General features: G+C 34.1%; 3 protein-coding genes across 3 annotated transcripts; 2 read left to right on the top strand and 1 right to left on the bottom strand.

Annotated features, from left to right (window-relative positions):
* Positions 1-34,864: 34,864 nt before the first annotated feature.
* Positions 34,865-36,075, top strand: LOC139872861 (pyruvate decarboxylase 2-like). The gene is made up of 4 exons (XM_071860792.1): positions 34,865-35,060; positions 35,153-35,266; positions 35,351-35,543; positions 35,736-36,075. Exons 1-4 carry the CDS (start codon positions 34,975-34,977, stop codon positions 35,787-35,789), a joined length of 447 nt encoding a protein of 148 aa, XP_071716893.1. The 5' UTR covers positions 34,865-34,974; the 3' UTR covers positions 35,790-36,075.
* Positions 36,076-36,300: 225 nt separating this feature from the next.
* On the bottom strand, positions 36,301-37,880 carry LOC139871778 (chlorophyll a-b binding protein CP29.1, chloroplastic-like). Its single transcript, XM_071859506.1, has 2 exons — positions 37,339-37,880; positions 36,301-36,798 (listed from the first exon to the last, which is right to left on the bottom strand). The coding sequence occupies exons 1-2, from the start codon at positions 37,831-37,833 to the stop codon at positions 36,436-36,438; spliced, it is 858 nt and encodes a 285-aa protein (XP_071715607.1). The 5' UTR covers positions 37,834-37,880; the 3' UTR covers positions 36,301-36,435.
* A 1,747-nt stretch (positions 37,881-39,627) lies between these two features.
* On the top strand, positions 39,628-42,879 carry LOC139872003 (high mobility group B protein 2). The gene is made up of 8 exons (XM_071859786.1): positions 39,628-39,745; positions 40,431-40,503; positions 40,702-40,818; positions 40,908-40,965; positions 41,049-41,093; positions 41,797-41,877; positions 42,164-42,232; positions 42,530-42,879. The coding sequence occupies exons 2-8, from the start codon at positions 40,442-40,444 to the stop codon at positions 42,581-42,583; spliced, it is 486 nt and encodes a 161-aa protein (XP_071715887.1). The 5' UTR covers positions 39,628-39,745; positions 40,431-40,441; the 3' UTR covers positions 42,584-42,879.
* The last annotated feature ends 29,210 nt before the right edge of the window (positions 42,880-72,089 follow it).

Consider the following 72,089-nt stretch of genomic DNA (forward strand, 5'->3'; position numbering starts at 1 on the left):
TGTTCGAGGTACAGATTGTGATGTTGAGGTGTGGGATGCGGATGTTGTTGGTGGTGGTGGTGATGGTACTGTTGGTGTGGCTGATGGTGCTACTGTTGCTGCCGGTGCTGCTGCTGGTGCTTGTAACCCTTGCACCATATTCTCTAAAGCTACTATCCGAGCGCAAAGCTCGTTAACTTCTTCTGTTACACCGGGGTGATTGTCGGTTCGGATGAGCGGATGAATAAGATCCAAAATTCGAGATAGTATATAATCATGACGAGATACTCTGGAGATGAGAGAGAAAATGGTGTCTCGAACAGGTTCGCCGGTAAGTGCTTTAGGTTCTTCGCCAAGAGAGGAATGTTGTGGATGGAAGGGATCACCTTCTTCTTGTCTTCAATGATTAAGTAGGCTACGAACCCATCCCCAATTTATCCAGAATAGGTGATGGCTGATTGGTTGATCCATTCCGGTTACACTGTCTTCGAAATTCAGGTGAATATCCATATCGGAATAGCTGTCAGAGTTTAAGGAATTTGAACTAGATACGGGATCCATCTTGTATAATTAGGGAGATGATTTTTGATATGAATTAGATTATAGAATTTAGTTTGGTATTCTTCAATATATAATTTACATATGTATATATAATACCAAATTCCATAAATCACGGAGAAATTTTCGGAAGATGTCAGGAAAAGTTTACAGTAACAGATACGCTAAGATATGATTTTTTGTCTATACACTATTTATGCAATAAATGTAGGAAAACGTGTCTAGACTTAAGAATGATAAGCATGTAATTTTCGACAAGAAATGATAAGCAAAAACTTTTAACATGCAGACACGGTCGAAGTTCAGACTTACTAATGCATCTTAACAACTATCAGTTAGACACACTCATGCAAGACCTGGTTCGCTAGGACCAACGCTCTGATACCAACTGTGACGATCGCTCCAAATTCATATGGAAGAACACGTCATTTATTGATTTTGTTGCGAGGTATTTGACCTCTATATGATACGTTTTGTAAATATTGCATTCTTTTGAAAAGACACACCATAAATGAATATTTAAATCAAAGGTTTTCGACATCTGATGATTTCTACATATAGACAATCACCGTAATATAATAGTTTACAATAGTACTTCCGTTGACAATGCAGTCAAAATAAGATACATGGTGATGATTTGGTGAATGCAACGTTTCCTTGAAAAATATAAAGGTGGATCACAAGATTTCACAAGATTTCAGTTGTTTCATCCAGAAACGTTTATCAAAATATTTTACAAGATTGAGCACCCTGGTAACTAAACTTTAACGTTATAATAAGTACCCCTATTTTAACATACATGCAACCAACATGTACAATACACGAAAACCAGCGTGTACTAAACTCAAATAGCATACGTCTGTTTAATAGTTCAGGCTAGAGTTTCTAAACCTGGAACAGACGGGGATGTCAAGCCCTATGGATCCATATACAACTATTCACGCCCACTAGTTCTTATAACCGGCAGTTACTAGTTACCAAAGCTAAGGGATTTTCGGTTCAAACTCGGTGTAGAATTTAGTATGTACTTGTATCCATTGCGTTTAAAATAAATTGCATGTATTCTCAGCCCAAAAATATAGATTGCAAAAGCAATTAAAAAGGGAGCAAATGAAACTCACTTTAGCAGCACATAAAGTCGTTCACCGAAATGTGACCGAAACTTGGAATACCAAATAACCGTAGATCTCAACCTAGAGAACATATGTTGGTCAATAATTGTCTATCAAGCTAGGTCAGGTCATAGTGTATCACAATCCTAATGCTCGAGATCGACATACAAAAGTTATATAAAATCATTTCAAAAAGTCAATCTGACTCAATACAATAGTTGAATGATCATGGCAATCGAAACATTTTAACATTTCACATAGTTTCCTAATTTTTGTAAAATTAAACTATAGTTTTTATAAGGCTTTAAAATATGATAAAACAATCAATTTTGACAATTGTTCAACAAAACGAGACGTGCCTTATATAAGAATTCATTTACTCCGCTGGTAATATTTAAAAATTCAATTTATCAATATTATAAACAAGTTGTTTAAATATTAATTGCAGATTCAAAAGCAATTTCAATTAACGTCAATCATAATTCAGTTGATCATATCTTTTAATTCGTTCATCGAAATCATACGATATCTAAATGAAAAGTTATTGATTTTTCGCCAGCTTTCCAAAAACATGCATATCATATACCTTTTATTAGTAATATATGTATTTAATTCATGATTCATCATAAACTGTTTAACGACGAAATTTAGCATACTAGCATGCATAAACATATATACTCGAGCACTAGACATGTATACACTATTAATATATAAAAGATAAGATATGAATGCTCACGTATCAATATTGTGATTCAATATTGCAGGAAAGTACGTAGACGCAACGGAGATGATAAACACTAGGTTAGACTTGCGAATAATACCCATGAACATTACCCATAATCTCCATAGCTATAACCCATAGTTTCCTTAGCTTAAACCCGTTTGAAAACTAGTTTTGAAAGTGACATGCTCATGACCTCGTCGTAGTATTTTATGTATAATACTAATTAATAATACTCCAGACTATAAGATTAATAATAATATTAACCTTAATAATAATAATAATAATAATATAAATAATAAATATCATACGGAGTAAATTGAATGAAACAAGAATCAGAAACGAGTTCAATTTATAGATGTTTGCCACCAGCTCCTTCCATGCGATCGCATGGATTTGGTGGGTAAGTGCCATGCGATCGCATGGCCTGTAAATCCAGCTCATGATCTTTTGTTATATAGCTTGTCGATATATTATTATATAATATATATAATATATTTAATTTATATTAATTAATTATATATTATATTATATTCACGTGCATAGTTGACTTGTAATTTTAGGTCCGATGACTTATACGTTGTCACTTGACTAATGTCCCGGTTCCGGATTTTCGAACGTCCTTTCGTACGTTTAGAAAACTAGAAAGATTGGATCTTTACAAGATTAATGAGACCATAAGCTAGAAAGCTAAGATCTAATGAAAGTAATGAGACCATAAGCTAAAAAGCTAAGATCTTTAACAAAATAATGAAACCCTAAGCTAGAAAGCTTGGATCTTTAATGTTCTTGAAGATCCTTAAAGCAAAAGGCTAGATCTTCAAGTTACATGAAGATCATAAACACAAGTTTTGATCTTTATAACAAAATAAAAGAATCATAAGCTAGAAAACCTAGATCTAACAAGCAAATGAAGATTCAAAGCTAGAAAGCTTGAATCTTTCATGTTCTTGAAAGATTCAAACCCAAGTTTGAATCTTCAAGACATAACAAGATCAAAAAGCTAAAAAGCTAGATCCTTGCATGATGATGATGATGTCGACATTTAGAAGAGAAGAAGAAGAAGAAGAAAATTTAAAACTTACACTTTTTTTAGAGTGAGAAAGACTAGAGAGAAAATAAGAGAGTAAGTGTGTGTAAATTGTGAATGAGATCAAGTGTAAAATGAGTGAGGTTTGAGTGGTATTTATAGGGAAAAAGGGGTGCTTGAGCGTGGGTTTAGGGGGGATAAGGGGGAGACAACTTTTGCTTTTTGGTTAATGGTTATCTAAAGTTTGTGCTTATGTTGGGATCCCATGCAACAATTGTGATTATGGTTAACAAAAATGCTAGTATGTTCCCTCTAATAAATGGGCATTTGTCTTACATATAATTGAGTCACTAGTCATTAATAATTGGGCTAATTAAATAGTCCACTAGCTAGATTAGGGTGGGCTAAAGTCCAACAAGGTAGAAAGTCCAACAAGACTAACTAGTGTGCTCTAGTAAATTACTAAGCGTAATTAAGCATCCAAAAACCCAAGTAATTGTTATTATAAAATAACAATTAGTATTACGTAGTCATAATATTCCGATTATAACCAAAGTTAAATGTGTACCAAGTACATAGCTCGTTTCAAACGTCAAGTGACACCAACGGTCGTAAAAGCATTCGGGGATTACACACTTAATAGCACGTTGTAAGATATTAATGAAAGTAATTAACCATTAAATATGATCCCAGAGCATAAACTACCTCAGTACGCACATATACGCAGTTTCGTGAAGGCACAAAGCAGAAAAGCAAGTCGAAAAAGCCGGGTCGTTACATTATCCACCTGTTAAAGAAAATTTCGACCCGAAATTTTAAGGAGTGACCAACAATGGTACCGTTTTTGAATAAGAAGGAGCGTATCGAAGTTCTGAGAGACTCGAGGGCTCAGAAGTGAGTTAGTTGCCTTGAAAGGTACTTGGGCGCATAAAAGTAAGAATAGGTATATGCCATTAATTAAGTCTCTTGTCCTAAGAGATCAACAAATTGATTTCGTTTCTTGTTAACATGAACATGTCCTCTGAATATATATACCCACAAAAGGAAAGATGATGTTTTTAGCCTTACAGGCATCTTCAGTAAGCTGGATGCATGAAATGCATCATGAATGTTACCAAACTCATCTAAAACATTGAGCGCTTATGTCACAATACAAAGCTGACAGGTAGTATGGAAAATATGGTGATCATAACCATACGATTTGATGTATGGATAGTGTTAGCCACGGATTTTACTAATCCCTTAATTTCGAAAGGAGACCATAGGTATAAAGAACCCGATATTTAAGAACGTTTCATTTGACTAAATGAGTTGAAATTTTAGCTGAAAGTGACTAATCAGACTTTCATGCAATGCAAGCCATAATTATTTATAGTGTCTTCAGGACGGTCTAAACGAACAATGAAGGATATCACCCAGTTTAACATACTGCAGGTGAACTTATCCTTAGAAGGAATGAAAGCACAGTTCTATAATGTAACTTTATCCTTTCAGTTACATGTTGAAGTTAGGTTTAACATTAACTAGAACAACATATAGTTGTAACCAACGAAGGGAGGAATATGTAGAGTAACCACATCAGTGTCGTGGATGTTTAAGCAGCCCCCTTCCAAGAGGATAACAAGATTCATAGATTTCTAATGTATTTTACATTACATTTTCGAAAGAAAATCGCACAAAAGGTGTGGTCTTTGAACGAAAGTGAACTCTTCGAGCGGTTTGTTCTGAATTTATCCTTATACTTAAGGGGTTGTGCGGATGAGAAGATACGTGAACTCTTAGTCATAAAGAATGGTTTACTTCGAGTGAAAATAATCCCAAAAGTGATTTCTTGTACCTCAATATACTGATTCATAGAGATGATGTTTACGAGGGTGTTGCGATTACTCGTGAAACATTGAGAGTAGAAACCCTCCTAGTGCCTTTCCTACGATAGGGTGACCACTGAGTGTACCCCAGGAAACTGATTTATCGGCCCGCGTTTTTGCCATGTCTAACCTTAAAAGGAACATTTTATGAGCGCAAAGACTTCCTAACAAATTTTATAAAACTGCCATCCAAAGTGGCTCAAGAGTTTTTAACAAAGATCTTAATGGTAAGTTTCATCCCTAACGGAGGGCGAGAAGGAGTGTGGTCCATATATGGTGTAGTCTAATACGAAAACCTTTAATAAAATCAACCAAGAAAGTTTTGAAACACCTTTAAACGTTTGATGTGACAACATAAATAAAACGAAGTTCTTAGTAAATTTTGAAGTATGTACACGTGTACCATTTTACACAAAACTATTTGTCTTAAGTTAAACAACTCAATAAAGGAGCGATTTTTAAATAAATTGAAGGTATAACTTAGTACGTACTAACCAAAATAAGTAAAGGTAAATTTATTAGCTTAATTATATACATACATATATAATTTTATAAATCGCATAAGTGACAGAAAATTTTTTATTACTTTCATATGTCCATAAATCTTGTGAGGACCGCACAAATAAACAACGTGTAAAAATTTTAATAAACATAGTTTTTCGTATTTCAGAAGTTACGAGTTGAAAAAAATCGAGTGAAAAATCTTTGAATCATCGGGTGGCAAGTTACTAGGTAATGAAAACTAACAAATTAAATGTAGTTTTGATAACATAAGTCTTTGGACCAAAAATGTTCACGTGCGAAGCCGTTGCTAAAAAGTGAGGTATGAAGGATAGAGCATGAGGATGAGAAGTTAATCGTTTCTTGACTTTGCAAAAAGCCAAACAGGTTATGACTAATATTAAAGTCGGAATACCGATGGTGTTAATATCACTAAATGAGAATCCCCTGGAATAAGTCAGGGCTTAGAGTTATGTAAGAAAGAGCATCGTTCCAACAGGTGTGGCAAATAAGATCCTTAGGGTAACGTAATAATTTTGAATGGTTTAAGTGTTAGTGGATGCCCAAAGGCTCTGCATAGTGTGGTAGTAAGTGCCTTCATCACATACACACACACACACACACACACACACAAGAATATCTCGATTTCGACGGTTGTAAAGTCTTCATGATGATTTGGATACGAATAAGCAACGAAAAATTTTTATATAACAAGCAACAAAATTTTTATAGAAATCGTTAAGGTGACAATGTAAGAAAAGAAACGAAGTTCTTAGTAAACTAGGGTTATGTACAACATGTACCATTCAAAGTAAAATATCTTTTGAATAAAAGATTTGATTTGTAAATGCGAAAGTAAAATTTCATATGTATTTGTCAAATATAAGTAATCATTTACTTTATTTTATATAACATATATGATTTCAAAAATTTGCACGAATGGCAAATAAATAAATTTGCTTTTATAGAACTTTGAGAGGATCGCATAGTAAAATCGTGTGTGAAAAATTTCGCCAAACAAAAATTTTCATATTTCAGAGGTTACAAGTTGGAAAAAGATCGAGTAAAAGATTTTTGAAAATTTCGGGTGACATTTGAGCATCAATGTCACGAGGTAATAAAAACTGTTGAATTTAAATGTGGTTGATGGCTATTAGTAGGGCATAAGTCCTTCGACCAAAAATGCTTATGTGTGAAACTGTTGCTTATAAGTGAGATACGAATGGGAGAATATGAGGATGAGAATTAACCACTCATTGATTTTGGAAAATTTCAAACTGGTATGACTAATATCGAAGTAAGAAAGATGATGATGTGATTATCATCAAATAAGAAATCTCCTTGGAATAAGTTAGGATTTAGAGTCGCGTAAGAATGAGTATCAAATAAGATTCTTGGGTAATCTTTAATATAGAATTTGAATTGCTGAAGTGACGGGATACAATTTTCTTTATGTATCGTTGTGCAAGTTTGTCCATTGTATCGGTTTCTTTCATGGTGTAACATTCCTCCTTTTTCTGTTTACCTTCCGTTATACTATTTTAAAGTCCGTTATATAATTATAACATCCTCCGTTAATACGCTTTTTAAAATATCTCGTTTAGGTAATTCACGCACCCAATTCAAACTCGAGGGACTAGACTTGCCAAATGACCAAAGATGTTACTAGGTCAAATGGTCAAACCATCATCCCTTCCACTCATTCACCTCCTCACTCTTTTACTATTTCCACTTTATTCTCTCAAACACCAAATTAAAGATTCATCATCTATTCAAGATCTAGCAAGCATCAATTCAAACAAATTACATATTCAGAATCCTTGCATCTTCCTCTTCGAATCCATACCAATCTCATTGCATTTGGGTAACTTTCTAAAAATACTAAATTTCTTGTTCTTGGTCTTTTAAACTTAAAAATGTGTTAGTTAGTGTCTATGGCTCAAGTCTAACATGAATATGTGATTTATATGCTCGATCTTGTTATTTTGAGTAACTAGCATGAACTTGATAAATGGGTGTGTTTAATCTTGAGTTTTGGTTGCTTAAATGTTGTTAAATGTTAAAAGTGCATGTATTAAATGTGTTACTAACATCACTAGCTTCAATTTGATGTGTAGGTTGACTTAGAAAGACTCCATAAACTTAATTGCTAAATTTGTGATTTTGAATTAGGGTTTGATAGAAGTAAAATGGATTTTTGATGCATTGAATGCTTTGCAATGTTAATTGTAAGCGTTTAGTTGTATTGTATGCGTAATTACCTACGAAACGGCGTATTATATGTGTGCATTCGGGTTCCGAATCATTGGTTGGATTTATGAGCTTGAATATCATTAATGATGAACATTTAATGTGGTTTTGATTGTTGTAAATGCTAAAATTGATTGATGATATGTGTTTAGTTGTATTCCTCGTTAAATTATCTTTCCAAAGATGTATGGTATGCGTTTTAGGTATTTACGGTTCATTAGTTATGATAAATTGAAGTTTGGATGAGACTTGAACAATTGAAACAGCCCAGGTACCAGCTCTCACACAGTGTCGCGACGCGGCCCTTCTGTGTCGCGGCGCGGCAATAGCCGCGTTCAGGGACTGATCAACCTTGTCATTTTACGAAAAATATTTGCTATGCTACGCACCTCCGATTCACATGTAACTTGTTCTAACATGCTTATATATGATTAAAAACCTCAGAAAAATAGTTCGGGACCCGACCCGAACGTGTTGACTTTTTCGTTGACTTTGACTTGACCAAAGTTGACTTTTGTCCAAACTTAACCAATACTTGTTTAAACCGTTCTAATCTTCTTGTATACTTGATTCTTGCACGAAACTTGACAACTTGAATCACATGCTATATAATCGAGTCGTAACGAGCCATAGGACTAATTGAACAACTTTGACCAATCGTGTTTACCGTTATTGATACAACCTACTTGTTTAGGTCAAGACTAGCAATTGTCCTTGCACAAGTTTACTTGTGAAATACTTTATTACTCGTGCACTCAAGGTGAGATCATAGTCCCACTTTTACTCTTTTAAACTTACATTTGGGATGAGAAAACTTAAACGTTTTGTTTTACAAAGTGAACACAAGTACGAAAACAAACATTCTATATACGAGTTAGAACAAAATCCTCAATTCGATTATCATTAGTTACACTTATCGGTTGTAAGCGAGAACTTATGTTGTATGGCCATACGGGTTTGACAAACCCTCATTCGGACGGTTCGCTACCATTATTGGATGAAATATATTTTCAAGAAACGGTGTATGTTCTAACACTATTGTGATGGGATTCTATAGAAGGAAAGTTAAGCCTTGATAATTGGGTGCTCGTGATAACAAATTTTAGAATGGTTTACTATTATTTCCATGTTATAAATCTTGTGGTTCATTTGTACTTACTTACTTACTTACTTAAACCTATGATTTCACCAACGTTTTCGTTGACAGATTTCTATGTTTTTCTCAGGTCCTTGAATGTTTTGTGATACATGCTTCCGCTCATTATTTTGATACTTGCATTGGATGTCGAGTATATATGCATACATGGAGCGTCTTTTGGCTACTTTTAAATTGTGTCGCATAGGTTTCATTTGTACGTTAAACGTTGTTATGTAACTAGTTGTTGAACTACTTTTGTAAACTTGAAACATCTTTACATTTGAAATGAATGCGACATATTTTGGTCAAACGTCATTTTAAAGACTTATGACCACGTAACGGGACCTAAGTAGACGACGCCGTCAATGGCAATTTTGTCGGGTCGCTACAGATGGTATCAGAGCGTTGGTTGTAGGGATTTAGAGTTCATTGGTGTCAACCCCGAGTCATAGGGTACATTAGTGAGTCTAGACTACAACCGGCATATAGACTTGAAGTAGGAATTACTTGACTACTTGTGCATTTATACTCGAACTCTTCTATTCATATCTAACTTTTATTCCATCTTAATCTCACGTTGTTTAATTTGATTGACACGCCACCTTGACCTTATGAAATAATGTCGAATGCACATATAAATTAGGGTAATATAATTGCCGGGATTATATTACGGTGACTCATATGGACGTTCCGACATTATGACATAAAGAATTTAAGGCGAGTCAAGGAAAATTTTCTCTTTATCCTTATTCCATATCACGCTTAGTATTATTGAGAATACTAATCAACGATATTCTTATGTTTTGAAGGAACAATGCCTCCTCGCCGGGTACCACACCATGAGACTTCCAAACAAGATCTACAACGAATGATAGCCACCGCCGTGGATGCAGTCATGGCCGGTCACTCATCCAACAACAATAACAATAACAACAACCACAACAACAACAACAACAACAATGGAGCCGGTAATTCAAATGAGGGATGCTCCTATAAAGCTTTCATGGGGTGCAAACCTCACACTTTCGATGGAACCGGGGGACCGGTTGTGCTCACCCGATGGTTTGAGCAAACGAAAGTCGTCTTTAGCATAAGCGGTTGTCGGTGTAGTGACCCGAACTTTTCCATGTTTATATATATATATTAAATGAAATTTTTATTTACATGATTAAGTGTTTCCAACATGTTAAGCAATCAAACTTGTTAAGACATGATTAATTGAAATAGGTTTCATATAGACAATTGAGCACCCAAGTTGATTGGTGATTCACGAACGTTAAAACTTGTAAAAACTATATGATGACATATATATAGTTATATTTATAGTTAACATGATATTATGATAAGTAAACATATCATTAAGTATATTAATAATGAACTACATATGTAAAAACAAGACTACTAACTTAATGATTTTGAAACGAGACATATATGTAACGATTATCGTTGTAACGACATTTAATGTATATATATCATATTAAGAGATATTCGTACATCATAATATCATGATAATATAATAATTTAAAATCTCATTTGATATTATAAACATTGGGTTAACAATATTTAACAAGATCGTTAACCTAAAGGTTTCAAAACAACACTTACATGTAACGACTAACGATGACTTAACGACTCAGTTAAAATGTATATACATGTAGTGTTTTAATATGTATTCATACACTTTTTAAAGAATTCAAGACACTTATCAAAATACTTCTACTTAACAAAAATTCTTACAATTACATCATCGTTCAGTTTCATCAACAATTCTACTCGTATGCACCCGTATTCGTACTCGTACAATACACAGCTTTTAGATGTATGTACTATTGGTATATACACTCCAATGATCAGCTCTTAGTAGCCCCTGTGAGTCACCTAACACATGTGGGAACCATCATTTGGCAACTAGCAGGAAATATCTCATAAAATTACAAAAATATGAGTAATCATTCATGACTTATTTACATGAAAACAAAATTACATATCCTTTATATCTAATCCATACACCAACGACCAAAAACACCTACAAACACTTTCATTCTTCAATTTTCTTCATCTAATTGATCTCTCTTAAGTTCTAACTTCAAGTTCTAAGTGTTCTTCATAAATTCTACAAGTTCTGGTTACATAAAATCAAGAATACTTTCAAGTTTGCTAGCTCACTTCCAATCTTGTAAGGTGATCATCCAAACTCAAGAAATCTTTGTTTCTTACAGTAGGTTATCATTCTAATACAAGGTAATAATCATATTCAAACTTTGGTTCAATTTCTATAACTATAACAATCTTATTTCAAGTGATGATCTTACTTGAACTTGTTTTCGTGTCATGATTCTGCTTCAAGAACTTCGAGCCATCCAAGGATCCGTTGAAGCTAGATCCATTTTTCTCTTTTCCAGTAGGTTTATTCAAGGAACTTAAGGTAGTAATGATGTTCATAACATCATTCAATTCATACATAAAAAGCTATCATATTCGAAGTGGTAAACTAGTAATCACTAGAACATAGTTTAGTTAATTCTAAACTTGTTCGCAAATAAAGTTAATCCTTCTAACTACACTTTTAAAATCAACTATACACATGATCTATATCTATATGATATGCTAACTTAATGATTTAAAATCCGGAAACACGATAAACACCATAAAATCGGATTTACGTCGTCGTAGTTACAACCGGGGGCTGTTTTGGTTTGGATAATTAAAAACTATGAAAAACTTTGATTTAAAAGCTATACTTCTGGGAAAATGATTTTTATTATGAACGTGAAACCATATCCAAAAATCATGGTTAAACTCAAAGTGAAAGTATGTTTTTCAAAACAGTCATCAAGATGTCGTTCTTTCGACGGAAATGACTACCTCTTTCAAAAATGACTTGTAACTTGTATTTCTGACTATAAACCTATACCTTTTCTGTTTAGTTTAATAAATTCAAGTTCAATACGAAACCGTGGCCGCTTAAATCACTCAAAACGGATTAGAAACGAAGAAATAGCGAGCAAAACAAAATTGGTAAAAACTACTCATTTTAGCTACGTGAAAATTGGTAACAAATCTATTCTAACCATAACTTAATCAACTTGTATTGTATATTATGTAATCTTGAGATACCATAGACACGTATACAATGTTTCGACCAATCATGTCGACACATCTATATATATTTCGGAACAACCATAGACACTCTATATGTGAATGTTGGAGTTAGCTATACAGGGTTGAGGTTGATTCCAAAATATATATAGTTTGAGTTGTGATCAATACTGAGATATGTATACACTGGGTCGTGGATTGATTCAAGATAATATATATCGATTTATTTATGTACATCTAACTGTGGATAACTAGTTGTAGGTTACTAACGAGGACATCTGACTTAATAAACTTAAAACATCAAAATGTATTAAAAGTGTTGTAAATATATTTTGAACATACTTTGATATATATGTACATATTTGTTATAAGTTCATGAATCGACCAGTGGCCAAGTTTTACTTCCCGACGAAGTAAAAAAATATGTGAAAGTGAGTTATAGTCCCACTTTTAAAATCTAATATTTTTGGGATGAGAATACATGCAGGTTTTATAAATGATTTACAAAATAGACACAAGTACGTGAAACTACATTCTATGGTTGAATTATCGAAATCGAATATGCCCCTTTTTATTAAGTCTGGTAATCTAAGAATTAGGGAACAGACACCCTAATTGACGCGAATCCTAAAGATAGATCTATCGGGCCCAACAAGCCCCATCCAAAGTACCGGATGCTTTAGTACTTCGAAATTTATATCATGTCCGAAGGAGGATCCCGGAATGATGGGGATATTCTTATATATGCATCTTGATAATGTCGGTTACTAGGTGTTCACCATATGAATGATTTTTATCTCTATGTATGGGATGTATATTTAAATATGAAATCTTGTGGTCTATTGTTACGATTTGATATATATAGGTTAAACCTATAACTCACCAACATTTTTTGTTGACGTTTTAAGCATGTTTATTCTCAGGTGATTATTAAGAGCTTCCGCTGTCACATACTTAAATAAGGACAAGATTTGGAGTCCATGCTTGTATCATATTGTGTAAAAACTGCATTCAAGAAACTTATTTCGTTGTAACATATTTGTATTGAAAACCATTATGTAATAGTCGTGTGTAAACAGGATATTTTAGATTATCATTATTTGATAATCTACGTAAAGCTTTTTAAACCTTTATTTATGAAATAAAGGTTATGGTTTGTTTTAAAAATGAATGCAGTCTTTAAAAAAACGTCTCATATAGAGGTCAAAACCTCGCAACGAAATCAATTAATATGGAATGTTTTTAATCAATAAGAACGGGACATTTCAGTTGGTATCCGAGCGTTGGTCTTAGAGAACCAGAATTTTGCATGTGTGTGTCTTATCGAGTTTGTTAGGATGCATTAGTGAGTCTGGACTTCGACCGTGTTTACTTGAAAAATGATTGTTTAACAAATTTTGTTGGAAACTATATATTTTTAACATGTGAATATTATGTGATATATTAATCTCTTAACGTGTTTGATATTATGTGATAGATGTCTACCTCTAGAACAAGTCCCACTGACTCACCTAATAATAATGAAGAGTCAAATGTAAATTGGAATGATTCGTGGACTGATTCATAAGTTCCCGAAGAGGAACCGGAAGAAGAGTCGGAACCGGAAGAAGAATCGGAACCGGAAGAAGAATCGGAACCGGAAGAAGAAATAGAACCAGTGGGGGAAATAATAAAACGGTTAAGTAGAAGAAAATCCTCAACCAACCGACCAAAGTTAATTATGGTCAATGGTGTTTCCGCCAAGGAAGCAAAGTATTGGGAGGATTACCAATTCTCCGATGAATCGGATCCCGACAAGGATTCCGATGATGTTATAGAAATTACCCCAACACAATTTAATAAGGCAAAAGAGAACAATAAGAGAAAGGGCATAAAAATAGAGAAATTTGATTCCAAACCCGATGAACTTTATATGTATCGTCAACACCAGTATTTCTTAAGTTGTGACAATAACCCGGGAACCTTTAAACCACCAGGTTTTTCTAAACCAATGTGGAAAACGACGGCTCGTATTAGGGGAACATCATATATCCCTAGAAACTTGGCAAAACGAACCAAAACCGAAGAATATATGTAATATAGTGTGCTTATGCTTTATGATATATGTAAAAATTGCTTGTATTAATAAGTATTTTTTTTATGAATCTAACTCTTGTCTATTTTACAGTATAAAAACACAAAATGGATAGATAACCCAATATTTTAAGAGACCTACCCGGAGACATGATTGATGAAATCTTGTCTAGAGTCGGTCAGAATTCCTCGGCACAACTATTTAAGGCGAGATCATTTTGTATGACATTCGAAGAACGTTCCAAGAATGCCTTGGTTTATAAAAGGCTTTCGTTCGAAAGATAGGGGATATCACATTGGGAAATCCATAAGTGACGATGTGTTTACTTTGACGCATATATTGCGGGGAACCCAAATGCTATTTTACGCAACGGGTTAAGAAATTATTTTGACTCAATATATCCGAATATAGGACTTCGTGATTTAGAAAAAGCGGCTTACATGCAACATAAAGAAGCATGTTATGCTTACGGGTTAGTAATGTTCGCTTCTCACCAAAGTGAGAACAAGAACATCGGGCTACAACTATTAAACAAAACGTTTCTACAAGTGACGGAGTCGGTAATTGGGGTAAGAAATGAGCTTTTTAGGTTATTACGAGACTGTTGGTCATTACGTAACCTTCATCCTTTTGACGACGTTACAACACATTGTCATACTATCGGTCACAACGGTTACGTTCCACAAGACCAAGGATGGGAAGTGGTATTAGTAAAACCAGAATGCATGACTTGTTTCTGGACGTATGAATTACGTGTCTTTGTTGCCTTTGCTGAACGCCTTATTTATTAACTAGAATTATCTTCGCAACTACTTTGTATCAAAGTTTTATGTGCTATATTTTATGCTATATGTAAAATAGCGGTATTATAAGTTTGCAAGTTATTGTATAAAGGTTTGAATATGATATTTTTTTTTTGTGATTAGTTTTTCATATAGAATTGTAGTAGTTGAAATAGTATGTTAGCTACTAAGTATGAACTTAACGGGTAGGTACTACCCGAATTAAAGAGTATAAAACGCTAATATGAAGAAAGAGCTTTTATAAATAAGTTCATATTACGCTACGAAATACTATTGACTACTCTTGATATTCTATATGATTAACTCATTTCATTTGACTATTTTGAAGGAAATGGCACCAACTACTCGACACACCTTGAATATGAACGAAGAGGAATTTCGTGCCTTTCTTGCTTCAAACATAACCGCAGTACAGGCTGCGCTACATACCAACAATAATCTTGGATCTAGCAGTACAGGAAATCGTGTAGGATGCACCTACAAAGAATTCACTGCCTGCAAACCTTTGGAATTTGATGGAACCGTAGGACTGATCGGATTGAAACGGTGGACTGAGAAGGTCGAATCGGTGTTTGCCATAAGTAAGTGTACTGAAGAGGACAAAGTGAAGTACGCTACGCATACCTTCACAGGTTCTGCATTAACATGGTGGAATACCTATCTAGAGCAAGTGGGACAAGATGATGCTTAAGCACTACCGTGGTCAGCATTCAAGCACTTGATGAACGAGAAGTACCGTCCCAGAACCGAGGTCAATAAGCTCAAGACAGAACTTAGAGGGTTACGAACCCAAGGATTTGATATTACCACATACGAAAGACGATTCACAGAATTATGCCTATTGTGTCCGGGAGCGTTCGAAGATGAGGAAGAGAAGATCGACGCGTTTGTGAAAGGATTACCGGAAAGAATCCAAGAAGATATAAGTTCACACGAGCCCACCTCCATACAACAGGCATGTAGAATGGCTCACAAACTAGTGAACCAGATTGAAGAAAGAATTAAAGAACAGACTGCTGAAGATGCCAATGTGAAGCAAGTCAAAAGAAAGTGGGAGGAAAACGGTGATAAGAATCACCAATACAACAACAACAACAATTACAACAATAATCGCAACAATTATCCCAACAATCGCAACATCAATCGCAACTACAACAAACGGCCCAACAACAACAACAACAATAATAATACCAACAACAACAACAGCAACTACAACAATCATCCCAACAACAATAACAACTGCAACAACAACAACAATAAGAAGCAGCTATGCCAAAGGTGTGAAAATTATCACTCGGGGTTCTGCACCAAATTTTGCAACAAGTGTAAAAGAAATGGTCATAGCGCGGCGAAGTGTGAGGTCTACGGACCAGGGGTTAACAGAACGAAAGGAACAAATGGTGTCGGAACGAGTAATGGCGGAGCAAGTAGTGTCAGAGCAAGTTATGCCAATGTAGTTTGTTATAAATGTGGAAAACCGGGCCACATTATTAGAAATTGCCCGAACCAGGAGAACACGAATGGACAAGGCCGCGGAAGAGTTTTCAATATTAATGCGGCAGAGGCACAGGAAGACCCGGAGCTTGTTACGGGTACGTTTCTTATTGACAATAAATCTGCTTACGTTTTATTTGATCCGGGTGCGGATAGAAGCTATATGAGTAGAGATTTTTGTGCTAAATTAAGTTGTCCATTGACGCCGTTGGATAGTAAATTTTTACTCGAATTAGCAAATGGTAAATTAATTTCAGCAGATAATATATGTCGGAATCGAGAAATTAAACTGGGTAGCGAAACATTTAAGATTGACTTGATACCAGTAGAGTTAGGGAGTTTTGATGTGATAATCGGTATGGATTGGTTGAAAGAAGTGAAAGCAGAGATCATTTTTTACAAAAATGCAATTCGCATTATACGAGAAAAAGGAAAACCCTTAATGGTGTACGGAGAAAAGGGCAACACGAAGCTACATCTTATTAGTAATTTGAAGGCACAAAAACTAATAAGAAAAGGTTGCTATGCTGTTCTAGCACACGTCGAGAAAGTACAAACTGAAGAAAAGAGCATTAATGATGTTCCCGTCGCAAAAGAATTTCCCGATGTATTTCCGAAAGAATTACCGGGATTACCCCCACATCGATCCGTTGAATTTCAAATAGATCTTGTACCAGGAGCTGCACCAATAGCTCGTGCTCCTTACAGACTCGCACCCAGCGAGATGAAAGAACTGCAAAGCCAATTACAAGAACTTTTAGAGCGTGGTTTCATTCGACCAAGCACATCACCGTGGGGAGCTTCTATTTTGTTTGTCAAGAAGAAAGATGGTACATTCAGGTTGTGTATCGACTACCGAGAGTTGAACAAACTTACCATCAAGAACCGCTACCCACTACCGAGAATTGATGACTTATTTGATCAACTACAAGGCTCGTCTGTTTATTCAAAGATTGACTTACGTTCCGGGTATCATCAAATGCGGGTGAAAGAAGATGATATTCCAAAGACTGCTTTCAGGACACGTTACGGTCATTACGAGTTTATGGTCATGCCGTTTGGTTTATCTAATGCACCAGCTGTGTTCATGGACCTTATGAACCGAGTGTGTGGACCATACCTTGACAAGTTTGTCATTTTTTTCATTGATGACATACTTATTTACTCAAAGAATGACCAAGAACACGGTGAACATTTGAGAAAGGTGTTAGAAGTATTGAGGAAGGAAGAATTGTACGCTAAGTTTTCAAAGTGTGCATTTTGGTTGGAAGAAGTTCAATTCCTCGGTCACATAGTGAACAAAGAAGGTATTAAGGTGGATCCGGCAAAGATAGAAACTGTTGAAAAGTGGGAAACCTCAAAAACTCCGAAACACATACGCCAGTTTTTAGGACTAGCTGGTTACTACAGAAGGTTCATCCAAGACTTTTCCAGGATAGCAAAACCCTTGACTGCATTAACGCATAAAGGGAAGAAATTTGAATGGAAGGATGAACAAGAGAAAGCGTTTCAGTTATTGAAGAAAAAGCTAACTACGGAACCTATATTGTCATTGCCTGAAGGGAATGATGATTTTGTGATTTATTGTGACGCATCAAAGCAAGGTCTCGGTTGTGTATTAATGCAATGAACGAAGATGATTGCTTATGCGTCTAGACAATTGAAGATTCACGAACAAAATTATACGACGCATGATTTGGAATTAGGCGCGGTTGTTTTTGCATTAAAGACTTGGAGGCACTACTTATATGGGGTCAAAAGTATTATATATACCGACCACAAAAGTCTTCAACGCATATTTAATCAGAAACAACTGAATATGAGGCAGCGTAGGTGGATTGAATTGTTGAATGATTACGACTTTGAGATTCGTTACCACCCGGGGAAGGCAAATGTGGTAGCCGACACCTTGAGCAGGAAGGACAGAGAACCCATTCGAGTAAAATCTATGAATATAATGATTCACAATAACCTTACTACTCAAATAAAGGAGGTGCAACAAGGAGTTTTAAAAAAGGAAAATTTAAAGGATGAAATACCCAAAGGATCGGAGAAGCATCTTAATATTCGGGAAGACGAAACCCGGTATAGGGCTGAAAATTTGGAGATATGAGAGAAATGGTACTTAGAGAAGCTCAAAAAACCCGATACTCAATACATCCTGGAACGGGGAAGATGTACAAGGATCTCAAGAAACATTTTTGGTGGCCGGGTATGAAAGCCGATGTTGCTAAATACGTAGGAGAATGTTTGACGTGTTCTAAGGTCAAAGCTGAGCATCAGAAACCATCAGGTCTACTTCAACAACCCGAAATCCCGGAATGGAAATGGGAAAACATTACCATGGATTTCATCACTAAATTGCCAAGGACTGCAAGTGGTTTTGATACTATTTGGGTAATAGTTGATCGTCTCACCAAATCAGCACACTTCCTGCCAATAAGAGAAGATGACAAGATGGAGAAGTTAGCACGACTGTATTTGAAGGAAGTCGTCTCCAGACATGGAATACCAATCTCTATTATCTCTGATAGGGATGGCAGATTTATTTCAAGATTCTGGCGGACATTACAGCAAGCATTAGGAACTCGTCTAGACATGAGTACTACCTATCATCCACAACCTGATGGGTAGAGTGATACAAATGCTTGAAGACATGCTACGAGCATGTGTTATTGATTTCGGAAACAGTTGGGATCGACATCTACCGTTAGCAGAATTTTCCTACAACAACAGCTACCATTCAAGCATTGAGATGGCACCGTTTGAAGCACTTTATGGTAGAAAGTGCAGGTCTCCGATTTGTTGGAGTGAATTGGGGGATAGACAGATTACGGGACCGGAGATAATACAAGAAACTACCGAGAAGATCATCCAAATTCAACAACGGTTAAAAACCGCCCAAAGTCGACAAAAGAGCTACGCTGACATTAAAAGAAAAGATATAGAATTTGAAATTGGAGAGATGGTCATGCTTAAAGTTGCACCTTGGAAAGGCGTTGTTCGATTTGGTAAACGAGGGAAATTAAATCCAAGGTATATCGGACCATTCAAGATTATTGATCGTGTCAGACCAGTAGCTTACCGACTTGAGTTACCTCAACAACTCGCGGCTGTACATAACACTTTCCACGTCTCAAATTTAAAGAAATGTTTTGCTAAAGAAGATCTCACTATTCCATTAGATGAAATCCAAATCAACAAAAAACTTCAATTCATCGAAGAACCCGTCGAAATAATGGATCGTGAGGTTAAAAGACTTAAGCAATACAAGACACCAATTGTTAAGGTTTGATGGAATGCTCGTAGAGGACCCGAGTTCACCTGGGAATGAGAAGATCAGATGAAGAAGAAATACCCGCATCTATTTCCAGAAGATACGTCAACACCTCCAACTGCTTAAAATTTCGGGACGAAATTTATTTAACTGGTAGGTACTGTAGTGACCCGAACTTTTCCATGTTCATATATATATTAAATGAAATTTTTATTTACATGATTAAGTGTTTCCAACATGTTAAGCAATCAAACTTGTTAAGACATGATTAATTGAAATAGGTTTCATATAGACAATTGACCACCCAAGTTGATCGGTGATTCACGAACGTTAAAACTTGTAAAAACTATATGATGACATATATAGTTATATATATAGTTAACATGATATTATGATAAGTAAACATATCATTAAGTATATTAATAATGAACTACATATGTAAAAACAAGACTACTAACTTAATGATTTCGAAACGAGACATATATGTAACGATTATCGTTGTAACGACATTTAACTGTATATATATCATACTAAGATATATTATATATCATAATATCATGATAATATAACAATTTAACATCTCATTTGTTATAATAAACAATGGGTTAACAACATTCAACAAGATCGTTAACCTAAAGGTTTCAAAACAACATTTACATGTAACGACTAACGACGACTTAACGACTCAGTTAAAATGTATATACATGTAGTGTTTTAATATGTATTCATACACTTTTGAAAGACTTCAAGACACTTATCAAAATACTTCTACTTAACAAAAATGCTTACAATTACATCCTCGTTCAGTTTCATCAACAATTCTACTCGTATGCACCCGTATTCGTACTCGTACAATACACAGCTTTTAGATGTATGTACTATTGGTATATACACTCCAATGATTAGCTCTTAGTAGCCCATGTGAGTCACCTAAAACATGTGGGGACCATCATTTGGCAACTAGCATGAAATATCTCATAAAATTACAAAAATATGAGTAATCATTCATGACTTATTTACATGAAAACAAAATTACATATCCTTTATATCTAATCCATACACCAACGACCAAAAACACCTACAAACACTTTCATTCTTCAATTTTCTTCATCTAATTGATCTTTCTCAAGTTCTAACTTCAAGTTCTAAGTGTTCTTCATAAATTCTACAAGTTCTGGTTACATAAAATCAAGAATACTTTCAAGTTTGCTAGCTCACTTCCAATCTTGTAAGGTGATCATCCAACCTCAAGAAATCTTTGTTTCTTACAGTAGGTTATCATTCTAATACAAGGTAATAATCATATTCAAACTTTGGTTCAATTTCTATAACTATAACAATCTTATTTCAAGTGATGATCTTACTTGAACTTGTTTTCGTGTCATGATTCTGCTTCAAGAACTTCGAGCCATCCAAGGATCCGTTGAAGCTAGATCCATTTTTCTCTTTTCCAGTAGGTTTATTCAAGGAACTTAAGGTAGTAATGATGTTCATAACATCATTCAATTCATACATAAAAAGCTATCATATTCGAAGTGGTAAACTAGTAATCACTAGAACATAGTTTAGTTAATTCTAAACTTGTTCGCAAATAAAGTTAATCCTTCTAACTACACTTTTAAAATCAACTATACACATGATCTATATCTATATGATATGCTAACTTAATGATTTAAAATCCGGAAACACGATAAACACCATAAAATTGGATTTACGTCGTCGTAGTTACAACCGGGGGCTGTTTTGGTTTGGATAATTAAAAACTATGAAAAACTTTGATTTAAAAGCTATACTTCTGGGAAAATGATTTTTCTTATGAACGTGAAACCATATCCAAAAATCATGGTTAAACTCAAAGTGAAAGTATGTTTTTCAAAACAGTCATCAAGATGTCGTTCTTTCGACGGAAATGACTACCTCTTTCAAAAACGACTTGTAACTTGTATTTCTGACTATAAACCTATACCTTTTCTGTTTAGTTTCATAAAGTCAAGTTTAATACGAAACCGTGGCCGCTTAAATCACTCAAAACGGATTAGAAACGAAGAAATGGCGAGCCAAACAAAATTGGTAAAAATACTCATTTTAGCTACGTGAAAATTGGTAACAAATCTATTCTAACCATAACTTAATCAACTTGTATTGTATATTATGTAATCTTGAGATACCATAGACACGTATACAATGTTTTGACCTATCATGTCGACACATCTATATATATTTCGGAACAACCATAGACACTCTATATGTGAATGTTGGAGTTAGCTATACAGGGTTGAGGTTGATTCCAAAATATATATAGTTTGAGTTGTGATCAATACTGAGATATGTATACACTGGGTCGTGGATTGATTCAAGATAATATATATTGATTTATTTCTGTACATCTAACTGTGGACAACTAGTTGTAGGTTACTAACGAGGACAGCTGACTTAATAAACTTAAAACATCAAAATGTATTAAAAGTGTTGTAAATATATTTTGAACATACTTTGATATATATGTACATATTTGTTATAGGTTCGTGAATCGACCAGTGGCCAAGTCTTACTTCCCGATGAAGTAAAAAATCTGTGAAAGTGAGTTATAGTCCCACTTTTAAAATCTAATATTTTTGGGATGAGAATACATGCAAGTTTTATAAATGATTTACAAAATAGACACAAGTACGTGAAACTACATTCTATGGTTGAATTATCGAAATCGAATATGCCCCTTTTTATTAAGTCTGGTAATCTAAGAATTAGGGAACAGACACCCTAATTGACGCGAATCCTAAAGATAGATCTATCGGGCCCAACAAGCCCCATCCAAAGTACCGGATGCTTTAGTACTTCGAAATTTATATCATGTCCGAAGGAGGATCCCGGAATGATGGGGATATTCTTATATATGCATCTTGTTAATGTCGGTTACTAGGTGTTCACCATATGAATGATTTTTATCTCTATGTATGGGATGTATATTGAAATATGAAATCTTGTGGTCTATTGTTACGATTTGATATATATAGGTTAAACCTATAACTCACCAACATTTTTTGTTGACGTTTTAAGCATGTTTATTCTCAGGTGATTATTAAGAGCTTCCGCTGTCGCATACTTAAATAAGGACAAGATTTGGAGTCCATGCTTGTATGATATTGTGTAAAAACTGCATTCAAGAAACTTATTTCGTTGTAACATATTTGTATTGAAAACCATTATGTAATAGTCGTGTGTAAACAGGATATTTTAGATTATTATTATTTGATAATCTATGTAAAGCTTTTTAAACCTTTATTTATGAAATAAAGGTTATGGTTTGTTTTAAAAATGAATGCAGTATTTAAAAAAACGTCTCATATAGAGGTCAAAACCTCGCAACGAAATCAATTAATATGGAACATTTTTAATCAATAAGAACGGGACATTTCAGTCGGGACCAAGACAAGGTCAAATACTCCACTCACACTTTCGCCGGTGTCGCTCTTACTTGGTGGAACACCTATGTGCAATTGGTGGGTACCGATGAGACCCACGCACTCTCTTGGGCCGATTTAAGGGAAAATATGATCATCGAATATTTTCCTCGTGAAGAAACCCGAAGGCTCGAACAAGAGCTAAGAACTTTAAAAGCGGTCGAAAACGATCTCAAGGCCTAAAATCAACAATTTTCTGAACTAACCTTGATGTGCCCAAACCTTGTGAACCCCGAGTCTCTAAGGGTTGAACTTTACATGGATGGTCTTCCAAAGAACATCAAACACGCAGTAATGTCATCCAAACCCGCTAATCATCAAGAAGCTTTAAAGATGGCCCGCAGATTGATAGAAACGATGGACGAAATTGTAGTACTGGCACCTAAGGTCGAGGATAAAGTGGGTGGCAACAAAAGAAAGTGGGAAGCCCCCCAATCAAGCAACAACAACAACTTCGCCAAGAAGTCTTTCACCTTCGACGGCAAGAAGGGTTATGCCGGAAACCTACCTCTTTACAACAAATGCAACAAGCGTCACTTTTGTGAATGTGGCAAGCTAATTTGCCATCGGTGCCAAGGAATTGGTCATAAGGCCAACGATTGTAAAAGTGCCACCCCCGTCGCTCGAAAGGGGCCCAATGCACCAAAGACGGTCATTTGTTACGAATGTGGCCAAACGGGTCATTATAAAAATGCATCCCAAAGAAGAAAGATAACCCCAATACGCGCAGCCGAGCTTTCAACATTAACACTGAGGAAGCCCGAGATGACAATGAACTAGTCACGGGTACGTTTCTTCTCAACAATTCTTATGTCTCTTGCTTATTCGATTCGGGTGCCGATAAGAGTTTTGTATCCAAGACTTTGACTCATTCTTTTAGCATTCCACCACTCCCACTAGATACTACTTATACCATTGAAGTGGCCAACGGGAAAGTATTGAGTGCCAACAAATTTTATCGGGGGTGTACGTTAAACTTAATGGGTAAAGAGTTTGAAATTGACTTGATACCTATAGAACTAGGGAGCTTCGATGTAATCATTGGTATGGATTGGTTAGCCAAAACGAAATCTTACATCCTTTGCGATCTTAAAGCGATTCAAATTCCTATCGAGAATGGCGAACCCTTGATTGTCTATGGCGATAAGAGTTGCACCGGACTCAACCTCGTCTCGTGCCTCAAAGTTGAAAAGTACCTTCGTAAAGCTTGTTTCGCGATTCTAGCCCACGTTAAGAAAGTTGAGACCAGTGAGAAGCATATTGATGATGTGCCAATTGTTAGTGACTTTTTCGATGTTTTTCCAGATGAGTTGCCGGGTCTACCACGTCATCGACCAGTTGAATTTCAAATCGATCTTATTCCTGGAGCCGCACCCGTAGTACGTGCACCGTATAGACTTGCTCCATCCGAGATGCAAGAATTACAAAGTCAAATCCAAGAACTACTTGACTGTGGTTTTATCCAACCTAGCCATTCACCATGGGGCGCTCCGATTTTGTTCGTTAAGAAGAAAGATGGATTCCTACGAATGTGCATTGATTATCGTTAACTAAACAAATTGACAGTTAAGAACTAATATCCTCTTCCTCACATCGATGACCTCTTTGATCAACTACAAGGGTCTTATGTATATTCGAAAGTCGATCTCCGTTCGGGTTATCATCAACTTAGGGTTAAGGGGGAAGATGTCTCCAAAACCGCCTTCCGGACTCATTATGGTGGTTATGAATTTCTTGTAATGCCATTTGGTCTCACTAACGCACCGACGGTGTTCATGGACCTCATGAACCGCGTGTGCAAACCATACCTCGACAAATTCATTATCGTTTTCATCTATGATATTTAGGTCTATTCTAAAAGCGAAGAAGAGCACGAACAACATCTCCGACTTGTGCTTGAACTCTTGAGACAAGAACGACTCTATGCCAAATTCTCCAAGTGTAAATTTTGGTTGAAGGAAGTTCAATTTCTTAGTCATGTTGTAAGCGACCAAGGCATTAAGGTTGATCCCGCAAAAATCGAAGCCATTAGCAAATGGGAAACTCCTACTACTCCTACTCATATTCGCCAATTCTTGGGTCTCGCCGGATACTATCGTAGATTCATCAAGGATTTCTCTTTGGTTGCTCGTCCTCTAACCGCATTAACTCACAAGGTAAAGAAATTCATTTGGGCAATCGAACAAGAGTCCGCGTTTCAAATCTTGAAGACAAAGCTAACCACCGCTCCTATCTCCTCACTTCCCAAAGGCAATGATGATTTTATTGTATATTGCGATGCCTCGAAACATGGTTTTGGGTGTGTATTAATGCAACGAAAGAAAGTCATTGCTTATGCCTCCCGACAACTAAAAATTCATGAACGGAACTACACGACACATGATCTCGAACTCGGAGCCGTTGTCTTTGCACTTAAAATGTGGAGACACTATCTTTATGGAACCAAGAGCACTATCTTCACCGATCACAAAAGCCTCAAACACATCTTCGACCAAAAACAATTAAACATGCGACAACGACGGTGGATTGAAACTTTGAATGATTACGATTGTGAGCTTCGTTACCATCCCGGAAAGGCGAATGTAGTAGCCGGTGCCTTAAGTCGAAAGGAAAGAATGGTGCCTCTTCGTGTTCGAGCCTTAAACATAACCATTCACACCAATCTTAATAATCAAATTCTTGTAGCCCAAGATGAGGCTCTCAAGGATGAAAACATCTCTCTCGAACGCTTAAACGTCCTCGCCTCACGATTCAAAATTAAAGAGACCGGACTCCGATATTTTGCCAGAAGAATTTGGGTACCTATTTATAGGGACTTACGAAGCCTTATTTTAGACGAAGCCCATAAGTGAAGGTATTCAATCCACCTCGGTGCCAACAAGATGTACCACGACCTCAAAGAACAATATTGGTGGCCGAACATTAAAAGGGACGTTGCTACTTATGTTGGAAAATGCCTAACTTGCTCCAAAGTCAAAGCCGAACATCAAAGGCCATCCGGACTACTTCAACCACCCGAAATCTCACAATAGAAGTGGGAAAGAATAACGATGGACTTTATCACAAAACTACCAAGAACGGCAAGCGGTTATGATACTTTTTGGGTTATTGTAGATCGTCTCACCAAATCTGAAGCGACCCGTCCTAATCCATAAGGACGAATACAATAACATATGATTACATCGCAAGGTATTTGACCTCTATATGATACATTTTACAAACACTACATTCGTTATTAAAAGACAAACTTTCATTACATCGAAAGTTGACGGCATGCATACCATTTCATAATATATCCAACTATAATTGACTTAATAATAATCTTGATGAACTCAACGACTTGAATGCAACGTGTTTTGAAATATGTCATGAATGACTCCAAGTAATATCTCTATAATGAGCAAATGCACAGCGGAAGATTTCTTTCATACCTGAGAATAAACATGCTTTAAAGTGTCAACCAAAAGGTTGGTGAGTTCATTAGTTTATCATAACAATCATTTCAATATTTTAATAGACCACAAGATTTCATTTCCATTTCTCATAAATATACGTCCCATGCATAGAGACAAAAATCATTCATATGGATTGAACACCTGGTAACCGACCTTAACAAGATGCATATAGAATATCCCCATCATTTCGGGACTCCCTTCGGACATGATAAATTCGAAGTACTAAAGCATCCGGTACTTTGGATGGGGCTTGTTGGGCCCAATAGATCCATCTTTAGGATTCGCGTCAATTAGGGTGTCTGTTCCCTAATTCTTAGATTACCAGACTAAAAAGGGGCATATTCGGTTTAATAATTCAACCATAGAATGTAGTTTCACGTACTTGTGTCTATTTTGTAAAACATTTATAAAAGCAACGCATGTATTCTCAGTCCCAAAAATATATATTGCAAAAGCATTTAAAAAGGGAGCAAATGAAACTCACTTAATGTATTTTGTAGTAAAAACACATATGACGATATTGAACAACTGGACAATGCAGAGTTGGCCTCGGATTCACGAACCTATATTATTTATATATATTAACACATATAATCACATAATAATAAATCAAACTAGTTTTTGTATATTACTTATTTAATTTAGTAATCAATTTGTTATTTCAAAAGTTATATACATATATTTATTTTGTATATTAATAGTTATACATATAGTTATACTAATGCATATATATCTATATAATTAGTATTATATTAGTAAATCAAAATTTATTATATGTAAATATTTTTTTTCTAAAAATGTTAATATGTTTGTAGTAATAATAATACTGTAATAATAATGGCTTATCAGTCATAATACTAATGTTCTTAGATATAAGGTTTCTATCGTTCTAGTATTAAACATTTTCGAGACAATAAAACGTTGTGACAAAACATACCCTAACTAAAATCAGGATCCATGCGAGTCTCCATAGCTGAGAAAACGATTGCTCTATCGCAAGTAAGTCCCAAGTTTTTCCTATTTGAGAACTTTTTCTTTAAGTGTCCAGGGTGTCTATATCTATAACAAATTTTCGGGTTATCAATTCTGCAATCAAGGCCCTTCTTGTATAGTATCTGGGCTACGTGGTTATTCTTTTCCTACCTCTAACAGACCATAATGCGTATGCTCAAGTGATCCCTACCAAAATTTTCCCCGAATCACCTCATATTACTCATGTAGTAGCATTGGAACTTTTGCATGATTTACTTCAATATAATCACGCTGGCCTGGCATCATTATATTGTACTAAATCATACGTTCATTCCAATATCGCTCCATATGGTCAATGCAATGTGATCACTTCCAGTTCTACTCAATTTCATCTAATGGTGCTTTATATATGCTATCTCAAGACAAAATCTACATAATTAATCTCACGGTTTCTCAGTGTGGGTGTGTAGGTTCCGTAGGTCATGCATCAATGCCTAAATAAACCGAAATTTCTTCAAAATGTTCGGGTTCAGGTAACGTCGTTAGGTTCCTTTCTAGAAATTCAATTTGGGTCTCGCGTCGAGTTGTACGTGTAGCAAGTAGTAATACGATATGTTTTGAGGCGACTCCCAAGTCTTTGGGTATGGCTGAGCATCAGTGGAAAACACTCTGACCTTGTGAAAGGAGATGCCTTCCCGACTTCTCCAATGCCTAAGAGTGTTTGGGACCTAAGTCTAGAAGTGTCGGCAGATCGTCGAGTAGTGGTGAAGAATGAAAGAGATAAGTGACGGTCATGAAAGCATACAGGATAAGAGTCAACTTGCGGGAACTGAACAACCTTCTAATGTTCATACGTTGTACGTGGCTAATTAGAGTGAGCTCGGGGTGTGGTTACTCCGAAAAGTCGTCACATCTCTCCTCCTCCGAGAATCAACTTTAGCGGGTGTGTAATCCGAGGGGTACTCCTCCTTGGTTGTGTGAAGTAATGTTTCGAGCTCTGGAACAGTGGAACGGTAGTAGCAGGTGGATTACAATACTAATCCTTAGGGTTAGACGAGCGGGAAAGGGTTCAGAAAAATATCTGAACTAGGAAAGATAAATTCTCCAAGTCAGTACAGCGAAAAACAGACGCGTAGCAAGCACGTAATCAGGCATAGTAACTACAGCAGCCTAGATCGTCTACAACTGTACATAGCATGGCAGTAATAATAGTATTAAACAGAAGTAACATGCAGAGGCAGATAGTAGCATGCAGTAGCGAGGATAAGCAGTAGCATGCCGTAAGTTCACATAGCAGTAAAAGTAAGCAGTAGCATGCAGCAAGATCATATGGCAGTATAAGTAAGCAGTAGCATGCAGCAGTTCCGTAAAAATAAGTAAACGAGCAAGTTGTAGATTAGTCCTATTAGTGAATCCTACTCGGCCAGGTCTAGACTCACTAATGCAACCTAATTCCCTACAACCAATACTCTGATACCAAATGTGACGCCCCGTACAAAACCATCGTGTATGGTTCATCAACAACAGGATCATTACAAGTCAAACACTATATGTTGTTTGAAAACCAGTTTTTACATTCATAAAAAGATAGCGTTTTATAAAAGATAACGTGCTTCCTATGAATAGAAGCGTTAACATAAGTATGTGACCCAAAGGTCGTTACAAAGCCATTGTTTGAAAATAACATAAGTTACGAATGCAAAATAAAAGTTTCATGATTGAGACATCTCTAAGTAATGCAGCGAAAATCTAACACAGCAGGTCCATAACAGCAAGTCTATAACACCAAGACATCAAGTCTAACAGCAGAAGCAACATCGTCTAAGCACCTGAGAAATACACGCTTAAAAGTCAACACGAATGTTGGTGAGCTATAGTTTGTAATCAGTAAAGTAATGTAGACCACGAGATTTTAGTGCTTCAATCAGCAGTTTAAATCAGTATGAAAAGTATGTGCTTAACCGTGGGCACCCGGTAACTAGACTTAACGTATGTATATCACCCCCTAAAAGTGCACTTAGCGAGTGCATTTGTCCTCGAAGTATTAAACACCCGTTGTCTGCTAGCGCGACTAGCCCGAGTGGGGTTGTCAAACCCTATGGATCCATATCTAAGATTCGCGTTCACGGTTCAAAAACCAATGATTAAACGTTACCGAGCTAAGGGGAATCTTTGTGCCGTTTTGTAACCCATACATATATAAAGTTTAAGTACTCGTGTCTAGTATGTAAAACGTAAAAAGCGCATGTATTCTCAGTCCCAAAAATAGTAAAAGTAGTAAAGGGATGCTATAACTCACCGTGAATAAGCAGTAAAAGTTGATATGAAACGTATGCAAGTAGTAAGTCGGTCCGAAAGGTCGTCAACCTAATTCAAAGGTCACTAAGTCAGTATGTTGTCCCCATAAGTTTAAAAGTGCATAAATTAAGTTTAAGTGTCATCATCATCATCATCATCATCATCATCATCATCATCATCATCATTCATCAAAGCTAAAGTAAGTTTAACAAGAATAGAGATCGAAACAAAAGGCTGACTTTGGACAGCTGTTACGACCTCTATACAAATCGAAAAGACGCATAGTCAGTGGCCATGGCTCCGTATGTGAGTCCTCTAACCACTGAAAAATTTTCAGAACCTAACTCGTCTTCGTTTGACCGTGGCGACCGTTTAAGTGCAAGTAGGTCAGAAATTTCAGCACAACGTTACAAAGGCATAATGGTTTTAAAAAGGCTATAAATCCTAAATCGTATATCGGATTTAGGCGAGGCCTAAATGAAAAGTCATCTACTCGAAACGAAATACCTGAAAATCAATTTTCCAGAAGTCCAGGAGTCTGATCAGACCCCGAAAAACAGCAAACAAGTGCTCCGGTGGGTTCTTTGGTGCTTGATGCTCATCATGGTTCTCATCCTTGATGCGTGTAAGCTTCAAGTGTACAACTCTTTGATGTTTTAGCATCACTTTGACCAAGTTTCAACCATAAACACACAACTAAGAGTAAAAGCTATCATTCTACAAGTTTTGAACATCAAGGTTGCCTCTTTATTGCATAAACCCAATAAAGCTTCAACCTTTGTCCTTTTTACACAAGTTTATGCATCTTCTGTAACATCCCGCCTTTTTCCATTTACTTTTCCGTTATACTAATATAAAGTCCGTTATATGTTTATAACATCTCCCGTTGATACGCGTTTTAAATTATCTCGTTTAGGTAATTCCCGCACCCGAACGAAAGTTGAGGGACTAAACTTGACAAGGGATCAAACCCTTGACTAGGTCAAAGGGTCAAACCCCTTTCACCCATTCATTTCCACCTCCACCTCTCTCTCTTTCTCTCTAGCAAGAACACACACCCAAAACCAAATTCATTCAATCATCATCTAAATCCGATATAGGAGGCTTACAACAAAATAAATTACATATTCGTGATCCTCTCTTCATCCTCTTCATTTTGGTACCAACCTCATCTCGTTTGGGTAACATTTCTAAAACACTAGTTTTCTTTAAATTTGTGTTCTTGACTTAAAAGTATGTTAATTAGTGTCTATGGCTCATTGTGATGTCGTGTATGTAATTTGTATGCTCGATTTGTTGTTTTTGGTGTAACTAGTTCATTATGAAAATTACTTACTAAATCCTTGATTTTGGATGATCAAATGTTATTAGATTGTTAATGTGCATGTTTTAAAAGTGTTACTAGTATCATTAGCTTCATTTTGATGTATAGATTGATTAAAGAAACTTCATAAACGCGATTATTGATTTTGTGAACTTTTGGTTAGGGTTGACAACTCTTAAAACGAACTTTTGATGCGTTGAATGCTTGTTAATGTTATTGATAAGTGTTTAGTTGTATTACATGTTTCATTACCTTCAAAACGGCATATCATATGTATAAATTGGATTCCCGAAACTTAAATTGCAATTGATAAACTTGAAACTTGAAAATAAACCTCTATTGATCACTTGTCGGGATTTCGGTTATAGTATATGATGTTTTTGCTTGATGAAAAGTGCTTAGTTGCGTTCCTTGTCGAAAGAGCTTTCCGATGATATAAGATACATATCTTGATTGTTTACGGGTCATGAAATGTGTTGGTTTGTGTTTTGGTTCGTGCACTTAGGAAATACAGCAAACAGGGCCTGGAAAACGATCTGGACGCCGTCTAGCTTCTCGGGACGCCGTCCCAAACTTAGAACTGGGACGCCGTCTAGCTTCTCGGGACGCCGTCCCAATCTTAAAATCGGGACGCCGTCTAGCCAATTGGGACGCCGTCCCATTGTACTAAAACGGGCTGTTTACTTTGGTCATTTGACATAAAAATGTTTGCTATGCTACGGACCTCCGATTAACATGAAACTTGGCCAACATGCTCATATATGATTATATAACTTAGATAAATTGTCGGATACCCAACCCGACCCCGTTGACTTTTCTGTTGACTTTGACCCGACCAAGTTGACTTTTAATCAAACTTAACCAAATAATTGTGTAATCGTTCTAACATGTTTTTATACTTGTACCTTGCATGAAACATGACAATTTGATTCACATGCTATTATGATCGAGTCTTAACGAGCCATAGGACTAATTGAACGTCTTTGACCTATCGTGGTTACCGTTATTGATACGACCTATTTGTTTAGGTCAAGACTAGCATTGTTCTTTGCACACGTTTACTTGTTGAAGTACTTTACTACTCGTGCACTCAAGGTGAGATCATAGTCCCACTTTTACTCTTTTTGAACTTACATTTGGGATGAGAAAACATAAACATTTCTTTACTAAGTGAACACAAGTACAGGAAAAACAAACATTCTACATACGAGTTTAGAACAAAATCCTCAATTCGATTATCATTAGTTACACTTGCCGGGTGTAAGCGAGAACTTATGTTGTATGGATCCATATGGGTTTGACAAACCCTCATTCAAACGGTTCGCTACCGTTTACGAATGAAATATATTTTCGAGAAACAGTGTATGTTCTAGCACTAAGTGATGGGGTTCAATGGAAGGAAATGTTAAGCATTGATAATTGGGTGCTCGTGAAACAAACTTTTGGAATGTATTACTATTAATTCATTGATGCAAATCTTGTGGTTCACTTGTACTTACTTACTTAAACCTATGATTTCACCAACGTTTTCGTTGACAGATTTCTATGTTTTTCTCAGGTCCTTGAACGATACATGTTACATGCTTCCGCTCATTATTTGATACTTGCATTGGATGTCGAGTATATGTGCATTTCATGGAGCGTCTTTTGACTTTACTTTAAACCGTGTCGCCTAGATTTCATTCGTATTATAACGTTGTAAATTAACTATTGGTGGAACAATTCTTGTAAACTTTTGGGAACAATCTTTATTTTGAAATGAAGGCGACATATTTTGGTCAAACTTTGTCTTAAAGACTTATGACCACGTAACGGGACCTAAGTAGACGGCGCCGTCAAACATGATTTGGTCGGGTCGCTACATCTTCATCATATGAGATGATGAAGACTTAATCTTTATCATCACAACAATCACAAAAAGGTTCCAAGTAAGTGAGATCTACAATAATAACTTAGATCTCAAGTATTAAGAAAACCCTAAGCTAGAAAGCTTGGATCTTTACAAGATTAATGAGACCATAAGCTAGAAAGCTAAGATCTAATGAAAGTAATGAGACCATAAGCTAAAAAGCTAAGATCTTTAACAAAATAATGAAACCCTAAGCTAGAAAGCTTGGATCTTTAATGTTCTTGAAGATCCTTAAAGCAAAAGGATAGATCTTCAAGTTACATGAAGATCATAAACACAGGTTTTGATCTTTATAACAAAATAAAATAATCATAAGCTAGAAAACCTAGATCTAACAAGCAAATGAAGATTCAAAGCTAGAAAGCTTGAATCTTTCATGTTCTTGAAGGATTCAAACCCAAGTTTGAATCTACAAGACATAACAAGATCAAAAAGCTAAAAAGCTAGATCATTGCATGATGATGATGTCGACATTTAAAAGAGAAGAAGGAGAAGAAGAAGAAGAAGAAGAAGAAGAAGAAGATTTAAAACTTACACTTTTTTTAGAGTGAGAAAGACTCGAGAGAAAATAAGAGAGTAAGTGTGTGTAAATTATGAATGAGATCAAGTGTAAAATGGGTGAGGTTTGAGTGGTATTTATAGGGAAAAAGGGGTGCTTGGCCGTGGGTTTAGGGGGGACAAGGGGGGAGACAACTTTTGCTTTTTGGTTAATGGTTGTCTAAAGTTGATGTTTATGTTGGGATCTCATGCAACAATTGTGATTATGGTTAACAAAAATGCTAGTATGTTCCCTCTAATAAATGGGCATTTGTCTTACATATAATTGGGTCACTAGTCATTAATAATTGGACTAATTAAATAGTCCACTAGCTAGAGTAGGGTGGGCTAAAGTCCAACATGGTAGAAAGTCCAACAAGACTAACTAGTGTGCTCTAGTAAATTACTAAGCGTAATTAAACATCCAAAAACCCAAGTAATTGTTATTATAAAATAACAATTAGTATTACTTAGTCATAATATTTCGATTATGACCAAAGTTAAACGTGTACCAAGTACATAACTCGTTTCAAACGTCAAGTGACACCAACGGTCGTAAAAGCATTCGAGGATCAAGTTAAGTGATTACACACTTAATAGCACGTTGTAAGATATTAATGAAAGTAATTAACCATTAAATAAGATCCCAGAGCATAAACTAGCTCAGTACGCACATATACGCAGTTTCGTGAAGGCACAAAGCACAAAAGCAAGTCGAAAAAGCCGGGTTGTTACACAAGGCATGTGCAGATCATTTCAACTTTTATTATCAAGTGAAAACGATCCATAGAGTACCTTAACACCATATACGTGAGATTCTCAAACATTAGTTTCAATGGCTAGAACAAACTAAACATATAAACACAAATTGTAACATTTGGGCTTAAATTGGTTCCATAATTCAAAAGTTTATTCCAAAACGAGAATATCATGATCATGACACACTTTTGTATGTATTTATATGAAGGATTTCTTACAAACTCTAGCCAAGAGGGTTACAAAGAACACACTTTATGAGAATCACCATCGGATTTTCGTGCCCGAAGGACATCTTCTTAAGTGTGTCTCGAAAGAGCCATTGAGGGTTAATGTTCTCCTTGAACACATACAAAAGATGTTGTCAAGTGAAACCATTGTAATTGCTGAAACATGGGACTCCTGGTTCAATTGCCAGAAACTAAAATTACCACAAGGATGTGGGTAAGAATCTAATAGGATGTCATGCTTATTACACATGCTCTTTATCACTTCACTGTATTTATTATTATTCTAGATTGATATTGTAAATGTAGGTATGAATATGAATTCCAGATGCAATACGGGTCAACTGGGTGGTCAGTTGGTGCTATGCACATGGTGCAACTGATAAGAGAGGGATTGCTTGCATTGGTGATGGCAACTTCCAGGTATATACAACTTTACACTAATCTCCATCAGGTTGAATAGTCTAAATCGATCATTATGATTAATAGGATTTGTTATAACTCCAGGTTACGGCTCAAGATGTGTCAACAGTGCTGGGATGTGGGCAAAATACCATCATCTTTCTTTCTGATAAACAATTGTGGTTACACTATTGAAGTAGAGATACATGATGGACCTTACAATGTGATCGAGAATTGGAACTACACTGGATTAGTTGATGCAATCCACAATGGGGAGAGCAAGTACCGGGATACAAAGGTAAGAATCTCTTATGGAACATTACAGAGGTGGCAATATTGGCCAATATCTATGATTTTCATTTCAGAGATTTATTTATTGTTGTAAGAGATTGTTGGTGCTCAATATCTACAACACATTAGTTTAGTCAACTTGGATTTCCTTTTTAAAGCCTTACTAAAGATTATTCACTAGATATTTCAAATATTGTAGGTTTTTTGTGAGGAAGACCTGATTGAAGCAATAGAGATAGCAGAGGGTGATTAAAAGGATTGCTTGTGCTTCATTGAAGTGATGGTTCACAAGGACGATACTAGCAAAGAGTTACTGGAGTGGGGTTCGAGAGTGTCTGCTGCTAACTGTCGTCCTCCAAACCCTCTGTAGTAAAGCGTGTTTTCTGATAATTACTCGTAATAATTGTCTACTAATTTTCAAGCATTAATGAGATTGGAATAGCTTTTGCTAGTATCTTTGATGCATATTTTACATCGAAGTATAACAAGTAGTGTCTTTTAGGTTGTTTTTGTAAGTATGTGAAAGCGGGTTAATAATAATAAATAATGTAATAATCTAATGATGTATCTGATTTGGTTCATTGTTAGCTGTTGAAGTTATCTTGGTTATTAACTCAATTAGTCCTCACTTGTCATTTTGAAAAAGTACAATAACAAAAATTTAATAGTGATGGTGTATCTGATATGATTAGTCAAAGTTAGGTTTAAACATACTAGTAAATTAAGCAAGTGAAGCAACATTTTAGTGTCTTGAAACATGTGACTGACAAAAAAAGCAATATATTGTTGAGCTTGATCTGTCAAATGTTACGCCCTTTACAAGATAGATGGAAGTAATGATAATAGTACAGAGGTGATCCATATTCATATATATAAAGAGTTTGGCCAAAAACAAGAATCTAAGAAAAGAAGCCGAAGGTGTCGAGGATGGTGGTGTGAAGTGGGTCACTCAAATGGGTAACCCAGTTGTTGAGTGGGCCCTTTCCAGTGGCTGCTGCTTGGACAGCAAATCCGAGAAACGCAACCATAGCAAGACGGGCATGTTTGATCTCTGCCAATTGAAGGGTGGCCTTCTTTTCGGGGTCGCTGGCCAAGTTTAATGGATCAAATGGACCACCTGGGTATAGCCTCTTTTCAGGTTCGAGTTCAGCGTTTCTTTGGAACTCAATGAACCCAATGACTATAACCTCAATCCAGATCAAAGTGGTGATTGAGAAGGGAAGGGGTTGCCCAAAATACGATGATCCGTCAATTAGTTCCACCTGAAAAACAAGACAAAAAAATCCCATGAATTTGTCTTTAACTAAGCTTATCTACCGAGTAACTTCACGGAAATTACAAATCTTCCATTATATGGTATGCAACTCGTGGTGGCACATTAAACTGCCTTTACTACTGCCAACTATGGTGTAACGAATGGATATAATCACAACAATAAACTTCTGGTGTAACAAATGGAGATTATAGTCACGCTAAAAGATACCGTATATGATTTGTATCGAGTATATAAACTGCCTTTACTACTGCAAACTATGTTCGAAATTCCTATGAAAGATAGTCGGGCTTTGTCTGACAAATGAGATGACTGGATTCAAATTAAAATTATCAAACCATAGAAAAGAAATTGTAAATATGTCCTAAAGTTACCAGTAACAAGTATACAAGGCATGGCTATTTCAAGAACTTCAAAGATTATTTGGTACTAACAATAATACAATATGCAAGTATGAAGTATGACGGTTGTAAATTGTAAATGAATTTATTCACTTTAAAACTTTTTAGTTTTTAACATATATATATACCTTGCCAGCATCTTGCCATGTAACACCAGTAACTGACTCAACAGTAAGAGCACCAAGTGTAGCCAACATAGCCCAACGACCATGAATCAGCTCGCACTCCCTAAACCTTTGAAGCCCGAATACCTCACTGTATGGCTGGAAAGGTGTTGACTTTACATCGGCACTTTCGAACCGGGTTCCAATAACATCACCAGCCAAATTCTTGGCCAAGTTTTGGTCCAAAGAATCCAAATCAAACTGCAAATATTCTGCGGGTTTGCCCAAACCAAACGGGTCAAACCCGTAGTCCCCGACCAGACTACCGTCTAGGTACTCTGGTGCTTTTGCACCAGGGTACCATAATGGACGGTCTGATGTAACGGTTTTTGCTACTTTCTTAGGGGCTGCTGCTTTTTTCTTACCGAATAGGGCGGTGACTCGGCCCGAGTTTGAATGTAGATCCGGGAGACGGGTTCCGATGAAGGAGGAGGCGGCAGCGGCAGTAGTTGTTGCCATCTGTTGGTGATGATTTGTGTGTGTGTGGAATGTGAGTTATGTGGTGGTCATGTATATAATTTGATGGGTGGTTAAGGGATGAGATAATGAGCAAGTTATGAGCGTTGGATTAAGAGAGTGAATCCATCTAATGGATGAGAGTGTTTAGGCCTTATCTAAGTTTTATCTGGTTCTCAAAAATGCTGGTTTCTATTGGTTGGTTTTTGTGGAGTGCGTGGATGCTAAAATGTGGCTCCAATTGTTCCTTAAAACTATTTTGTCCAAAGAAAAATAATTTAATAACTACTGTACTACTTTTAGCTGACAAGTTAATAATGTACTATCAACATTTGGCGTATTTCTGAATATGTAATTTCAGGTTAATAATGCACTACAATCAACTTGTAAATAATATCATCAAATTTCTTAAGTTTGAGAATGACATTTGTTTTCATCGTATCAACACTATTATGTATATGTTAGTGAATTAAACCTAGAGTCCATTAAGCATTTATAAGAATTTCAGATTGCAACTACTTTGTAAGTTGAAGAACGGAAAACGATCTCAACCGATAATTCAAGATAAATGGTATAGATTTAGATTTATTGCATTTTAGATTTATATAAAAATTTGTCATGCAAACAAAATTACAAATTTAGCCTTTTGTTTATAGCAAACAATTGAAATCATCTGATCTCGTATTCCATATCATATGTATCATAGTAGGGTGTTCACAAAATCATCAAACTGCACAGACCAACCGAACCGTATCACTTTAGTTGGTTCGGTCCAAACTTTGGATATCGGCGGTCCACCCGGTGGTTTATAAATCACCAAAACAAGATTGCTTGGTCCGGTTTACGGTTTTAATAACCCATCGACCGATTAAACCGGATCGAACCGTACAACAATACCGTTTAGTGAGATCTAAACTTTCTCTAGTATTTCAAATCTAGTGAGGGATATATATGAGAAATATAATATGATGAAGCGTCTTTTGATTGTTGGTTGCAAGCTTTTAACCTATATTGTGTTCTAAGAGCACTCGGTGCCTGGCTTCCATTCCACCGCCTACCACCGACGTGAGGTCGACATGGTTACTGCTTCGGCTTTTATTCCACCGTCGCCTCCCATCGTCCCTAGACCGACGGTGGGTTTAATATATATATATATATATATATATATATATATATATATATATATATATATATATATATATATATATATATATATATATATATATATATGAATTATTCTATTTTCTCATTGGTTCACGTCATATTTGACCTTGAAATGGATACCGAAATGCATATCAAACGACACCTCACTTTAATCAATTTCAAGGTTTATTTTCGACTTTGAAATGAACACCGAAAAATGGACATGAACAGTTTGTGCTCTAATCAGGCTATATGTGTTTTAATTTTAGTGTTTATTATGCCTTTTTGACTCAAACCAAAACAAGTATACACAAGACTATATTATAGTATATTTATTAATTTATTATATGAAAATAAAAGAAAGAAAAAAGAACTTGAAACAATTAAATCAGCTAAACCGGACCAACTTATATTGAAAATCTGGGATGCTAGTTTTGACATTTAATCAATACTAGACCAAACTGAATCGTGAGCCCCGTTTTCAAAATTAAAGGGAAAAAACGAAACCTTATACAACCATGAGGGACTAAATTTGCATGAACTCTGATTCTTGTCCCACTAATTTCTCTACTTTCGTCTGAAACCGGCTGTACTCGGTACCAACATTCTTTATAAAGATTTTTCCAAGCCAACACGACAAAATCTGGGACATGTCAACCGGGTAGCCCGGTCACTTTTCATACAAGTCTCCTTGATTCTTCCGGTTTCTCTGCTTACTTGCATCTTATTCTCATCACTTCCACTTCACGATCACATACTCTCACTCACTTAGGTATGTTTTTCTTCAGATCTATTTTTCAGTTGTTTGTTAATTTTAGTTTAATTTGTTTAGCAATTTATCAATCATTCCTTATTACTTTAATTTTTGCTTCAAAGTCGGTTAACTTTTTCCTTTTCAATATGAATTACAAATACAATTACAATGATTTGATTGTTATTATATGCTTACTTAGATACATACATATATATAGTTATATATTGTGAATTTACAGTTTAAACAGTAGCTCTTCAAGCTGTTAATTTTGTGCTTACTTTCGGTCTTACTAAATTAGTAGTTATCTTTGCTGATTTGATTGTATGTATATATATGTATATATATTGATTAATGATTTGAATTAGGGTTTCTGTTGCTCTATAGGTGATTTGATTATTCTATATGATAGATTTACTATTCTTGTTATTTAGTGCGTTGACTAATACTTTTATTCCTTGCTCAATTTACTTTGGATCACATTAATGAAATTGTAATGATTAAATTTTTTTTCGATTTGTCTCATCATTTCAACTTGTTGATGTTTATTTTATTTTTATTTTTTTGTCAACGGACTCACTGATATTTTGATTTTTATATACTGGTCAAACTTTTTTGTTAGACTAGTTGCAATTTCATGGAGACTGATATTCATAATTTTGATATAGTTTCTTATTATGAATATGCATTTTTGAACTTAATGTAGGTGTTCTAGATATGAAGGGTGCTAAAGGTAAAGGAGCTGCCAAGAGAGACAGTTTGAAGCCTGTTGATGACAAGTTAAGATCAATTCAATTTCATGCCATTATTACTATTGTAGATCAATTGTTGTAATTATGGAGGAGTATCTTGTATGAAAGCTTTGAAATTTTGTACAATCTTTTTGGTTGAAGGTTCAACGTAGTATAAAAAAAAGTTTGGTTTTATAGTACGTAGTATTTGTCTTGATGATTAATATATTTTGAATGATATCTCAGAAAAGTAGGGAAGAGAAAGGCGCCTGCTAAGGCTGTTGGCAAAGGCAAGAAAGCTGCAAAAGCAGCTAAAGATCCTAACAAGCCAAAGAGACCTCCCAGTGCTTTCTTCGTCTTCCTGTACGTGTGATTGTAATAAATGCTTTTTTAGTACTGTAATTAACTTATAATGTATTTCTGATGATCGGGATCATATATTCTTGTTACAGGGAGGAGTTTAGGAAGACATTTAAGAAAGAAAATCCCACTGTGAAAGCTGTTTCAGCTGTAAGGATTACGACGTCTGGGCTACATGGCTATTTTTTGGGTTTGCGGTTTTTACTCATCTTATGCTTTTCATGCTTCTGTAGGTCGGGAAAGCTGGCGGAGAGAAGTGGAAATCCATGTCTGCGGCGGTAAGTGAGCTACATAATATGGCTTCTATCGGGTTAAAGTTTAAAAAAATTATATTGTACCAAGTTGTTCTTTTTATATCACACCATGTAGATGTGATGTATGCCCATGAATTTTGTGTTTCATGATATCAGTTTGTACTCTACGTATTGTTCTGGTAAGGTTAGGTCATTGAAACAAGTGAAGGATCTCTAATAAGTTCAAGGAACATCGATACATGACTGTTGACCAGTATGGTCGTGGATCCATAGCCTAGTTTCTGGAGTCCGAGATCTTATAATTTTGTGGCACCAATACTTAAACATTGCAGTTTCTAACTTCATATTGGACTTAAATATGCAACTATAATCTCTTGTATCTGCTATAGGATGATTTATAAAATGCATGATTCATTTTTCATTTTCCCTATTTTGTTTTGTTTTGTTTCCTTTCCTATGAAAGAGAAGTTTCAACTGTAAAGAAATTAAAGAGAATTGGTATGCCGTCTCATATATACAACAATAGATCTGAAGGATTGATTTGATACTCATTAAGCCAAAATGCATTGAATTGAATAGATGTGTCATTATAAAATCAAAACCATATTAGCTTTGAGTTATTATAACTATAGTTTGATTTTAATATGTATATGTATATATAAAAGCTTTGTCACCGAAATTGATTGGGTTTTTGTCAGTGCTTAGTCATTTTGTTTGCTCTTGGCAGGAAAAAGCACCTTTTGAGGCCAAAGCTGCCAAAAGGAAGACCGATTATGAGAAACTAATGACTGCGTACAACAAGAAACAGGTAACCTTTATGCATTTTATTGCACCAGTACAATAAGCTACTTACAAATAGTTATAGTTATCATTATTATATAGTTGCCCGAATCACCTTTTTTAATATGAATTATTATTAGTGTGTTGAATATGACCATAAATAAGATGTCTCATCTTTCATTACATGCTACATCTAAGCTATAATGTTTGTTTGACCCATATAACCAGTTAAAAATATATCATAACATGAGTCGGCCCATTAATAAGTAAATGGGTCACAATTGCCAGTCTAATTTTTGCATGCAACTGAACAGGAGAGCGTTGTTGAAGAAGACGAAGAATCTGAAAAATCGAAGTCTGAAGTAGATGAGGAAAGTGGACAGGTATTTTTTATTTCACATATGGCTTTCCTATGTATTTACGAAAATTAATTGAATGGATATGGAGGTAAAGAATTAAGAACATTTATGTGTGCTTTGCATGGTCAGGTCTCTCTAAACAATGTAAGCAATCAATTAAAAGAGGAATTCCTTTTTGTGTCCAATATTAAACCCGTCTGACCCACCCATTTTGTCACCTCTACTCAATATACACCATGTGTTAGTGTTTGGGTATTATTGTAGATTTGTAGGGATGTGTATATCATTCATTAACTTTTGTCTACTTATCATTCATTACAGGATGTTGGTGATGACGATGAAGATGAGGAGGAAGACGATGAAGATGATGATTGATATTAACACCACACTTTTGATTGGCAAAACCTGTCTGATTCAGGGGAAAATGTTAGCCAGAAACATGGATGTTCATATTCACCATAGTTTACTTTCTTGCTTATGCTCTTCTCGCCTTCCTGTCTACTTTGGCCAGAGCTTTGTATTTTCCACTTCAGTTCTTGCAGCAGTAGCTTAGGTTTCATTTAGTTTGAATTAAGTGTTGAGTTTTCTGTGTGTGACAAACGTCTTCAAATAAACCTAATGGTTTCTTTCTTGTTCATCTTAAACTAAATACATAATAGTAGTTCCCACGAGTGTCAATGGTTATTTCAAATTTATAAATCGCAAAGTTTCTGAACAGAAAAGTGCGACTGTATATTGGAATTCAAGGATAAATTTTTCTATCGTACCTGTATTGTTAATCCTCCAACCCACCCATCTTGTCACATAAATTATGACAGTTGTGCCCTTTTCTGGCATTAATTGATTATCCTTGGTTTTCTCCCTTAGATCAGCAGACATGTATATTTTCTATTAATTTGGTTGACACATCTATCAAAGGTAAGGTTCTTCATTCCAATGTGAATGTGACTTGGAGAAAAGAACGGATGACGATGATGATAAGAGCTTAGGGTGTCGATCGTATTCACCAGTGTTTTCCTAGATTGACGGCGGGTACGGCTCGTGGAACGACACTGTGCCGGCGTCAGTTACGGCGTCCGTAACCCACCGTCGTCACTGTGTCGACATTGAACTTTTGACATTTTGAAATTTTAAATTGAAAAAATTAAAATGGACAATAGAAATGGACACTAAACGACACTTCATATTTCTCTCTCAGTTAACTTTAGTGTTTCAAATGGACATTGAAAATGGAGAATGAACGACAACTCGTGCTCTAACTGGATTGCTTGACATATTTTGTGTTGATAACTGTATTGTATGTCTATTGTCTTGGAAATATGTGACATCCTAATTCTAATAGTTCTTTGCCTTCCATAAAAGAAATTAATAATAATAATAATAATAATAATAATAATAATAATAATAATAATAATAATAATAATAATAATAATAATAATAACAAGACAATTGCTGAAACGGTCCCTGTAGTTTGTATCAAAAAGCACGTTTAGTCCCTATGGTTTATTTTTGATGGACTTGATCCTTGTCGTATGTAACTTGAGCTGATTTAGTCCCTATTTCTGATGACCGTTTAATTAAACCGTTTAGTTGACGCATGTGACAAAAACGTGATGGGTAATATCAGTATTTTGCAGTTTCTTGATTGAATCAAACCTCAGGGACTATTAATACACTCACCTAACTATCCAAACACCGGTCACCTAATTTCTTTCATCTCTTTCATCTATTTCCTCTCTTTTCTATTGATATAAACCCTAGAACTAGAAATTCGATCGATTTAGAGCTGCTTCAAAATGGTTAATTGTTATTGTGGTCAAGTAGCCGTGCGTAAATGTGCGTGGACGAACACAAACCCAGGTCGTCGTTTTTACTCATGCCCAAATCAGGTAAGTGATGAACTCATGAACGATTTTCGAGGTGATTTGATAGTATAAAACTATCCTTTTGAATTAATTTTTTTGTTTTTTGCGTGTTTCAGTGGTCCGATTGCAATTTTTTCATGTGGGCTGATCCGCCAATGGGTGCACGTGCAGTTGCCATTATTCTGAAAAGACCCGTCCTAATCCATCAGGACGAATACATTACATTTGGTTACATTGCGAGGTACTTGACCTCTATATGATACATTTTACAAACATTGCATTCATTTTTAAAAGACAAACTTTCACTACATCGAAAGTTAACGGCATGCATACCATTTCATAATATATCCAACTATAATTGACTTAATAATAATCTTGATGAACTCAATGACTCGAATGCAACGTCTTTTGAAATATGTCATGAACGACTCAAAGTAATATCTCTAAAATGAGCAAATGCACAGCGGAAGATTTCTTTCATACCTGAGAATAAACATGTTTTCAAGTGTCAACCAAAAGGTTGGTGAGTTCATTAGTTTATCATAATCAATCATTTTCATCATTTTAATAGACCACAAGATTTCATATTTCAATATACATCCCATACATAGAGATAAAAATCATTCATATGGTGAACACCTGGTAACCGACCTTAACAAGATGCATATAGAATATCCCCATCATTCCGGGACTCCCTTCGGACATGATAAATTCGAAGTACTAAAGCATCCGGTACTTTGGATGGGGCTTGTTGGGCCCAATAGATCTATCTTTAGGATTCGCGTCAATTAGGGTGTCTGTTCCCTAATTCTTAGATTACAAGACTAAAAAGGGGCATATTCGGTTTAATAATCCAGCCATAGAATGTAGTTTCAATTACTTGTGTCTATATCGTAAAACAGTTATAAAAGCAGCGCATGTATTCTCAGTCCCAAAAATATATTGCAAAAGCATTTAAAAAGGGAGCAAATGAAACTCACCATACTGTATTTTGTAGTAAAAATACATATAACGACATTGAACAAGAGTAGAGTTGGCCTCGGATTCACGAACCTATATCATTTATATATATATTAACACATATAATATCATTTAAACAAATTTTATATATTAATATTAATATACTTTATACTTTGTATGTTATATTAATAAATAGTTTAATTATAACTATTTTATATATTTTAGATAATTATATATATATATTTATATTAAAATGTATTTTTCTATTATTTATAACTTAATTAATATTTTATAATAATAACATTTTAGTTAAATCAATATGTAATATTAGTATAGTTAAGATATATGTAAAAATATATTTTTATATAAATACATTTGCTTATTATAATATTACTAAAATAATGATAATAATAATAATAATGATAAAATAATGATAATCCTAACTCTAATGATAATAATAATAATAACTGTAATTATAATCATGACAATAATAATAAATGATAACTAATATTTATATTAATAATAATAATAATAATAATAATAATAATAATAATAATAATAATAATAATAATAATAATAATAATAATAATAATAATAATAATAATAATAATAATAATAAAGGTAGTAAAAAATAATAAAGGTAGTAAAAAATAATAAAGTACAACCTTTGATGACAAGCTTTCTAAAACAAAAGGCCACTGCCTGGGCTCGAACTCGCAACCTCTTGTTAACCCAAACCATTACTAAACCACTTAACCGTTGGTTCGTTTTTGGTATGATTCTTGCGTTAAATTGTTTTAACTCGTATATACTTGTTGTTTTCTCATCACCCTCATCCCGTTCACATACCATCATCATAATAACCATCATGTAACACGACATCATTAACATCATCTAACATCTTAATCGTTATTATTATTAACTAGTTAACATCACAATCATCTAAATTCACGCTTCTCATATTCATCTCACCTTATCATCATGATCGTAATATCATCAATATCATTATACGTTGTTTACTTATCATTGAGTCATCATCTTAATTCATTAACGATTCATTAACAAATCTCCTATTGTAGTTGTTCATTCAAACAGAAGTAACAAGAGAAGCTGGATCACGTCTAGCAGGCTTAGGGTATCGGCCCAATTATAAAATCATTAAGCAAACCCAAGAAAGAAGATATGTGGGCCGTTTGGTTTTCTCATGAAACCCGACTGAGAAGAAATAGGAATGGCAGTCCGGTAACACAAATCACGGCCCATGAATTACTCGGCCCAACTAAAATTACCAAGCCCAATATGAGTAATCCATTATGTGTTGGGCTTATTAATCCGAATCTTAGTCAGGTATACTAGCAAGGATCAGACAGAAAAATATAAAATGGTGCTTGGTGATCTAGCGAGTGAAACAGAAAAATAATAAAAGCAAGAAATCTTTTAACATCTATGTTGTCCCACACTCCATTATCAATAGAAAAACAATCGCTGTCTCCTTTTATATATTCGTTCCCATCTCTACTTTATTATTATCATTCTTTGTTTAATGGAAGTAGGGTCTTACAACCAATGTAGCAGTCGAGTGGTACAACAGTTATAGTGATTGTCGGTTTGATTCTTTGAACATACAATAGACAGGTTAAGTTGCAGCAGTAATAATCGAAACAGAAAGCAAACCGGAGAAAGTATTATGCAGGCGTTTTGGGTGGTAATCGATAATGTTTTTGGTGGAAGCAAATAACATAAGTTGCAGCAGCAGTAGGCTGTTATGGGTTTTGTTCGAGTAGGATCAACACAGCCGCCCCAATTCTTCCTTCATCATCATCTTTAAAACATCACGGTCACCATTATTTATTCCGTCACTGTTGGGTTTTCTTGGTGGTGATGTGTGGTACGAACAGAAAACAAGCATAGGTGGTTGATGGTGACGGGCTCAAGTAAGAAACAGAAAAATGTAGTGATGAATGGTGGTTGGTTTTGGTTATAAACGAGCAGGAAACCGGAGCAAATAAAATAGCAGTTTGATGATGATGATTTAGTGATGGTTTTTAGGTTAGTGGTAGTTTACAACCATGGTGGTGGTGATGTTCCTTTGGTTGTTCAAATTCGCGTCAAACGTGAGAGAGAGAGAGAGAGAGAGAGAGAGAGAGAGAGTGAGAGAGTGAGGATAGAGAGATGTTGGTGTTAGTTGTTTGGCTTACAATGATAAGTTGTAGGGTGACAATGGTGGCGGTTGATCAACCAAGAAAATAGTGAAAGTAACCGGTTGTGCTACGTGGGTATTTTCGTCCGTTTCTTTCCTTTATTGACAAAGTTGTTGAAATGGTACCTGTGATTTGTACCAAAATTGCTTAAACGGTCCCTGTAGTTTCTTCAACTCTTTCTTCCTCTTCTTTAAACCTTGTTCTCCACCCAAAAATGATAACCCTAACCTATACTTCATCTTCTTCCTCAAATTCTTTATATTTTAACTAAATTTAAAATTTAATAACAGTGACTTCCTTACACTCATATTCATAAAATAAACTCCAAATTAAAATTAAAAATAAAATGAGATTAAATCAAAATTAAAACTAGAACCTAGCTCTAAGTGCAACCATAAATGTGTTAATGTGTTATGCTTTTTCCCAACCTCACACCTGAGTATGGAACCAGTAGCCATGGTATTCAACAAGAATTTTGACTTATAAATGGAAATTGAAACTAAACAAGAAAATGGAAATACTATATCTAAACACATTTGGTTTTAATTAAAATTGAGCAATCATTTGCAACAGTGAAACAAGATTGAATTAATGGATTTCAAAAATTAAACAAGATCAGATCCAAAAAAAAATGTTCTTGAACTTCATATCCAATCTTCATCTTCGATCTGTTATACACAAAAACTCACAAACCTCAATTCGTTTTCGTCATTAACAATCTCATAAACACCGATTGATGTGGTTTGTTACATATCGTCGAATCTGGACGGTGCTCGACGGATCTGAAAGGTGCTCAATGGTGATGAATCTTTTTAATTGATTTGATGTTTTATTTCATGATTTTGAGTTTGATAAGGTTGAATGTGTTTATATTAAAGTTCAGATGGTGTTTGCATTTGAAACAGAAAAGGATTTTATGGAGATGAAGGGATAAAATAAAAAGACAAAATTCCGATTTGTGTTTTGGAGGTTCCAATCTGAATTTTACATATAGATGATTGAATATGATACATACATTAGTTGGCTCTAAAGTCTGGATTTGTTTGACTTATACAGAGTATATAACAAAATAAGGATGAAGGCTATAAAGTATGTATGAACCCATTTCAACATCTTGAAATTTAAGGTGTGATTGATAAATTTAAAGATTTCATTTTGATTTTGGTGGTTGAGGATAAGTTTAGATTTTTTTCTATTCTGTTTTTACAGATCTGGATCTGGATGTATTGCAGGGTGGTTCAAAGGAACTAACATGGTCATCTGGGTAGCATGTGAGGTTATAAAAAAGACAGATTTACCCATCATGTGATTTGCACATGATAAGTTTAACGGTTATTTTTAACGTCCGTCAGAACTAGGGATTAAATCAGCAACATTGACATACCACAAGGATGAAATACGTCAAAAAAAACCACAGGGACTAAACCAGCATTTTGGTACAAATCACAGGGACCATTTCAGCAATTTTGTCTAATAATAATAACAATAACAATAATAATAATAACAACAATAATAATAACAACAATAATAATAAAAATAATAATAACAATAATAATAACAATAATGACAATAATAATAATAACAATAATAATAATAATAATAATAATAATAATAGATTGTAATGTTCTTGGTATTATACATCTCAATTAGTCACTGATTCTTTTTTGCTTCTTCAATCGTCCCTTGGTGTTCTCTTTGGTTTGTGTCGGTCTGATTTCTCTAGGGTATTCGATTCTAAATTTGGAGGTCGTTCGGTCTGATTTATCTTAGGTATATCGATTCTTTTTTTGGGGGTGAAATCTCTGTTCCCGTCTGCCTTCTTATGGTTTTGTTGGGCTTCAGTGTTGGGCTCTTGAGCCCAGCTTCTCCTTTTGGCTATGGTATAACAACCCTCACTTTTCGACTTCCGATTTTACTAAAATACAAAAGTTGTTATATACGAATAAATTTAACGTTGACCGAATAAACGTACGCTTAAAATAAATAATATAATTATAAATATTATAAATAAGATTATGATATATAATATAACATAATTACATCAATGAATATATATATAATATTTATATTACTTTTGTTATTTAGTTAATAGAATATATAATTAACTAAATAATACATAATATTATAACATTTATAAAACTAATAAAAACTATAAATTAATAATCATAAATTTTAATTTTTATAAAAACTAAATATAATAATAATTTTTATATAAAATTCGTATTTAATAATTAAACAAATATAGAAATAAAATGTTAAATGTTCTTAGAAATATATTAAACAAATTTTTTTTTAGAATTTTATACAAAAAAAAAATCAAAACTATATCTACTTTTAATAAATAAATACAAAAATACAAACTACTTTTTCTTTTAAGATTTACTTTTAATAAAAATACAAACTACTTTTTCTTATTTTAACTTTTAAGATTTACTTTTAATAAAAATACAAACTACTTTTTATTATTTTAACTTTTAAGATTTACTTTTAATAAAAATACAAACTACTTTTTCTTATTTTAACTTTTAAGATTTACTTTTAATAAAAATACAAAATACTTTTTTTTATTTTAACTTTTAAGATTTTACTTTTAATAAAAATACAAACTACTTTTTCTTATTTTAACTTTTATGATTTTACTTTTAATAAAAATACAAACTACTTTTTCTTATTTTAACTTTTAAGATTTACTTTTAATAAAAATACAAAATAATTTTTCTTATTTTAACTTTTAAGATTTACTTATTTTATTTTAATTTTTTTTTACCTAACATTTTCAACTATAAATACCACATACATTTCTCATTTCAAACTTACACCTTAATCTCTCATTTCTCTCTTAAAGAACTACTTCTAGTTGATATCTCGGTCACTTACTTGCTTTACTTTCCTTTCTTGCGTGGAATACTTCAACTGCTATTTAAGGTGAGTTTCATTTGCTCCCTTTTTATATATATTTTTGGGCTGAGAATACATGCGCTGTTTTATAAATGTTTTACGAAATAGGCACAAGTACTAAAACTAATTCTACGTGGGTTTAAACCAGAAATATACCCTTAGCTTGGTAACATTAAACTACTTGTCTATGTACGGTAGGCGCGAATCCTAAAGATAGATCTATTGGGTCTGACAAACCCCATCCTGACTATGGGATGCTTTAGTACTTCGAGGTTATTTTAAACACACCTGATCTGGTGTACTTCGGAGGGTAAAACATGAACGTTAAGGCTTGTTACCGGGTGCCTACAACTTATAGAATGCTTTTATACACTTGCTAGTGTACGGATATTTATAAAACTGAAATCTTGTGGCCTATTATTATAACGGAAATGATTGATTTTGATAAACTAATGAACTCACCAACCTTTTTGGTTGACACTTTAAGCATGTTTTGTCTGAGGTGACGAATAACATGATTGCCATGATTGCTACCTGATGAATTGAATGCTGCTACATGGAGTCTTCATTTCATTACATTTACTTTGCATTAAGACTATTATTATTATTTTAGTTTAAATTTGATGTAAAACTTTTAATGCTTCCGCTGTTTTATTAATAAATGTTTTATTCAAAACGTCTCATATAGAGTCGTTCTCGTTTATACAACTGTGATTTGATATAATTAGTCACAAATACCCTAGGCCCTAATTTGGGGGTGTGACATATGGTCACTCTTCTTTTTATTGGGCTTCCATTCTGGTATAGCATCCGGGTCTTTTTGGGAGTTTGTTTATGGCCTGGTTTGAATGGGCTTCTAAGTTCGGTTAAGCGTTTCTTCTTGTGTTTAAGCTCGATTAAAGCTCGGTTTTTGCGTTTGTGCTCGGTTAAGTTCGGTTTTTCTATTTACTTTTCTTTTAGTTGTATGTCAAGTTGTATTTTTCTTTGTGGCTTTTAAGCCTCTCTATGTAATATGTTGTATTTTCTTCATCGATTCGATGAAGGTTTCTATAATATTTTAATTTTTCACCGTAAAAAAAAAACAATAGTAATAATAACAATAATAATAACAAGAATAACAAGAATAATAACAAGAATAATAATAATAATAATAATAATAATAATAATAATAATAATAATAATAATAATAATATAATAATAATAATAATAATAATAATAATAATAATAATAATAATAATAATAATAATAATAATAATAATAATAATAATAATAATAATAAATAAATAAATAAATAATAATTCTTTACATTCACTCCGACACTTTTGTTACTTGTGGCTTTTATAGATACTAGTACATTACATGAATTATAGGTACCATATGAAACTTTTCCTGTGTATGTACTATGTAGTCCACTTTGGTTTCAGAAAGTCGTACCAAATTTCCAAAACTGACACTTGTCGAATTAAGCTGTCTTCATTGTACATGGTCTTATTTTATTTCTATGGAGTATTATACTTGCACACTTAAATGTGGTTATCGAGTTCTTTCTGGTAGTGATAGTATATTTTTAATTAAACATGTGACCTTGCAAATTCAAATATGGTCTCTTCTAGGGATGGAGGTCAATATACATACAATCACATAAAAAGTTACAGGCGTACCAAGGATGGGAAGTTTATGCTCGCAGAGGTAGGCAATTTAGCAACAACGGATTGATTCGCAGGGCCGGACCTAGGGTACGGCTACAGGGGCGACCGCACCCGGACATCACATTTTAAAGGGCATCAAATCTAGAGTTTCTAAGTTTTTTTTAAGTGCAGTTAAGTTTTTTTTTGTAAGTTCAAAGGAGAAATTTCATAGAGGAATAGTAGGGGTGTTCATCGGTTCGATTTTCGGTTTGTTCGGTTTATTCAGTTCGGTGTATTCGGTTTTGAATTTTTTTTGGGCAAAACCGAAAACCGAATTCAAAGTTAAAATCGAACCGAACCGAAAACCGAATTTAAATTCGGTTCGGTTTTCGGTTAATACCGAATTTTATGAAAAAACTGAGAACGATGTTAGTTTATTTAGTGGCATTAGTGATGTCTTGGTTATTTATATTCTAAAACAATGACGTACTATTAAATTATAAAGAATTCGATGGTTTATTAATATTTACAGCTGGATTATGACGTTTACTGCTTCTATTATTAAGAAGAAGAAAATAATAATTTGAGTAACATAATTATAATGTAAGCTACCAAATCTTCATATGGGTTAGAACATATTTTATTGATTAGATCCCAAATTATAATGACATTAAAACATAAATATACAAATTAAATATTTAAAAATTTTGAATTCGGTTTTGAATTCGGTTTTCGGTTAAACCGAATTCAGAATTTTCAAAAAAACCGAACCGAAAACCGAATTCAAATTCGGTTTCGGTTTGACTCGATCCGAAAATCGTTTTTCAAATTCGGTTTGGTTCTTTTCCGGTTTGGTTTCGGTTTGGTTTTCGGGTTCCACGGTTTCAAACCAAATACTGACCACCCCTAGGAATAGAGAGGAAGAAGTAAAACTGTGACGATTGCTCCAAATCCATATGGACGAACTCGTCATTCATCGATTTCATTGCGAGGTATTTGACCTCTATATGATACATTTTGTAAACATTGCATTCTTTTAAAAAGGCACACCATAAATGAATATTTAAATCAAAGGTTTTCGACATCTGATGATTTCTACATATAGACAATCACCGTAAATAATAGTTTACAATAATACTTCCGTTGACAATGCAGTCAAAATAAGATACATGGTGATGATTTGGTGAATGCAACGTTTCCTTGAAAAATATGTCATGTAAGACTCCATGCACATAGCTTGTCTAACACATAAGCAAACAGCGGAAGACTTCTAGGAAACCTGAGAATAAACATGCTAACAAGTGTCAACACAAAGGTTAGTGAGTTCATAGTTTTATAGTTTCATATAATCTGTATATAAAGGTGGATCACAAGATTTCAGTTGTTTCATCAAGAAACGTTTATCAAAATATTCTACAAGATTGAGCACCCTGGTAACTAAACTTAACGTATATATAATTTATACCCTTGGTATAATCATCTTAATAATACACGCAAACCAACGTGTACGCTTCTCAAATAACATACGTCCGTTAAAAGGCTAGTGCTCTAGCTCGGACGGGGATATCAAGCCCTATGGATCCATATACTACTACTCGCGCCCACCAGTTCTTATAACCGGCAGTTACTAGTTACCAAAGCTAAGGGATTTTCGGTTCAAACTCGGTGTAGAATTAAGTATGTACTTGTATCCATTGCGTTTAAAATAAATTGCATGTATTCTCAGCCCAAAATATTTAAAGCATTTAAAAAGGGATCTATAAACTCACCTTAGCAGCACATAAAGTTGTTCATCGTAATGTGACCGAAACTCGAAATATCAAATAATCGTAGATCTCAACCTAGAGAACATATGTTGGTCAATAAATGTCTATCAAGCTAGATCAGGTCATAGTGTATCACAATCCTAATGCTCGATATCGACATACAAAAGTTATCCAAAGTCGTTTCAAAAAGTCAATTTTGACAATAGTTCAACAAACGAGACGTACCTTATATAAGGATTCATTTACTCAGCTGGTAATATTTAAAAATCCATTTTATCAATCTTGTAAACAAGTTGTTTAAATCTTAATTGCAGATTCAAAAGCAATTTCAATTAACGTCAATCATAATTCAGTTGATCATATCTTTTAATCTGTTCATCGAAACTATTCGATATCTAAATGAAAAGTTATTGATTTTTTGTTAGCTTTCCAAAAACATGTATATCATATACCTTTTACTAGTAATATATGTATTTAATTCGTAATTCAATATAAACTGTTTAACGACGAAATTTAGCATACTGGCATGCCTAAACATATATACTCGAGCACTAGACATGGATACACAATTAATATATAAAAGATAAGATATGAATGCTTACGTATCAATATTGTGATTTCATATTGCAGGAAAGTACGTAGACGCAACGAATATTGTAACGACCCTGGACTTTCCAACGTTTATTTATTAATAATAATTATTATTAATACGTGTGATTAAACGAATGTATGTTATTACATTTACATGTTGCCATGACTTAACGTACTTGACTTTAATTGCCCGAAACGTCTTTGTGACACACGAAACTTGCACGAATAATATTTTCAAGTATTATTTACATTCATGATTAATTTTATTAATCATTTTAATTAACTATGGTGATTAGTTAGTTACTTGGGCTTTAATTGGAATTATTTGTTAACTACTTGAACTTGGGCCTTGTTAATGTTAATGGACACATGAATATGGGCTTATAAACCCACCCTACACCATATTGGATTAACTAGCCCATTTATACTACATGTAAGTATCATTTTAGATGTAACTAGTTAGTTTTATGCACATGGAATCTAGTTGCACATCTTTCCCATAAACAACCACCTTGTAACCAACTTTAAAGAGCTTTACATGTATAAACCTAATGGACTAATCCCTCCCCCTTGGAACCCCTCAAAACTGTCGGCCTCCTAGGCCTTGGAGGGTGCTTTTTGCTTCAAATTTTGTTACCATATCAACTTGTATTCTCTCATTCAAACACACACATTACTTGCATCTTATTTTTCTCTCTTTACTCTCTCTAATTCTTGTAAGTAACAAGCTTCTTCCTCTTCCTTTTCTTTGGCCAAAACCGTGGCCCAATATCACTTAATCATCATTATCATTTGTTGTTTGATACTTGTTCTTGTTTAATGTTTGATTACTTGTAGTTACTAGTTATTGTTACTTACTTACTAGCTTTCAAGAATCAAGACTTGTTAGTTTGATTCTTCATTTTATCTTGTTATAACAAGAACAACAAGAACATGAACTTTCTAGTTATGTTCTACACTTGTTAATTTTAAAAGATTAATGTTCATGTGTTGCAAATCATACTTGTAAGTCATGTTAGTAAACTTTAAAGTTTACTTTCTTAAAGATCAAACTTTGGTTTGAATCTTTAAAGTATGAACAACCATGAACCTTTTACTTGTTTACTTAGTTATTTCTTTGTATTATATACTTTAATTTCATGTTTGTTGGTTGTTATTGGTCAAATGTTACTAGTTAACTTTGATCTCATTAATCTTGAACTAAAGTTAACTTTAAAAGTTCAAGAACATGTAAGTAAACTTTCTATTATTATAACTTGGTACACTTATGTTAGATCTAGACTTTTGAGTCTTGGATCTTCAAGATCAAACTAAGAACTATGTTCTACAACTTAAGATCTTGATTTCATAAGTTTACTTCAAGTTTGTAACTTGTTTTTACTTTTAAAGTTCATGTAAGTGTTAGATCTAAGACCTTGATGTAACTTTGGTTCATCAACTTCATACAACTCTTAAGTGAGTTGATCTACATGTCTTAGACTCACACTTGTGTCATAATTGTCAAAACTTAGTTAGTATTACTTTTACATTTCATGTATGTGCTAAATCTAAGACTTTGATGAAACTTTGGTTCATCAAAACACTTGCAACACTTAAGTGAGTTGTGCTTCATGTCTTAGACTTGCACTTGGGTTATGATGGTCAAACCATGGTAAAGATGATGTAAACACATCAATGAGTTATACACTTGAAGCTATAGGCATCGAGGATGAGAACCATGATGAACATCAAGCACCAAACTCACCGGAACCCAATATTTTTCTGCTTTCTGTCTTCTACCTACTATTTTCTGGTTTCTGTAACAGACCAGTAGACCTGGGCTGTTGTGATTATGATTTTCAAATATATCTTTTCGAGTATATAACTTTTCATATAGTACTTGTCTTAATCCGAGTTACGGTTTAGGATTTATGGCCCTCCGATCGTCACTATGTCCTTTTAACGTTGTGCAGAAATTTCTGACCTACTCGCACTTAGACCGTCGCCGCGGTCAAACAAAGATGAGTTTGCTTCTGTAAATTTTACCATACTTAAAGGACTCGTATTTGGAGCCATGGCCACTGGTCTCACCTTGTTTCAGTAAGGGTAGAGGCCGTGGTGACTGACTGAAGTCAGCCTTTGTTTTAAACTACTTTCATAAACGAAACTTACTTTACGCCTTTTGTTTAATGATGAATGATGATGACCCTTAAGACCTTATTTACATACTTTTAAACCTATTCGGACAATTTACTGACTTAGTACTATTTGACTTAGGTTGAGGACCCGTTTGGACGACCTTCATTACTTGCTTACTTTCCAAGTCATACTTTACCGCTACTTTATCATTGTGAGTTATAACATTCCCTTTTTACTTTAACTTATTTTGGGAACTGAGAATACATGCGGATTTTATGTTTTACATACTAGGCACGAGTACTTAAACTTATATATATGTGTGGGTTATATAACGGCAGAAACATTCCCTTTAGCTCGGTAACGTTTAGTCATTGGTTTTTGAACCGGTGAACGCGAATCTTAGATATGGATCCATAGGGTTTGACATCCCCACTCGGGCTAGTAGCGCTAGCATTTAACGAGTGTTTAATACTTCGTAAACATACGCACTTTCCAAGTGTACTTTCAGGGGGTATAAACGTTAAGTTAGTTACCAAGTGCCCAAGGTTAACATATACTTTATCATACTGTTTTGAAACGCTCTTTGTAGCACTGAAATCTCGTGGCCTACCTTACTTACTGTTATACTTAAACTATAGCTCACCAACCTTTGTGTTGACGTTTTAAAGCATGTTTTTCTCAGGTGCTTGAGGTTAGCTTCCGCTGTGTACTAGTCGTGCTGCAGACACCCGCTGCTTAGAGTGGTTATCGCATGAACTACTTTATTTTGCATTCAAACATTAGTACTTTTGAACTATGACTTGTAACGACCGTTGTGGTCACATACACTTATTATTTGCTTCTACTTAGTGAAGCATGCTTTTGGATTGTAAAACATTCGATGTTGGTTTAGACATCACTTTATTAATGAATGCAAACTCTTTTTGAAAACGCATATAGTACTTAACCTTGTAATGATCCTGTTGTTGATGATTCGTACACGATGATTTTGTACGGGGCATCACAAATATGATAAACACTAGGTTTGACTTGTAAATAATATCCATGAACATTACCCATAACCTCCATAGCTATAACCCATAATTTCCTTAACTTTATCCTGCTCAAAAACCCATTTTTGAAAGTGACACGCTCATAACCTCGTCGTAGTATTTTATGTATATTACTAATTAATAATTAATAATACTAATAATTTATAAGATTAATAATAATATTAATCTTAATAATAATAATAATAATAATAATAATAATAATAATAATAATAATAATAATAATAATAATAATAATAATAATAATTATTTAAATACGGAGGAAGTAATATAAATAATTATGTGTGTGTGACAAACAACTGAACTCGCGAGCTTTTATAATGTTTTCTGAATCTGATGCCCATGCGATCGCATGGGCTTCTAGTGCAAATGCCATGCGATCGCATGGCCTGCCTGGGCAGCTCACATCTCTTTTGTACACTAGCTTGTCGACATAATATTATAATATAAATATAATAAATAATTTATATAATTAATTATATATTATATTAAATTCATATGCATAGTTGACTTGTAATTTTTGTCCCGATAAGTCGTACGTTGTCACTCGACTTCTGTCCCGGTTCCGGTTTTTCGAACGTCCTTTCGTATACTGAGAAAACTTGCATTTTACGTTTTGGGATACGTACCTTTGTCAAAATATAGGCTTAAATTATCCCTAAACTATATCACTCGAAATATAATTTATACATTTGAGTGTTTTGGTCATTTACTTTTATAAATCAATGTCTCGTTATTTAATCAAGTATATCCAAATCCAAAACGTTTTATATCTAGTTAAATATTATATTTAATCATTTTAATATATATTTTTAATATTAATAAACACGTTTTAAATTACACATCGCAAGTTATTCATAGCTTTAATTCTAACAGTTAATATTTCATATTATTGTATGTGTCCAAATTACGTTATTTAAACAAACACTTTACCATATATTTCGAATACCGTTAAAAAGGAATAATTTCTTAAATCAATGTGGACCTCACAACAGAGACTCGTAATAATATCATAATCCTTAAAGGACTCAGTAAATATCTTTTAATTCAATCGTTTAACATAACATTTTAACTTCGTAGTAAAATATATCAATCAGATAATCAAACCAATAAGTTTAATGCACAGTATCGTTTACTTAACACTTTGTTACGTTTTCAAGTTATAGTATATGTATCTATTTACATATAATTGTTCGCGAACCGTCGAGAACAACCGAAAGATATTTGAATAGTTCAAAATTTTGAGATTCAGTTTAACAGACTTTGCTTATCGTGTCGAAAACATTAAATCATTTAAAGATAAAGTTTAAATTTGGTCAGAAATTTTCGGGTCATCACAGTACCTCCCCGTTAAAGAAATTTCGTCCCGAAATTTGAGTGAGGTCGTCATGGCTAACAATAAAAATGTTTTCATGACGAATATGTGTTGATAAATAGAATTTTTATCACCGTTGAATAATATGGATAAAAAAATCCAATTACTCGAAGCGTATGAGGGAAGTTATCGTAATAGAGTGAAATGGAGAATAGAGATTCGTCTTATCTCTTGACGTAGTAACGATTGATTTTCGGAATTTAAGGAACAGAAAATCTTCATAATTTAAATAAGATTTGATTCTTCAGAATTTAAGGAAATTAGGATTTCCTTTGATTAAATGCGTAATCTGCCTCGATTGCTATGTCTGATATTTTGCTATAAATTGACCTCTTCCGTTTCATTTATTTTCACCACTCCTATAATCTTCTTCCTTATTGAAATGTCCCGTTCATATTGATTATAAACGTTCCATATTAATTGATTTCATTGCGAGGTTTTGACCTCTATATGAGACGTTTTTCAAAGACTGCATTCATTTTTAAAACAACCATAACCTTTATTTTAACAATAAAGGTTTTAAAAACATTACGTAGATTATCAATAATGATAATCTAAAATATACTATTTACACACGACCAGTACATAATGGTTTACAATAGAAATATATTACATCGATATATGTTTCTTAAATGCAGTTTTTACACAATATCATACAAACATGGACTCCAAATCTTGTCCTTATTTTAGTATGCAACAGCGGAAGCTCTTAATATTCACCTGAGAATAAACATGCTTTAAACGTCAACAAAAATATTGGTGAGTTATAGGTTTAACCTATATATATCAAATCGTAACAATAGACCACAAGATTTCATATTTCAATACACATCCCATACATAGAGATAAAAATCATTCATATGGTGAACACCTGGTAACCGACATTAACAAGATACATATATAAGAATATCCCCATCATTCCGGGACACCCTTCGGATATGATATAAATTTTGAAGTACTAAAGCATCCGGTACTTTGGATGGGGTTTGTTAGGCTCAATAGATCTATCTTTAGGATTCACGTCAATTAGGGTGTCTGTTCCCTAATTCTTAGATTACCAGACTTAATAAAAAGGGGCATATTCGATTTCGATAATTCAACCATAGAATGTAGTTTCACGTACTTGTGTCTATTTTGTAAATCATTTATAAAACCTGCATGTATTCTCATCCCAAAAATATTAGATTTTAAAAGTGGGACTATAACTCACTTTTACAGATATTTCCTTCCTCGGAAATAAGACTTGGCCACAGATCGATTCACGAACCTATACAAATATGTACATATATATCAAAGTATGATCAAAATATAATTACAACCATTTTTATTATGTTTTAAAGATTTGAGTGTATTAAGTCAGCTGTCCTCGTTAGTAACCTACAACTAGTTGTCTACAGTTAGATGTACAGAAATAAATCGATATATATTATCTTGAATCAATCCACGACCCAGTGTATACACGTCTCAGGCTAGATCACAACTCAAAGTATATATATTTTTGGAATCAACCTCAACCCTGTATAGCTAACTCCAACATTACTACATATAGAGTGTCTATGGTTGTTCCAAATAATATATATACATGGGTCGATATGATATGTCAAAACATTTGTATACGTGTCTATGGTATCCCAAGATTACATAATATATTAGAATACATGTATAATACAATATAATTTAGCTAGGATATGATTTGTATAGATTTGTTAAACATTTCCCGTAGCTAAAAAGATCAAAAATATCCAATCTTGTTTTACCCATAACTTCTTCATTTTAAATCCGTTTTGAGTGAATCAAATTGTTATGGTTTCATATTGAACTCTAATTTAAGAATCCAAATAGAAAAAGTATAGGTTTATAGTCGAAAATTTAAGTTACATGTCAATTACTAAAGAGGTAGTCATTTCCGTCGAAAGAACGACATCTTGATGACCATTTTGAAAAACATACTTTCACTTTGAGTTTAACCAAGATTTTTGGATATAGTTTCATGTTCATATGAAAAATCATTTTCCCATAAGAACAACTTTTAAATCAAAGTTTATCATAGTTTTTAATTATCCAAACCAAAACAGCCCCCGGTTTCACTACGACGGCGTATATCCGATTTTATGGTGTTCATCGTGTTTCCAGGTTTTAAATCATTAAGTTAGCATATCATATAGATATAGAACATGTGTTTAGTTGATTTTAAAAGTCAAGTTATAAGGATTGACTTTTGTTTGCAAACAAGTTTAGAATTAACTAAACTATGTTCTAGTGATTACAAGTTTAAACCTTCGAATAAGATAGCTTTATATGTATGAATTGAATGATGTTATGAACATCATTACTACCTCAAGTTTTCTGGATAAAACTACTGGAAATGAGAGAAATAGATCTAGCTTCAAAGGATCCTTGGATGGCTTGAAAGTTCTTGAAGCAGAATCATGACACGAAAACAGTTCAAGTAAGATTTTCACTCGAAATAAGATTGTTATAGTTGTAGAAATTGAATCAAAATTTGCATATGAATATTACCTTGAATTAGAAAGATAACCTACTGTAAATAACAAAGGTTCTTTGATCTTAGATGATTACTTGGAATGGATTAGAAAGCTTGGAAGTAAACTTGCAAACTTGGTAGTATTCTTGATTTTTATGAAACTATACTTATGGAATTTATGAAGAACACTTAGAACTTGAAGATGGAACTTGAGAGAGATCAATTAGATGAAGAAAATTGAAGAATGAAAGTGTTTGTAGGTGTTTTTAGTCGTTGGTATATGGATTAGATATAAAGGATATGTAATTTTGTTTTCATGTATATAAGTCATGAATGATTACTAATATTTTTGTAATTTTATGAGATATTTCATGCTAGTTGCCAAATGATAATGATGGTTCCCACATGTGTTAGGTGACTTACATGGGCTACTAATAGCTGATCATTGGAGTGTATATACCAATAGTACATACATCTAAAAGCTGTGTATTGTACGAGTACGAATACGGGTGCATACGAGTAGAATTGTTGATGAAACTGAACGAGGATGTAATTGTAAGCATTTTTGTTAAGTAGAAGTACTTTGATATGTGTCTTGAAGTCTTTCAAAAGTGTAAGAATACATATCAAAACACAACATGTATATACATTCTAATGGAGTCGTTAAGTCTTCGTTAGTCGTTACATGTAAGTGTTGTTTTGAAACCTTTAAGTTAACGATCTCAATTAATGTTGTTAACCCAATGTTTATTATAACAAATGAGATGTTAAATTATTATATTATCATGATATTATGATGTATGAATATCTCTTAATATGATATATACATTAAAATATCGTTACAACGATAATCGTTACATATAAGTATCGTTTCGTAATTCTTGAGTTAGTAGTCTTGTTTTTACATATGTAGTTCATTGTTAACACACTTAATGATATATTTAAATATCATTTTATCATGTTAAATATAGTGTATCAATATCTTAATATGATACATATGTATTTAGTAGACGTTATCATAACGATAATCGTTATATATATCATTTCGAGTTTCTTAACTTAGTAATCTCATTTCTTATGTATATCACACATTGTTAATATATTTAGTGAGATACTTACTCATCATAATCTTATGTCAACCATATATATATGTCTATATATACCACAACATGTAGTTTTTAAAATTTTGTAACGTTCATGAATTGCCGGTCAACTTGGGTGATCAATTGTCTATATGAAACTTATTTCATTTAATCAAGTCTTAACAAGTTTGATTGCTTAACACATTGGAAACATTTAGTCATGTAAATATCAATCTCAATTAATATATATAAACATGGAAAAGTTCGGGTCACTACACTTATTTCATACTTATAAAAGATTTGTGAAAATGCTTCATCCAGTTCTGATTCTTGATATTTTCTTGGCTATCATATCATTCATTCTTCTTTTTCATCTGTCACCAGAGGAGGTTATTTTATTATACTATTACCTTAGGGTTATATTGTTTTTCATTCTCCCGTGTCTTTATATTGCTATACGCATTGATATGCACGGTTTGTAATTTCGGGGTTGTTTTCAGGCTTTATATTTTTCATTATATTTCGGAGCTTCATGCTTTCGTTTTCTCTTCCCGGCTTTAAGTCAAGCGAATAATGGTCCAGAATTCATAGGTATGAATTTCAGAATGTACATAATTAATATTCTAAGAAAGAAACGGTAATTGCACAATCTGACTTGTCAAAGTACCATAATACCTCGAAAAAGACCGAATTATTAAGAAAATATTTTCTTGATAGTTTAGAGGTTAAATAGAATGAAAGAGTTATGTAACATGGTTCATGATGAGGGTATGATCTGTGAACCTTTATCACGTTCCATTAGAAACTCAGGATGACTTACTGTAATATAATCACGTTGATCAAGTGTCATTATATTATACTAACTCATGCTTCAATTCCCAACACTACTTCAAAAACATCCATTTTTCGAAATTTTCAGAAATTAGAAACTAAAAATAGTTTCTTTTATGATGTAACACCGATAGCGTGAAGAGATAAATGATTTCAGATAAGAATAGTTATGAAAATATCTTTAGAAATATGGAGGATATTTATAATGGAAGATACGATGATATCTTAAAATTTCTAATATCAGAGGATGATGCGGAAAAATCTGTCTGTGAAGGTTTAGAATAAGAAGTAAGGTTCTTACTAATGGTTTTAGCAGACACTGAATCATTTGTATTCTTTGAAGGTAGATTTCGTCTTTGTGATTTGTCCACAGCCTCCTTTATGGTCTTTTCAATCCGTTTTCCAGTTCCAAACCTTCTATTTTTCTCAGCTTTACCACCATACTATTCTTTATCATCAAACTTTCGACTGTTAAAGTCGTTTATAGTTTTTGCTGCTTTATCAGAATTTTTTTTTCCAAAATTCGGAGGACTAGTTTCGCAGTTTGGGGTGTTTTTCAGAAACTTCACATTTGAAGTAAGTAAGTCTAGGAGATAGACATTATATGTATATATATAACTGTTGGCATAGAATTGCTGCGAAATTTGAAATACTGATTGCTAATTCCCGGTAGTTGGTATGGCAATTACCGTTACAAGATGTGGATGAGTACATGATAGGGTTTCAATGAACAATTATAATGATTTTTCGAAGAGACTTTAAGTCACAGATTAATGAATTTGCTTGTACATTTACTGTTAATGTAGTGGAACATGAAAGGTTCCCCAGTAACAAAAATGTATATGCCAAAGTTACAAGTCTGAAAGGTCGTCGTTGACTGGTTGAACGGTTGATAATACTGGATACTTTTGAAAAGTAATTGCAAGGTTATTTTCGGTAAAAACAATGTTAATGGATCTTGCACATATTTAAAGTTAAAGTATAGCTTTCAAAGATGTAGAGATCTAAGAATGATGTCACCGGTTCAGAGTTATGACTTGGATTCTGATCCGTCAATATCAGAATATGTAATTGAATTTGTATGAAAACGATTGTATATCGTTGTGAGCATGATTAATAGATTTGTGAATCAAATTTGAAGAATGTACAATGCATTAATTGTAAACTTATATATTTCCCGAGTATTACCTACCCGTTAAAAAATTTCACAATTAATATTTTGTACAAAAGAATTTTCATTACAATCTTTATGAAAATATATGTATGTATATTTTCTTCAGACGCAATACAGATTTAATGAGTTAATATCATATTAAACCCATTTGATTTTAGGCTTGACTTAGAAATGAATATTCTCTAAAACATTTAAAGATCATATAATTTTCGTGGAATATTTCACTAATGAAATCAATACTTCATTATTTATTCTTATTGATATTCCTTGGTGTTGATGCTTGTGGAATTCTTGTAAACTTCGCAAGGTGCAAATGATGTTTTCTAGAAAGTTTCGAGTGCATCGAGAATGAAAATGTAAAATCAATTATGTAATTGAATAATACAATTGGTTTATTATGAAATGGAATTCATTGAGTTGAAACAGAGATTGTAGTTAACGAAGATTAAGATGTTAACGAAGGATGTACATCATTGCATATTAGTAATATGAACTAACCGAGTAGTACCTACCAGTTAAGATTCACACGTAATAGCTTAGCACGAAAAGATTTATTTTGTTTTCAAAATTCATATATATTTAATATACATAAAATTTCTTCAGGGAAAATGAGTTAATACTTCATCGGTTATTGTTGATGGTATTTCTTGGTAACTACGATGCGTATGACGTTGATGTTCAAGGTACATATTGTGATGTTGAGGCTTGCGGTGCGGATGTTGTTGGTGGTGGTAATGGTACTGTTGGTGTTGTTGTCGGTGGTACTGTTGATGTCGGTGATGCTGTTGGTGCTTGTAACCTTTGCACCGTATTCTTCAAAGCCACTACCCGAGCGCGAAGCTCGTTGACTTCTTCTACTACACCGGGATGATTGGAGGTTCGGACGAACGGATGAATAAGATCCAGAATTTGAGAGAGTATATGATCATGACGAGATATTCTGGAGATGAGAGAGAAAATGGTATTACGAACAGGTTCGCCGGTAAGTGCTTCAGGTTCTTCGCCAAGAGGGCAATGTGGTGGATGGAATGGATCACCTTCTTCTTGTCTCCAATAATTAAGTAGACTACGAACCCATCCCCAATTCATCCAGAATAGATGATGGCTAATTGGTTGATCCATTCCGGTTACACTGTCTTCGGAATTAAGGTGAATATCCATATCGGAATAGCTGTCGGAGTTTAAGGAATTTGAACTAGATACGGGATTCATCTTACACGATTAGATAAAGGATTTTTGGTATGAAATGATTTTTGGGTATCGGATGATATTCTAATTACATAGAATACCAATATATAGTACAAGAGATCCCGCAAATTACGGAGAAATTTTCGAAAGCTGTCAGGTAAAGTTGACAGTAACAGATATGCTAAGATATGAAATTTGGTCTATACACTATCTATGCAATCAATGCAATAAGACGCGTTTAGACTTAAGATGATAGACAGGTAATTTCTGATAAGAAATGATAAGCAAAACTTTTAACACGCAGACACAGTCGAAGTCCAGACTTACTAATGCATCTTAACAACTATCAGTTAGACACACTGAAATGTCCCGTTCTTATTGATTAAAAACGTTCCATATTAATTGATTTCGTTGCGAGGTTTTGACCTCTATATGAGACGTTTTTCAAAGACTGCATTCATTTTTAAACAAACCATAACCTTTATTTCATCAATAAAGGTTTAAAAAGCTTTACGTAGATTATCAAATAATGATAATCTAAAATATCCTGTTTACACACGACCATTACATAATGGTTTACAATACAAATATGTTACAACAAAATAAGTTTCTTGAATGCAGTTTTTACACAATATCATACAAGCATGGACTCCAAATCTTGTCCTTATTTAAGTATGCGACAGCGGAAGCTCTTAATAATCACTTGAGAATAAACATGCTTAAAACGTCAACAAAAATGTTGGTGAGTTATAGGTTTAACCTATATATATCAAATCGTAACAATAGACCACAAGATTTCATATTTCAATACACATCCCATACATAGAGATAAAAATCATTCATATGGTGAACACCTGGTAACCGACATTAACAAGATGCATATATAAGAATATCCCCATCATTCCGGGACACCCTTCGGATATGATATAAATTTCGAAGTACTAAAGCATCCGGTACTTTGGATGGGGTTTGTTAGGCCCAATAGATCTATCTTTAGGATTCGCGTCAATTAGGGTGTCTGTTCCCAAATTCTTAGATTACCAGACTTAATAAAAAGGGGCATATTCGATTTCGATAATTCAACCATAGAATGTAGTTTCACGTACTTGTGTCTATTTTGTAAATCATTTATAAAACCTGCATGTATTCTCATCCCAAAAATATTAGATTTTAAAAGTGGGACTATAACTCACTTTCACAGATTTTTACTTCGTCGGGAAGTAAGACTTGGCCACTGGTTGATTCACGAACCTATAACAATATATACATATATATCAAAGTATGTTCAAAATATATTTACAACACTTTTAATATATTTTGATGTTTTATGTTTATTAAGTCAGCTGTCCTCGTTAGTAACCTACAACTAGTTGTCCACAGTTAGATGTACAGAAATAAATCGATAAATATTATCTTGAATCAATCCACGACCCAGTGTATACGTATCTCAGTATTGATCACAACTCAAACTATATATATTTTGGAATCAACCTCAACCCTGTATAGCTAACTCCAACATTCACATATAGAGTGTCTATGGTTGTTCCGAAATATATATAGATGTGTCGACATGATAGGTCGAAACATTGTATACGTGTCTATGGTATCTCAAGATTACATAATATATAATACAAGTTGATTAAGTTATGGTTGGAATAGATTTGTTACCAATTTTCACGTAGCTAAAATGAGAAAAATTATCCAATCTTGTTTTACCCATAACTTCTTCATTTTAAATCCGTTTTGAGTGAATCAAATTGCTATGGTTTCATATTGAACTCTATTTTATGAATCTAAACAAAAAAAGTATAGGTTTCTAGTCGGAAAAATAAGTTACAAGTCGTTTTTGTAAAGGTAGTCATTTCAGTCGAAAGAACGACGTCTAGATGACCATTTTAGAAAACATACTTCCACTTTGAGTTTAACCATAATTTTTGGATATAGTTTCATGTTCATAATAAAAATCATTTTCTCAGAATAAAAACTTTTAAATCAAAGTTTATCATAGTTTTTAATTAACTAACCCAAAACAGCCCGCGGTGTTACTACGACGGCGTAAATCCGGTTTTACGGTGTTTTTCGTGTTTCCAGGTTTTAAATCATTAAGTTAGCATATCATATAGATATAGAACATGTGTTTAGTTGATTTTAAAAGTCAAGTTAGAAGGATTAACTTTTGTTTGCGAACAAGTTTAGAATTAACTAAACTATGTTCTAGTGATTACAAGTTTAAACCTTCGAATAAGATAGCTTTATATGTATGAATCGAATGATGTTATGAACATCATTACTACCTTAAGTTCCTTGGATGAACCTACTGGAAAAGAGAAAAATGGATCTAGCTTCAATGGATCCTTGGATGGCTCAAAGTTCTTGAAGCAAAATCATGACACGAAAACAAGTTCAAGTAAGATCATCACTTGAAATAAGATTGTTATAGTTATAGAAATTGAAACAAAGTTTGAATGATTATTACCTTGTATTAGAATGATAACCTACTGTAAGAAACAAAGATTTCTTGAGGTTGGATGATCACCTTACAAGATTGGAAGTGAGTTAGCAAACTTGAAAGTATTCTTGATTTTATGAAACTAGAACTTTTGGAATTTATGAAGAACACTTAGAACTTGAAGATAGAACTTGAGAGAGATCAATTAGATGAAGAAAATTGAAGAATGAAAGTGTTTTTAGGTGTTTTTGGTCGTTGGTGTATGGATTAGATATAAAGGATATGTAATTTTGTTTTCATGTAAATAAGTCATGAATGATTACTCATATTTTTGTAATTTTATGAGATATTTCATACTAGTTGCCAAATGATGGTTCCCACATGTGTTAGGTGACTCACATGGGCTGCTAAGAGCTGATCATTGGAGTGTATATACCAATAGTACATACATCTAAAAGCTGTGTATTGTACGAGTACGAATACGGGTGCATACGAGTAGAATTGTTGATGAAACTGAACGAGGATGTAATTGTAAGCATTTTTGTTAAGTAGAAGTATTTTGATAAGTGTATTGAAGTCTTTCAAAAGTGTATAAATACATATTAAAACACTACATGTATATACATTTTAACTGAGTCGTTAAGTCATCGTTAGTCGTTACATGTAAGTGTTGTTTTGAAACCTTTAGGTTAACGATCTTGTTAAATGTTGTTAACCCAATGTTTATAATATCAAATGAGATTTTAAATTATTATATTATCATGATATTATCATGTATGAATATCTCTTAATATGATATATATACATTAAATGTCTTTACAACGATAATCGTTACATATATGTCTCGTTTAAAAATCATTAAGTTAGTAGTCTTGTTTTTACATATGTAGTTCATTGTTAATATACTTTATGATATGTTTTCTTATCATAGTATCATGTTAACTATATATATATATATCCATATATATGTCATCATATAGTTTTTACAAGTTTTAACGTTCGTGAATCACCGATCAACTTGGGTGGTCAATTGTCTATATGAAACATATTTCAATTAATCAAGTCTTAACAAGTTTGATTACTTAACATGTTGGAAACATTTAATCATGTAAATATCAATCTTAATTAATATATATAAACATGGAAAAGTTCGGGTCACTACAGTACCTACCCGTTAAATAAATTTCGTCCCGAAATTTTAAGCTGTTGAAGGTGTTGACGAGTCTTCTGGAAATAGATGCGGGTATTTCTTCTTCATCTGATCTTCACGCTCCCAGGTGAACTCGGGTCCTCTACGAGCATTCCATCGAACCTTAACAATTGGTATCTTATTTTGCTTAAGTCTTTTAACCTCACGATCCATTATTTCGACGGGTTCTTCGATGAATTGAAGTTTTTCGTTGATTTGGATTTCATCTAACGGAATAGTGAGATCTTCTTTAGCAAAACATTTCTTCAAATTCGAGACGTGGAAAGTGTTATGTACAGCCGCGAGTTGTTGAGGTAACTCAAGTTTGTAAGCTACTGGTCCGACACGATCAATAATCTTGAATGGTCCAATATACCTTGGATTTAATTTCCCTCGTTTACCAAATCGAACAACGCCTTTCCAAGGTGCAACTTTAAGCATGACCATCTCTCCAATTTCAAATTCTATATCTTTTCTTTTAATGTCAGCGTAGCTCTTTTGTCGACTTTGGGCGGTTTTCAACCGTTGTTGAATTTGGATGATCTTCTCGGTAGTTTCTTGTATAATCTCCGGACCCGTAATCTGTCTATCCCCCACTTCACTCCAACAAATCGGAGACCTGCACTTTCTACCATAAAGTGCTTCAAATGGTGCCATCTCAATGCTTGAATGGTAGCTGTTGTTGTAGGAAAATTCTGCTAACGGTAGATGTCGATCCCAACTGTTTCCGAAATCAATAACACATGCTCGTAGCATGTCTTCAAGCGTTTGTATCGTCCTTTCGCTCTGCCCATCAGTTTGTGGATGATAGGCAGTACTCATGTCTAGACGAGTTCCTAATGCTTGCTGTAATGTCTGCCAGAATCTTGAAATAAATCTGCCATCCCTATCAGAGATAATAGAGATTGGTATTCCATGTCTGGAGACGACTTCCTTCAAATACAGTCGTGCTAACTTCTCCATCTTGTCATCTTCTCTTATTGGTAGGAAGTGTGCTGATTTGGTGAGACGATCAACTATTACCCAAATAGTATCAAAACCACTTGCAGTCCTTGGCAATTTAGTGATGAAATCCATGGTAATGTTTTCCCATTTCCATTCCGGGATTTCGGGTTGTTGAAGTAGACCTGATGGTTTCTGATGCTCAGCTTTGACCTTAGAACATGTCAAACATTCTCCTACGTATTTAGCAACATCGGCTTTCATACCCGGCCACCAAAAATGTTTCTTGAGATCCTTGTACATCTTCCCCGTTCCAGGATGTATTGAGTATCTGGTTTTATGAGCTTCTCTAAGTACCATTTCTCTCATATCTCCAAATTTTGGTACCCAAATCCTTTCAGCCCTATACCGGGTTCCGTCTTCTCGAATATTAAGATGCTTCTCCGATCCTTTGGGTATTTCATTTTTTAAATTTCCCTCTTTTAAAACTCCTTGTTGCGCCTCCTTTATTTGAGTAGTAAGGTTATTATGAATCATTATATTCATAGATTTTACTCGAATGGGTTCTCTGTCCTTCCTGCTCAAGGCATCGGCTACCACATTTGCCTTCCCCGGGTGGTAACGAATCTCAAAGTCGTAATCATTCAATAATTCAATCCACCTACGCTGCCTCATATTCAGTTGTTTCTGATTAAATATGTGTTGAAGACTTTTGTGGTCGGTATATATAATACTTTTGACCCCATATAAGTAGTGCCTCCAAGTCTTTAATGCAAAAACAACCGCACCTAATTCCAAATCATGCGTCGTATAATTTTGTTCGTGAATCTTCAATTGTCTAGACGCATAAGCAATCACCTTCGTTCGTTGCATTAATACACAACCGAGACCTTGCTTTGATGCGTCACAATAAATCACAAAATCATCATTCCCTTCAGGCAATGACAATATAGGTGCCGTAGTTAGCTTTTTCTTCAATAACTGAAACGCTTTCTCTTGTTCATCATTCCATTCAAATTTCTTCCCTTTATGCGTTAATGCAGTCAAGGGTTTTGCTATTCTGGAAAAGTCTTGGATGAACCTTCTGTAGTAACCAGCTAGTCCTAAAAACTGGCGTATGTGTTTCGGAGTTTTCGGGGTTTCCCACTTTTCAACAGTTTCTATCTTTGCCGGATCCACCTTAATACCTTCTTTGTTCACTATGTGACCGAGGAATTGAACTTCTTCCAACCAAAATGCACACTTTGAAAACTTAGCGTACAATTCTTCCTTCCTCAATACTTCTAACACCTTTCTCAAATGTTCACCGTGTTCTTGGTCATTCTTTGAGTAAATAAGTATGTCATCAATGAAAACAATGACAAACTTGTCAAGGTATGGTCCACACACTCGGTTCATAAGGTCCATGAACACAGCTGGTGCATTAGTTAAACCAAACGGCATGACCATAAACTCATAATGACCGTAACGTGTTCTGAAAGCAGTCTTTGGAATATCATCTTCTTTCACCCGCATTTGATGATACCCGGAACGTAAGTCAATCTTTGAATAAACAGACGAGCCTTGTAGTTGATCAAATAAGTCATCGATTCTCGGTAGTGGGTAGCGGTTCTTGATGGTAAGTTTGTTCAACTCTCGGTAGTCGATACACAACCTGAATGTACCATCTTTCTTCTTTACAAACAAAACAGGAGCTCCCCACGGTGATGTGCTTGGTCGAATGAAACCACGCTCTAAAAGTTCTTGTAATTGGCTTTGCAGTTCTTTCATCTCGCTGGGTGCGAGTCTGTAAGGAGCACGAGCTATTGGTGCAGCTCCTGGTACGAGATCTATTTGAAATTCAACGGATCGATGTGGGGGTAATCCCGGTAATTCTTTCGGAAATACATCGGGAAATTCTTTTACAATGGGAACATCATTGATGCTCTTTTCTTCAGTTTGTACTTTCTCGACGTGTGCTAGAACAGCATAGCAACCTTTTCTTATTAGTTTTTGTGCCTTCAAATTACTAATAAGATGTAGCTTCGTGTTGCCCTTTTCTCCGTACACCATTAAGGGTTTTCCTTTTTCTCGTATAATGCGAATTGCAT

Source organism: Rutidosis leptorrhynchoides, chromosome 10, assembly GCF_046630445.1.
Source record: "Rutidosis leptorrhynchoides isolate AG116_Rl617_1_P2 chromosome 10, CSIRO_AGI_Rlap_v1, whole genome shotgun sequence".
Classification (NCBI taxonomy): Eukaryota; Viridiplantae; Streptophyta; class Magnoliopsida; order Asterales; family Asteraceae; genus Rutidosis; species Rutidosis leptorrhynchoides.

What these genes read in the sequence shown, in the direction of transcription:
- LOC139872003 (XM_071859786.1), top strand. Translation starts at nt 40,442, where the DNA reads ATGAAGGGTGCTAAAGGTAAAGGAGCTGCCAAGAGAGACAGTTTGAAG. An exon ending in TTGAAGCCTGTTGATGACAA is followed by an intron (nt 40,504 to 40,701) that starts GTTAAGATCAAT and finishes ATGATATCTCAG; the next exon opens with AAAAGTAGGGAAGAGAAAGG. An exon ending in GGAAATCCATGTCTGCGGCG is followed by an intron (nt 41,094 to 41,796) that starts GTAAGTGAGCTA and finishes TGCTCTTGGCAG; the next exon opens with GAAAAAGCACCTTTTGAGGC.
- LOC139871778 (XM_071859506.1), bottom strand. Translation starts at nt 37,833, where the DNA reads ATGGCAACAACTACTGCCGCTGCCGCCTCCTCCTTCATCGGAACCCGT. An exon ending in CATGGCAAGATGCTGGCAAG is followed by an intron (nt 36,799 to 37,338) that starts GTATATATATAT and finishes CTTGTTTTTCAG; the next exon opens with GTGGAACTAATTGACGGATC.
- LOC139872861 (XM_071860792.1), top strand. Translation starts at nt 34,975, where the DNA reads ATGTTGTCAAGTGAAACCATTGTAATTGCTGAAACATGGGACTCCTGG. An exon ending in TTGGTGATGGCAACTTCCAG is followed by an intron (nt 35,267 to 35,350) that starts GTATATACAACT and finishes TTATAACTCCAG; the next exon opens with GTTACGGCTCAAGATGTGTC. An exon ending in GCAAGTACCGGGATACAAAG is followed by an intron (nt 35,544 to 35,735) that starts GTAAGAATCTCT and finishes CAAATATTGTAG; the next exon opens with GTTTTTTGTGAGGAAGACCT.